This window comes from Trifolium pratense, linkage group LG5 (genome assembly GCF_020283565.1).
Source record: "Trifolium pratense cultivar HEN17-A07 linkage group LG5, ARS_RC_1.1, whole genome shotgun sequence".
Lineage (NCBI taxonomy): Eukaryota > Viridiplantae > Streptophyta > Magnoliopsida > Fabales > Fabaceae > Trifolium > Trifolium pratense.
The window spans coordinates 40,221,727-40,274,045 of NC_060063.1; the positions used below are offsets into that span (position 1 = coordinate 40,221,727).

General features: G+C 34.6%; 2 long non-coding RNA genes and 2 pseudogenes across 3 annotated transcripts; 3 read left to right on the plus strand and 1 right to left on the minus strand.

Moving 5' to 3' along the window:
- The first annotated feature begins 3,984 nt into the window (after positions 1 to 3,984).
- On the plus strand, positions 3,985 to 30,207 carry LOC123886653 (annotated as a pseudogene).
- A 265-nt stretch (positions 30,208 to 30,472) lies between these two features.
- Positions 30,473 to 33,646, plus strand: LOC123887199. Of its 2 annotated transcripts, XR_006801403.1 has the most exons (8): positions 30,473 to 30,802; positions 30,880 to 30,942; positions 31,300 to 31,398; positions 31,979 to 32,048; positions 32,421 to 32,463; positions 32,802 to 32,896; positions 32,982 to 33,031; positions 33,422 to 33,646. It is a non-coding gene; the product is annotated as an uncharacterized LOC123887199 (long non-coding RNA). The 2 variants fall into 2 exon arrangements; XR_006801404.1 differs by lacking the exon at positions 32,421 to 32,463.
- Positions 33,647 to 34,081: 435 nt separating this feature from the next.
- LOC123886655 lies at positions 34,082 to 35,257 on the minus strand (annotated as a pseudogene).
- An 8,203-nt stretch (positions 35,258 to 43,460) lies between these two features.
- On the plus strand, positions 43,461 to 44,307 carry LOC123885662. Its single transcript, XR_006801215.1, has 3 exons — positions 43,461 to 43,526; positions 43,604 to 43,893; positions 43,996 to 44,307. It is a non-coding gene; the product is annotated as an uncharacterized LOC123885662 (long non-coding RNA).
- The last annotated feature ends 8,012 nt before the right edge of the window (positions 44,308 to 52,319 follow it).

Here is a 52,319-nt window from a genome sequence, read left to right on the forward strand (position 1 = left end):
TAAAGTTTCATTTACACTTATGTCATAAAACACACATCATTTCCTTAACATTGCAATTTAATGCCAAAGCATCACATTACTCACTTTAAACTGCAACTTATTGCATACACGTTTATCAATCATATAACGATTAACAATAAGCATTAACAACATCAACATGTATCAACAAACATGTAAGGATACCCTTAAACCATGTTACAAGTGCCTAATTACACTTACAAACATCAACAAAATTTGCTGTCACAGAGGCCTTCGCTGAGCGAAGGCTCAGCGAGACATGGCGAACCTCATCAGGAAGTCACCTGCTCATGGCGAGCATTGGCGAGCTTCAGCGAACTCCTGGTCGCTTAGCGAACTATACCAGAAAAATATCTGTTCTTGAGTTTCAGTAAGGCGGTTTAACATTGAACCAACTCAAAAATTCATTCAAACATGTTATAAATTCTTATAAACAGCAATTCCAAGCATATATGATATCAAGGAACATTAATCATCCCTTCCAAACATCCAAATACCTCAAACAATCAAAATCATGCCAATTTCTTGGGTTTTAAGCAACTTTAACAAAACATGCAAATCATTGATCAAACATCTACATATACCCACTTTCAACTCCCCAAAGTTGTTTACCTCATCTACCATGAGTTCACTACACATGTTAGGATCAAAGAATCCATTTTCCATTAAGAAAATCACCCACAAAACCCGCAAGAAAATAGAGTGGAAAGAGTTTGGGAATGGAGGAATCGACATCCTCCCCTCTTTCGAATCACTCACGAATATGTAATCTAACTCTCGTACCTTAGTTCGACGATTCCTCGAGCTTGCTCTACTCTTCTCTCCCACGAGCTCCTCCTCTTGCTCTTTCCCTAGCACTTCTCTTGCTCTTTCTCAAGAATTGTAACTTATGAGACTATTCATGGTTTGACTTGGCTACTTATAGAGCTCCCATTGTTCTCATGGATCCAAGCCCACTTGGCTTAGGCCCAATGCCTATCCCACGCCCAAAGGCCCAAACAACATAACTTCTCGCTCATTAACTTACGTTCTCGCTAAATGATTATTCGCCGCTTAATAATTTAATTATAAATCACGCCCTCGCGTAATAAAATAATTAAATAACGAATACTAAATTTTGGGTCGTTACATCTTGCATTTGTGAGGGGCAAAATTTGAGTTTTTGAAAGGCCTGAGAGCAACGAAGACCTAAAGAGCAAAATTCTAGGAAATTATCTTTTCTACCCCAATAATTGTCCATCTACCCCAACATTAATGTTGAATGGACGAATTTGTCCTCATATATAAACTAAAACGCTGAAGAAAAAAATTTGGTTACCGAAACACTTTGAAAAAAAGTGTTCTGGTATGTAAATTTTTTTTTGTTACCGGAACACTTCAGGTATATGAAATTTTTCTAAAATTTATTTTGATTACCGGAACACTTTGGAAAAAGTGTTCAAGTATATAAAAATTTTCTAAATTTTTTTTTTGTTACCCGAACAGTTTGGAAAAATGTGTGCAGGTATGTAAAAATTTTTTAATTTTTTTTGTTACCTGAACACCTTGAAAAAAGTCAGCAGGTATGTAAAATTTGGGTTTGTTTTGCTACAATAGTATTATTTGTAAGTTTAAGAGTGCAACCTAAGAGGGGGGGTGAATTTGGTTTTATATCTATTTGGATATTTTTAGAGATGTTATGGTAATTTTATTTTTCTTGAAGGTTTGTGATGAATATATGAATGAAGTGCAGGGAAAGAGAAAATGGACACAGGAGATTTATAGTGGTTCCCCTAATGGTACGTCCACTCCTTTCACACCCCGTGAAGAATTTCACTATGATCTTTATAAAGTGAAACAAGAGAACAATCCTCTCTTTTCACTCTCTTGCTTCCAACAATCCTGGACAGCAAGGTGATTCCCTACAAAGTGAAACAAGAGAACAATCCTCTCTTTTTCACTCTCTTGCTTCCAACAATCCTGGACAGCAAGGTGATTCCCTTATAATCTCTTCAAAGTGAAACAAGAGAACAATCCTCTCTTTTTCACTCTCTTGCTTCCAACAATCCTGGACAGCAAGGTGTTCACACTAATCTGAATTTTATACAAGAGTTTGAGTACAAGAGAATTTTGATACAACAAAATTCCAATAATTTGTTTTCACTTAATATAACAATTCATAATGATAAACTCTAAGTGTTCAGGAAACTTTTATTTGATATGAAATTATGCAGGAAAGTTTCAAAGAGTTTTGTGAAAGTTTGTACAGAGAATTGTTATGAAAAAGTTAATGAAAGTGATCCATTGTTTTTGAGAAAATTCTGATGTATATTTATATAGAAAATGATACCTCTTTGAAAATAAAATTGCAATGATTTGGAAGAGGTATAATAATGAAAAGGTGTGTTCACGTATCAGAATTTTCAAATGGATGCAGAGGTAAATCGATTTTCATTACCAGGTAAATCGATTTCCCTTTCCTTTTTAACGTTAAAAAAATTCTCAATTTACACTAGGTAAACCGATTTCCCTGGGAGGGTAAATCGATTTCCCTCTTTGAAAAACAGCATTTCAGAAACGACAGAGTGTAGGTAAATCGATTTCCCTGTTTAGGTAAATCGATTTACCTGCTTAAAAAACTTGAAAAATTCTAAGTTAAAAAACATTTTTGGATAGGAATCATGCAACATTATTATAGTAACTTTAGAAATGTTTAGATGAAAGTTTGTGAGCACCTAAAGCTTATAACAATGAATTGCATATTGTACCTAAGATTATTCCCCATAACTTGATCAACATCTTCATGTGATAAATTGAATTTCTTCAACCTTGAGCACTTGAACATAATCAATCTTTATCTTCTTTTCACATATTTGTCTTCATCAAAATAACTTTAATCTAGAAGCTTGTCTTCGCATTCTTTCAATTCAAAAAGCTCAAACAATATAATTATTAAGCATTAATATAAAGAAAAAAAAAAAAAGGAGTGGTATGACACATTGAAGACCGGATTACCTCTGTAGCTTTCTTCATCAAAGGTTGCAAACTGTCCTGTACTAGGTGGTGTTCCAGAAAGGTTGTTGTATGACACATTGAAGATTGATAAAGAGTTCAACCGGGTTAATTCATAAGGTATATCTTACCACTCAAGTTATTGTATGATAAGTCAAGGCTCTCTATTTGGGTAAGATTTGATAAAGTATTTGGAATATGACCCGACAAGTAATTATGTGATAGATTCAATGCTCTGATTTGTTTTTGGTCTCCAATTTGAAAAGGGATGGTATCTGTTAGATTATTGCATGATAAATCTAATCCATTCATGTTCTCTAGAACTTTACCTTTGTAATAGTAATCCATGTGTTTTGTTTTGAACTCCGCTTCCAAGTGTAGCAGTAGGTTGTCATGCAATAGATCAGGAACAAAAGACTTCATACTTTTTAAATGTCTGCAAACTTTTTTTAAAGTGTTCAGATAATAAAATAAATTAGAAAAATTTTATATACTTGCACACTTTTTTTCAAAGTGTTCGGGTAACAAAAAAACCGGAGGTGCAGTGGTTTGGTCTGACTTCAGAACCGGAAAAAACAGGTGAACCGACGGTTTTGAAAACCGGCGGTTTGACTGCTTCTCTTTCTTTTGTTTTCCTTTTTTCATCGGCGCTGAAACATCGTTTTTTGATTTTTTTTTTAATAAAAATTTAAATATAGCAGAATCAGAATGAAAAAACGAAATTAGAAATATGAACGAGAAAGAGAAAAAAGAGACTGAGATTCAGTGAGGAAGATAACCGAATAGTGAATAGAACAAATTTTCCTGCAATAGCCTGTGGTAACAAGAAGGGCAATTGCAAGGATTTGGATCAAGTGAGTTCACCAAAATCATGCAGTCATATGAGCCTTTCTAGATATCCAATGGACTATATTCCGCCACGTCATCCAATTTTTTATAAAGGCAAATTGCTTTATTTCCCTTGACTGCACTGCAATGCTTTTGGCGGCAAATTACTTGGAGATTAGGTGTCTATTCTTCTCCATTGGTAAAGCTAAACCTCAACCCATCTTCTCCATTGATGAAGCCTTTCAAAATCAACTCAAAACAAAGTAAGTTTCTTACATAAACTGGTCTTTTTTTTGTTGCAATTTTACATATTAGTGTTTATATTTGGCATATATTTGCTTCATATTCCTTTTCATTTAGTTCTAAAATGTGAATCCCCTGTTTATGTTTATCTCTTTTATGAGAACATTTAGTTCTAAAATTTTGCTTTATATTCCTCTATATGTAGTTCTAATTTTAATTGTTGATAAAAGACCCAATTTCTTTGATATATCTTGGTTCTGTATAATTTTATTTTAACAGGTTAAGTCAAACAATGACAATAGTTACAACACCTAGTGTTGGTATGAAATTTGATAGTGTAAATGAAGCATGGGAATTTTGGGTTGCGTATGAGAAAGAAAAAGGCTTTGGAGTTAGAAAACAATACACCAACAAAAGGAAGGATGGCTATATTAGATCGTTCTGATTCGTTTGTTGTAAAGAGGGTCATCGAACAAAGAATCCGACATCGCTCTTGGTGAAGAATCCTAAAGCTGAGACAAGAACCGACTGCCCGGCGAGAATTGCACTTAGTAGAAAGGATGAAAAGTTTGTAATCCACGAGTTCGTAGAAGCTCATAACCACCTTTTGCAGCTTCCAGAAACAACACACATGTTAGCCTCACATCGTAAAATATCCGAAGTTCAAGCATATGAGATTGAAATGGCGGAAGACTCTAGGTTGATGCAAAAGGCCTCATTTCAGCTCATGAGTGCACATGTTGGAGGTAGAGATAATCTTGGATATACTCGGCTGGATGCGAAGAACTATCTAAAAGAAAGAAGAAAGTGTAGGATGTTATTTGGAGAAGTTGGTAGTTGATGATAAATTTCGCAAGTGCACGAAAATCACGTAGTAATAAAAATATCGATCCACAGGGATTGTGTGATCAAACTAGTCGAACGGTGTTCATAGACATTATACAAAAAATACATGAATTGGGGGTATGTTAAGTAATGAATTGCTAGAAAATGTGCTTTGATATATTGGAAAAACGAGGTAGAATCGTCGGAATCGCCTAGTCTATAGCTAACCGCATGCAACCTACAATGTCATAAGATCTACTCAAGTGTTCACAACTAGATCGACAAATTAGTGAATCGCAATCTCTTGTCAAAATCCACTCTATTCGTTGTCGATACTCCCCCGATCTCTCGGGCGGAAGCTACCTACAACGAATGATATTAACGCGCGTCAATCGTTCGCTACACTCTATGCCTCAATCTCTCGACCGGAGACACTCGAGTGCTCAATACAATTCAGTTCAGACATTAAATCAATACTCTCGCACGTGACTTAACTCAAAATCATTATAACACTAATGAAGGATTATAAAGCATTAGAAACAGACTTGAATTGAATGAACACTATAAAGAGAGTATGATCTTACACAATTGCAGGTTACATTCAGCTGCACTACATCCTAAACTATCCTAGATTCTACCTCCGAGGGAGTTTAGCTCCTCATCGTTCTTCGTACGCTTCCTCGCTTCATCGCCACGGCTTGTGAATCCATGATCTGATGCGCTTGGAGCTCTCCGCTGGAGTGTTGAATCACGATCTTCAAGTTCCAAAATCGGAATGTAGTGAAAAGATGCAGAATTTTCCAACCCCAAAACAGAATTATGCAGAAAATATATATACAGAAGGCAACCACGCCGCGCGCCAGATCTACCACGCCGCGCGTGGTTGCAGTTCCATCAACTACGCCGCGCGTGATAACAGAATCACGCGGCGCGTGAGCAAGTCAGAGAGCATTCTTCATCTTCAGCAAGGCTTCACGCCGCGCGTGGTCCAAAGCTACGCCGCGCGTGGCAAGTCAGAGAGCAATCCAGTTCCTGAACAAAGGTTCACGCCGCGCGTGGTCAGGTATCACGCCGCGCGTGATCAGAGTGAAAATCTTGGCTCCCTGTGAGCTCCATCACGCGGCGCGTGATGGGCTACGCCCCCAGCGTAGTGAAAATCATTCATTTCCTGCAGTTTTTCCTGTTTTCTTGCAAAACAAGTAATCAAGCAAATGGTTAGATTTCTCTTATATTTATTGCTAAAAACCTACTAAAATGTATCTAATGTTGCTAAAATAGGCATGGATTAGAGAGTGTGACTGATGATAAATTTCGCAAGTGCACGAAAATCACGTAGTAATAAAAATATCGATCCACAGGGATTGTGTGATCAAACTAGTCGAACGGTGTTCATAGACATTATACAGAAAATACACATAAATTGGGGGTATGTTGAGTAATGAATTGCTAGAAAATGTGCTTTGATATAGTGGAAAAAGCGAGGTAGAATCATCGGGATCATCTAGTCTATAGCTAACCGCATGCAACCTACAATGTCATAAGATCTACTCAAGTGTTCACAACTAGATCGACAAATTAGTGAATCGCAATCTCTTGTCAAAATCCACTCTATTCGTTGTCGATACTCCCCCGATCTCTCGGGCGGAAGCTACCTACAACGAATGATATTAACGCGCGTCAATCGTTCGCTACACTCTATGCCTCAATCTCTCGACCGGAGACACTCGAGTGCTCAATACAATTCAGTTCAGACATTAAATCAATACTCTCGCACGTGACTTAACTCAAAATCATTACAACACTAATGAAGGATTGTAAAGCATTAGAAACAGACTTGAATTGAATGAACACTATAAAGAGAGTATGATCTTACACAATTGCAGGTTACATTCAATGAACTACATCCTAAACTACCTAGATTCTACCTCCGAAGGAGTTTAGCTCCTCATCGTTCTTCGTACGCTTCCTCGCTTCATCGCCACGGCTCGTGAATCCATGATCTGATGCGCTTGGAGCTCTCCACTGGAGTGTTGAATCACGATCTTCAGTTCCAAGACCAGAATGTAGTGAAAAGTTGCAGAATTTTCCAACCCGAAAACAGAATTATGCAGAAAATATATATACAGAAGGCAACCACGCCGCGCGCCAGATCTACCACGCCGCGCGTGGTTGCAACTCCATCACTATGCCGCGCGTGATAACAGAATCACGCGGCGCGTGATCAAATCAGAGAGCATTCTTCATCTTCAGCAAGGCTTCACGCCGCGCGTGGTCCAAAGCTACGCCGCGCGTGGGCAAGTCAGAGAGCAACCCAGTTCCTGAACAAAGCTTCACGCCGCGCGTGGTCAGGTATCACGCCGCGCGTGATCAGAGTGGAAATCTTGGCTCCCTGTGAGCTCCATCACGCGGCGCGTGATAGGCTACGCCCCCAGCGTAGTGAAAATCCTTCATTTCCTGCAGTTTTTCCTGTTTTCTTGCAAAATAAGTAATCAAGCTAATGGTTAGATTTCTCTCATATTTATTGCTAAAAACCTACTAAAATGTATCTAATGTTGCTAAAATAGGCATGGAATAGAGAGTGTGACGATTTGTCATCACAACCCCAAACTTGAACCTTTCCTTGTCCTCAAGGAAACAACTTTCACCTCAAGCTTTTGTGTCAAGACCTTGGCATTTTCCTTAAATTCACTCGAATCATACATACGTGAGACTCACCTGATGATCAATGATCCACCTGCAAACAATGCTCAATTGCACAACCGTTCCCGCAAGACATTTTCAAGTAGTTCACACTTTTCGACCAAAGCTCTATGATTTCATCACACTACTCACATGCACTCTTCAGTGTTTGGTAATTCACTCAAATCAACACATCAATGCAAGTCAACAATAATTTTGCAAGTAATCTAAGAATTCATTCGGTTCACTTTGTGCACACACATTAGAGGACTTTTAGGGTTATAACGTGGCTTGGCTAGGGTGGATGGTGACATTTTTGGATAAGTAGTAGAAAAACTTGGAGTTAGATCCCCCTAAGGTCAAAAATATTTCATAAACCAAACCCCCTTTTCCTTTGAACTATAGTGGACTAGAGAACTTTTTCAATCATCAAACAAAGATTTGCAATTCTTTTGAATTCAAGGCTATCACATCTCTTTTTTTTTCTTTTGTACTTCTTTTCTATTTTCCTTTCACATTCATTCATCTTTTGTTTTCTTCTTTGCCTTGCAAATATTGAAAATTTTTTCCAATTTTTCAAATCAAAACTTTTTGTAAGTTCTCTAGTACCCTCACCCCAAACTTTATTTGTTGCTAATTCCAAAGAGCAACCCCAAACTTAGTGGTGAGCAATGCGCATCAACCACTAATTAGGTGCCTAACCTCCAAGAAAGTCATTCCTTTTTTTTCTTTCATCAAAAATTTCTTAAGGTTTTGCAAAAATAACATATTCTTTTCCAGCTCAAATTGGTTAAGCAAAGGATAATTATATGTAAGGGTGGATAGAAAGGCTCAAAGGTACCAAGAAACATGCCTCGTGTGTGCTACAAAAGTACCAATCAAATACAAAGACGACAAGCAAAATCGAGAGACAATACATGAGTGGATATCACACATAGAAGGAAAAGGAGTGTTTGGCTCAATACCTCTCGGTTGGGTCGAATCAAAGAACCGGTCAAAAAGTGTGCGTTCCCTTCCTTTGCCTCTTGATCACATGAGTGCAACAAGCTATTGCACTGCAAGTTTCACAAATCACACACGGAGAAAATCAAGCAATTGATACTCAAGTAACTAGAAGGAACATGCCAACGTATTGAAACAAACTCTAAAAGTAAAAACCATTCCACAATCAAACAAGACAAAGTTCAAATTCAAAGTTTAAAATAGTACAATCCAGCCAAATCCAAGCAACATCAAATTATTATTACAAAAAGTAGCATAAGAGTGAAAGGGAAGAAAGGACCGTAAACTCATGGGTTGCCTCCCATGAAGCGCTTCTTTCTCGTCATTAGCTTGACGCTTCATCCTCACAAGTTAGGGAGGATACTTCAACTTTGATTCAACCCGGCTCCTCTTGTTCTCTTCATTCAAAGGAGCAATATTAATATCAATAGGTAATGATTTCACACTTCCCGAATCACTCTTGAGATCTTCCCCTTTGGTCTTCAAATTGGTTCTTTCCTTCTTACTAGACCGTGATGGAGATTTCTTAGAACCTTTCTTCACCGAAGCTTTCAATGTTGAAGTGGAAGACTTTTGAGGATTGACAACCGGATCGGGCTCTTCTTCTTTGGCCATCTTGTGCAAGCAATAGATAGGGACCACACCATCCAAGACCCATCCTAGGTCGTCATTCACTTTCTCCGCTTCTTTTAACAAGTCATTCTCTTCTAGTGGAGTGAGCAAATCACTTATGATCACGGGTTTCCTAGCGTCGCCACCCAAAAACACATACTTCCATTTAGGAGGAAGTTCTTTTAATTCCGGTGGCTTTTTTATCGCCCTTGGCTCTTTCTCCTCTTCTAGGGGGTTATCCAAGTTTTGAAGAAAAATTTCAATCTCATGATCCCACTCTTCTTCTTTATCATCTTTTACCACTTCCTCTAGTACTTCTACTTTGAAACATTCGGATACCCCTCCACAAACTTCAAGGTCTTGGTTCTTGACCCTCTTCATCCTAGGATAAGGCATTCTAGCATATGGTGAAGGAACTTGAAACTTGGGGTCCTTCACAAGAGGTTTCTTGCCTTTCTTGGCACTAGACTCATTCTCCACTCTCTTTCCAACTTCACCCTCATAAGCTTTTTCTTCCTTATTTTTTTCTTCTTTCTTATTTTCTTTTCTATCTTCAACTACATCCTCCCTCATCTTTTCAACTACACCATTTCTACTCTCATCCTTCTTAGGATTCTCCACTACTTCCGGTGATGAAACTTCTATACTCCTCAAATTAATGGAATTACAACTTTCATTATGAGAATCCGTGGTGTTTCCACAAAAACCACTTTGAGTTTGTAGAGAAGAGACTTGCCTTGCTAATTGACCCATTTGGTTTTCGAGATTTTTGATGGAGGCTTCATGACGTTTGCTTGACACTTCTTGGTTTGCCTTCATCACCTCAAAATTTCCTTGAGTCATCTTCATGGCTAAGATAAGAGTATCTTCAAAAGATTCAAGGTGATCTTCAAAATGTTGATCTTGAGGAAATGCTTGATTCAGATTAGCTCCATAAGAACAATTCATGTGATTCTTCACTCCAAGATTGAAGGTGTTGAAATGAGGATTATTTTGAGAGGTTGCTTGCACCATACATTGAGCTTCTAGTTGTTTGGTAATGATTTGTAGAAAGACATTATTGAACTTGCAACTAGTTAAGAGTGCCTCTTGATTGTATGATTCAAACATATCTTCCTTCCTCCTTACGATTTGCTCGTGCTGCTGTCTCAATTTCAGAATCGAAATCCAGCTTAATTGGACCTGTTCTCCGCATGCACAATGAAACACACAAGTAGAACGCTCCGGTAGAAAAATTATAAAACAGAAAAATAAGGAAAACACAGAAAAATATGAACACTATCGCCTTGTCGAATCAATCACAATCCCCGGCAACGGCGCCAAAAACTTGATGATAAATTTCGCAAGTGCACGAAAATCACGTAGTAATAAAAATATCGATCCACAGGGATTGTGTGATCAAACTAGTCGAACGGTGTTCATAGACATTATACAGAAAATACACAAAAATTGGGGGTATGTTGAGTAATGAATTGCTAGAAAATGTGCTTTGATATAGTGGAAAAAGCGAGGTAGAATCATCGGGATCATCTAGTCTATAGCTAACCGCATGCAACCTACAATGTCATAAGATCTACTCAAGTGTTCACAACTAGATCGACAAATTAGTGAATCGCAATCTCTTGTCAAAATCCACTCTATTCGTTGTCGATACTCCCCCGATCTCTCGGGCGGAAGCTACCTACAACGAATGATATTAACGCGCGTCAATCGTTCGCTACACTCTATGCCTCAATCTCTCGACCGGAGACACTCGAGTGCTCAATACAATTCAGTTCAGACATTAAATCAATACTCTCGCACGTGACTTAACTCAAAATCATTACAACACTAATGAAGGATTGTAAAGCATTAGAAACAGACTTGAATTGAATGAACACTATAAAGAGAGTATGATCTTACACAATTGCAGGTTACATTCAATGAACTACATCCTAAACTACCTAGATTCTACCTCCGAAGGAGTTTAGCTCCTCATCGTTCTTCGTACGCTTCCTCGCTTCATCGCCACGGCTCGTGAATCCATGATCTGATGCGCTTGGAGCTCTCCACTGGAGTGTTGAATCACGATCTTCAGTTCCAAGACCAGAATGTAGTGAAAAGTTGCAGAATTTTCCAACCCGAAAACAGAATTATGCAGAAAATATATATACAGAAGGCAACCACGCCGCGCGCCAGATCTACCACGCCGCGCGTGGTTGCAACTCCATCACTATGCCGCGCGTGATAACAGAATCACGCGGCGCGTGATCAAATCAGAGAGCATTCTTCATCTTCAGCAAGGCTTCACGCCGCGCGTGGTCCAAAGCTACGCCGCGCGTGGGCAAGTCAGAGAGCAACCCAGTTCCTGAACAAAGCTTCACGCCGCGCGTGGTCAGGTATCACGCCGCGCGTGATCAGAGTGGAAATCTTGGCTCCCTGTGAGCTCCATCACGCGGCGCGTGATGGGCTACGCCCCCAGCGTAGTGAAAATCATTCATTTCCTGCAGTTTTTCCTGTTTTCTTGCAAAACAAGTAATCAAGCAAATGGTTAGATTTCTCTTATATTTATTGCTAAAAACCTACTAAAATGTATCTAATGTTGCTAAAATAGGCATGGATTAGAGAGTGTGACGATTTGTCATCACAACCCCAAACTTAAACCTTTCCTTGTCCTCAAGGAAACAACTTTTACCTCCAGCTTTTGTGTCAAGACCTTGGCATTTTCCTTAAATTCACTCGAATCATACATACGTGAGACTCACCTGATGATCAATGATCCACCTGCAAACAACGCTCAATTGCACAACCGTTCCCGCAAGGCATTTTCAAGTAGTTCACACTTTTCGACCAAAGCTCTATGATTTCATCACACTACTCACATGCACTCTTCAGTTTTTGGTAATTCCCTCAAATCAACACATCAATGCAAGTCAACAATAATTTTGCAAGTAATCTAAGAATTCATTCGGTTCACTTTGTGCACACACATTAGAGGACTTTTAGGGTTATAACGTGGCTTGGCTAGGGTGGATGGTGACATTTTTGGATAAGTAGTAGAAAAACTTGGAGTTAGATCCCCCTAAGGTCAAAAATGTTTCATAAACCAAACCCCCTTTTTCCTTTGAACTATAGTGGACTAGAGAACTTTTTTAATCATCAAACAAAGTTTTGCAAATCTTTTGAATTCAAGGCTATCACATCTTTTTTTTTGTACCTCTTTTCTATTTTCCTTTCACATTCATTCATCTTCTTTTTTTTCATTTTCTTGCCTTGCAATTGTTGAAAATTTTTTCTCAATTTTTCAAATCAAAACCTTCATAAGTTCTCTAGTACCCTCACCCCAAACTTTATTTGTTGCTAATTCCAAAGAGCAACCCCAAACTTAGTAGTGAGCAATGCGCATCAACCACTAATTAGGTGCCTAACCTCCAAGAAAGTCATTCCTTTTTTTCATCAAAATTTTCTTAAGGTTTAGCAAAAATAACATTTTCTTTTTCAGCTCAAATTGGTTAAGCAAAGGATAATTATATGTAAGGGTGGATAGAAAGGCTCAAAGGTACCAAGAAACATGCCTCGTGTGTGCTACAAAAGTACCAATCAAATACAAAGACGACAAGCAAAATCGAGAGACAATACAAGAGTGGATATCACACATAGAATAAAAATGAGTGTCTGGCTCAATACCTCTCGGTTGGGTCGAATCAAAGAACCGGTCAAAAAGTGTGCGTTCCCTTCCTTTGCCTCTTGATCGCATGAGTGCAACAAGCTATTGCACTGCAAGTTTCACATATCACACACGGAGAAAATCAAGTAATTGATACTCAAGTAACTAGAAAGAACATGCCAAGATATTGAAACAAATTCTAGAAGTAAAAACCATTCCACAATTAAACAAGAGAAGATTCAAATTTAGAGTACACAATTAAAATATCCAGCTAATATCCAAGCAACATCAGAATATTATTACAAACCAAGCAAATAAAAGACAATGAAGGAAAGATAGAGATAGAGTAGTAGAGCAGTAGCAGCAGCAGCAGCAGCAGAACAGCATCACCAACAACATCAAACTGCGTCATCCGGCTGGCCGGTGAAGTAGTTTGTGAACGGGCTATTCAAGTTCAAATTCAGCCCATCCACATCCAGCATTTCCCTCTCCATAGCAGCAGCCTCATCCTGCTCAACCCGGCGTCGCCTCTCGATCTCGGCCAACTCAGCAGCTCTCAAACCAGAATTGTAAGCTTGTCTGGCCTGAAAAGATGTCAGTTCCCTTGCCTGATGCGCCTCCCAATCAGTATCAACGGGATACAAAGTCCCAAAAGTAGGAGGAGGGAAGGTAGACCGGTAAGTCATCGCCTCGGTGTACATGGAAGAGGCGGTATCAAAGTAGAGATTCGGCAGCCCCGAATATTGAGAAATTTCCATTTGATGCAACATCGATGCAAGCTGATTTATATCATGAGAGTAAGGAGGAGGAGCATGAGCTGGTATATCGTGATATTCATTTGCCGGATCCCCTTGTTGATCCGGATGATTACCTTCTTCAAAACGATTAATCTCTTCCTCCTCCCTCAAAGCTTCCTCTCTCGCAGCATTCTGTTGAGGCAAAATCCATTTTAGTATTTTAATGACAACAAACCTTATGGAATAAATGTTAAGTTTTATGAATGGTGATCTACTGATGTTTGCACTTGAGTTTTTGTTGAAAGATAGATATTATCAAGTGGACGAGCTAGAGGCTACTCACGTCAACAAGTGCATTTATATACTCAAACAATGAAAGAATTGGAGTATCATCAGATAATTACAACAGTAGTATCACAAGCTTCAAGAAGATTTTTAAAGACTATTGTTTTGAATCATAAAAAGATTCATCGAAGGATCAAGCAAGAAAGTGAGTTTCATGGATAATTGTCTTCCTCAAGGATCACAACAAGTATTGAATAATCAAGGAAGAATTTGAGGATCATAGTTGAAGAATCAGGATGGAAAAACCTGCATCACAAGCTACTCAAGAATATATTGATTTTATGTGACAAGGGTTACAATGAGTTTTTGAGTTATATGCTTTGAGGATTTACTACTACAATTAATATTAATGGGAATGATGCATTCATTGAGGATCTTCATAACCTACTCAAAGTATCATTTTACCAAAGCTTCTCAAGATGACAACATTTGAGAATGATGGTCATGAGTTTTTCAAAGGAGCTTATGCACAAGGAATAAATGTTTTAATCATTCTCAATGATGAGTACTCTCATGCCTCCACTAAAGAATCTTAAAGATCATCAATGAGCAAGCAACCATGTGTGCAAAACATCAAAGAGGAATTGTGGGAAGTTTTGCAGCAGCAAGATTTCAAGTTAATTGATCAAGATCACGTGTCTCACTCCTTGAAGAAAATCTTGAATGCTGGTTCAAGAATGCTCTGAGAACATTCTACAGTTTATGCTTCATTCTCTCCAAGAACGAGCTTCATAGCAAAAGTACTTATTTCTTTAAGTCAACTCTGTTCAAGACAAAGAAACACTTTTATCTTGGTTTTAACTCACAAGATCACAACAGTTTATGATCAATTAAGGCAAGGAATATTTGGGAGAAAAGTGACTTTCCCCTTTGGCCATAGTTAAGGATCAAGCATGTGCAACATGATAAATTCTCAAGACAACATCTCATCAGGTGTATCAAGAGTGTTTAGACAATGTTTACATAGACCAATGAGAATGGGACAACACATCTTCAACTATTAGTTGTCATGTACTTTCAAAAGGATATTATATGAACATTCTCCCATGTGTTTTATTTTGTTCAAGATGAAAGTACTTGGAAAGGACATCATGAACAGTTCCAAAGAAGGACAATACAGCTGCTTCCTCTACATATTACAGCTGGTTTCTGTCATGCATCAAATCTGCTTCAAAAGAACAAAGTCATATATTACCCAGTCTGGAGAACATTCTGAGAACGATGTTGAGAATGACTGTCCTTTACATTTGAAGATGCAAACTCATCTACAGCTGGCCAAAACGTGTTTAAATGATTTATAACGGCTATACTTGGTGGAAAAGCAATGGACAACTATCTACAACTCACTGCAAGCTGTCATTACTGGCTCTTTTATTTGAAAAGTTGAAGAACTGCCTGGAGAACATTCTGAGAAAGAACAGACAACACTTATCTCTTCAACAAATCATCATGAGCTGTCTTATTTGAATAAACTAGCCGTTAGAGACTTCCTTTGGGACCAAGGAACTGAAGACACAACCTCAACTATAAATAGAAGACATTGGTGCCTTTGAAGAGCAAGAGTTGAAGCTACAAATCATCAATCACTTGTTTTTGTCTACAAGTCATAAAACTCTTCTTTTATCACTCACACTCAAGATCTACATTCTCATCATACTTCTGAGTTTAGAGTGTTTTTATTTGCTTCTCAAACTAACCTTTGAGTTTCTAAAAGCAAATAACTCAAGAGACCATTTTTCAACATAACCCATTTTTAAGTGGTTACATCTTTGTCTCTTTATTTAAATCTCTCTCACTCCAAACATTGTAATCTCAATACTAGGATCAGTATATCATTTGAGTGAACTGAGAGTTTTTTCCATTGTAACAAGCTTCTCAATTGTTTGAGTTTTTGTAAAAGCTTGAAGATCCAAACCATCATCATTTGTAAAAGATTGGCTCAAGTCAATACGTAACTATTGATTGAGTGACACCTTATAAAGTCTGGAGGACTTAGGTAGATCAAGCGAGTGAAGCTTGGAAGATTATGATCTTGGACTAGATCAAGGAAGAAGTGTAATTTGAGATCGGTAGTATCTCATAGTGGATAATCTCACAGGAGCGTGAGGACTGGAGTAGCCCATACTATTAGGGGGTGAACCAGGATAATTGTTTGTGTGTTGTTTCTCTTCCTTATTCTCTTTTATTTACTGTAAACACACATCACACAAAGCACTTCATTATATTTAATTTGAATTCTCACGCAGTAGAGAACGTTCTCGGAACAATCTATTTTATAGTAAAGAACGTTCTCAGACCAAGCTGTTCTATAATTCACTAACATTTATCCAAGTATACACTTGAGATCAATTTTGTAGAATGCAGGATTAATTTTTAAAAAGGGTCACAATTCAAACCCCCCCTTTCTTGTGACTATTTCTTCCACTTCAATTGGCATCAGAGCTCTGCCTCTAAGGTTTGAGCACTTAACAGTGTAAGAGGAAAAGATTCAGGAAGGAAGTGATGACGAAACCTGCAAATCAAAGTTCGAGCCATAAATGCAAAAAGAAGGGACATTCCAAAACTAAATGTCCTAAGAACAAGAAAGTGCAAAGAAAGCTTGCTTCAAAGATGAAATCTACGATGGCAACTAAAGATGACTTTGATGGCTCAAAAATAGAAGAAAAAGGCAACTCATGTTCAATGGTAGATAAAGAGGTAACAACTTTTGAATTTTGTCCTGCATGTAAAGTAATGGAAGTTGGATTTGATAATCTTCTAAAAAGCTCAAACATTATATCTCAAAAGTATACAATTATGGAAAATCGACTATTTGAGATTGAGAAAGAAAATGAGAAATTGCAAATCTTAAATGATAAATATTTTAAAATGATTCAAGAATTGCAATACTCTCATTTGGAAATGTTTGAACAAACAAAGATTCTCAACGAGGAAGAAATCAATAATCATCTTCCAGAATGCTCTATGAATCATGAAGAGAATGATGTTTTGAAAGGAAATGTTTTAGAATTGAAAAACGACATTACAAGTTCTGCAAAATCTAGAGAAACTTTTCAAAACATAAAGGAATCACAAATAGTAATTTTTGAAAAAACTTATTTAGGTTGTGGAAATTTTCAAAAACAAAAGTCTTATGAGAATTTTTTTGTTCCTCATAAAGATAAAAAATTACAGAGATACAAATGCTCATATTGTTACAAATATGGACATATTGAATCCTTTTGTTTTAAGAAAAAATTCAAAAGAAAAGAACATTCTCATCAGAAACAAGAACATTCTCAGAAGGTTCTCAAAATGCATTCTTATTCCAAAACTTCCTATAAGAGATCAACTTATCATCATAAGAAGAAATCTTATAAGAGGAATGACACTAACCTTCAAGGACCCAGATCACTATGGGTACCAAAATCATTACTAACTTGTGTTGCAGGAACATCTTTAAGCAGTCAAGAAAAAGCCTTAAGACTTGGAAAATTGATACTCAAGGAATATGACTTGAGAAAGACAATATTTCCTCATATTTAAAAAAGGATGAATGTGATCTGCAACCTTTGGAATCATTGACAAAAATCAAACCAAAGGTATTTGTATCATTACTAAAATGATTTTGCATAAATTAAGGATGATTGATATGTTAAAGGTGTAACACATAACTTCTCTAATTTGGTAACATTGGAACTGAAGTTATTTCATACTCATCCTCATGATCATGATTTTTCATTTAAAATCTTTATGTTAATACATAGATGAATTTTAGACCATATCATATTTTAAATGTTTTTGGCATAAAAGAGTTTTATCAAATATGACAACTATTGCAAATTTATCCAAATTTGATCTGATAAGATATTTTTCAAAATTGGTTGTGAAAATGATATAATTTGTAAACTTATATTTATTGTATCAAGAAGTTGTCTTCTTTTTCAAAAATACAATTTCAACGAAAAAACTCTTGAACCACTTCATATTGGTTTATTTGTTCTTGTCAAAACTACAAGTCTTATGACTTCTTTATTCTTAATGATTTATTCAATGATCCACTTGGACATTATTTTTAAGAGCATAAGAGTGGTGCCTTTTAACCCTTTTTAAGTTCTTTGAAAAAGGGTTCATTTGTTAGAAGCTCAAAAATCATTTTCTATAAGTAGTGATCATGTGGAGATTATGAAAAACTTTCTTTCACAACTTTCTTTAAAGAAAATGGTATTTCAGTTGATTTTTCTTGATTTAGAATTTCAACAAAAATAGAGCTGTTTTAATGGCTAAAATATTTTTAAACGTTGAAAAATACTCTTGAAAGAAACCATAGATATTACATGTTATGTTTTTGAATCATGTTTGTATCTTGAGTAAAACTTCATGCCATTTTGAAAGTATAAAAATTCAATCATATCATGATTTTATATTTTTGATGTTATTACTATTTTTGGCATAGTAAAGAAAACAATTTTTGGGATACTCTCTTTATGCATTTTACTTTTAATGAGTTTGATATGAAGAGAAGATATAATAGTGGTGTTGATGTTAATGAACAACAACGACAAGAAATCATGGATCAATAGATTGAAATTATTCGAACATCATCTTTACAAATACATCCAAAGAGTTGGGAGTTGACTTTCCATCATCCTCAAGATGGAACCTTTAAAAGCTCCATTGATATAACAATAACATTCTCCATTGGAATGAACAATGGTATTGGTACACCGTTTTGAAATTGCGAAGAAATAATTTAGTCATAGAAATGTTCAATTTGCAATTGGTGTTAAGATGAATGAATCTCCTTCATCAACTCTCGAGAAGGAATTCAAGTTGTTTCACAACATATGTCAACATTGTGTATTTCCTAGAAAAGGAAGCAAAGAAAAGGTTTTGGAGAATGACATGTTTGTCATGTATCACCTTACTAAGTGATTGAAGCTGAATCTCTCACACATCATCTTGCAACATACGATCAATGCAGCAGAGTCTGTAACAAGGAAAGTTACTCTCCCTTATGGGATGATCTTCACCAAGATTATTCATATCTACAAGATTGACTTCAAGAAGAAGAAAACAGTCAACTTTTGCACTACCTTTGGCTTCAAATGTTCATCAAATGAAAAAGGAGTTTGTTAATCTTGAGGACTCTACTACTGAGGTTGGGAACAAAAAAGGAGATAGGAATTTGGAAAAGAAAATAACTTGGACGAGTTACTTAAATTCTCCGTTTCATCCAGCAGATCAATCTAAGAATGTTCTCCCTGCAAAGGCAACAAGTGCCAAAGGCAAATAAGTTCTACTCGAAGATAACCATTCCCAGTCCTACTTTTGTTATCTCGACACCTCATTGAATTTTAGTTCAAGCAATGACATTGGTCTTGGATTAACCTCTTCTCAAACTGCTGCAAAGATATTTGAAGGTTTTACTTTCACAACCAAACCGGTTAATCAATCACTCTTTTCACCATTGATGAATTCTACCCAAGGATCTCTAGAATCTTTTTTCAGTTCTGAATTCTCAAGTAATTTGTTAAAATCACCATTGATGGAATGACAACTAAATTTTCTTTTGAAGAAAATGAAAGATGAATAAGCATGTGGATCTCATTCTTGAAGGATCATAAAGTTCTAAGAACGATCTCAAGGAAAATCAAATGATGATGAAATCCAAATGTTTCTGATTACAATATTGAGTTATGAGTAATTTGTTCTACACATGAGTTCCTCTTCATCCCTATTACCTAAAGTTACTCTACCAGGATGATTTTTCCTTAGAGAAAATCTAAGAGGGTGAATTTACTCAACATTGGAGAATGCATCAAAGGATAAATCTTTTCTCCTCCATCATCAATCAAGTGTCCTCTATTTATAATGATGAACATATGGTGGAATTATGAAACAATTCAAGATGCTCTCATCATTAAAATCTCATGAGAAGGAAGTCATTAAAAGAGGTACACAAAATTTTAAATTTAATCACATTTGCATTATAATAAGTTTGAATATCTTTATGAAATGTTATTATGTGATTGATTGAATGATCTTGAAATCAAGAATACTTTCTGAAATGCAAGTATATGAATTTAAAGCTTAACTTGTACATCATTTTTTTTTTTGAATTGTATATGTTTATGCTTTCAAATAGCTTTAAAGCAATAAGGTTTGCAATCCTTGTTCCTATACTTTTCATGATTTTGGTTCACACATTGCAAAATAATCTCTTTCATATTATCATGTTAAGTGTGAAGTGAATGAACTTCATTTTTGTGCAATATCATCTTTTTACACCCTTGTAAGCATTTCTTTTTCAAATATGCTACTCATATTGCTTTTAAAATTTTGTTAAGGGTTGTTTAATTTGATCAAGTCATATTTTCTCTATTTTCACAATGATCGAGTTTTAATTTAACATGCCAAAAATCGATTGAATTAACATTTGTCTTAATTCAATTTTTTATGGTCTTGTGGCATATGTTTTAAAAAGTATATTGATTATAGTGTTAATCAATTTTTTATGTGCAAGCTATGTTACGTGCTTAATGAAAAATTATCCTTGATGATCAATGAATAACTTTTGGAGTTAGTCTCTTAATTATTCTTCATGATAGACCAAAACATTTAAAACAAAAATGACAAAAACTCATGATTTTGATAATCAATTATATGTCATATTTTGGTCTTCCATAAGCTTGACTTATAGCACTTTTTTTATGAAAAACATTTTTTCTATAAGTCTTTTATATGTGCACTTTTCTCAATATAAAACTTTGGATGAATCCAATTTTGTTGCACATCTTGATTAGCCTATAGTTTGCTTAATTGATGATTAAGTAGAACTTTTTGAACATGGCTTCTCAAAAAAAAAATTGAGATTTTGTTATGACTTATGTAAAAGATCCTCCTTCAAATGTTTTAAATTAACATCCATTTTTTGTTGGATTTATTATTTGACGGATTTTAACAAGAGAACATATGATTGGTCTTCATGAGAATAATTTGTGTGTCCACTCTCCATAAAATTAGAATTTGGTCTAAGAATAATAGTTCTTGCACATTGTATTCTTGAACTCATATTTGACTTTTTATTAACATAAAAGTGTTGTTTCTACACTTGCGTGTTATGTTGTCAAAATAGAATTGTGATCAAAATTTTTTTTTACAATGAAGTATTCTTTGAATATTTTGCTTTGAAACATAATCATCTTCTTTATGAGAATATTCAAAAAAGAGAGAATTTGTTTTTGACAAGATGTCAATTAACTCTGATTTCGCAGCTTCCTCATATGCGCAATTTTCTCTCTAGTTTTAAAAATCATTGGAAGATTTTCAAAAGATATTTTAGTCTTGTCTATCATTTCCTTATTTTAAGAATGATCATGTTTTAAAAGAATGTCCATCTCATAAGACTTAGGGGGAGTTCTCTAAATTTGAGAATGTTTGACTTGCATTGTCATTGAGGTCAAAATCACATTTTCTAAAAATTGAGTGTTTAGCATCAATTTTTAAAATCAAATGATTACAAATGTTTTAGTGTGATTTAATCATTATTCATGTTATGATTGCTATATTGAATGGAATGATTATTGATCGTCATACATGATTTGTGCTTTAATGTTTGATATATGAATGAACTTCTTAATTGCATGATTTGTATATGCAATACATTTCTTCTCTTGATTCCTATCATTGCACTTCATATTTCATATTTTTCCCAATACTTTTTGATAGATGACAAAAGGGGGAGAGATATATATGATGGGAGAGAATTGTTAGATGGAACTAATTAATGAAGAATGTTATGAATTAACCTCTTGCATGTATTTAGGGGGAGTTTAATTAGAATGACATAAATTAAACTCTTGCATGTGTTTAGGGGGAGCTTAATTGTATATCTATGAACATTCTTGCATTTATTATTATTTCCATCCATAAAACATAAAATTTATTCAAAAGGTTTGTCATCATCAAAAAGGGGGAGATTGTTGAGGCAAAATCCATTTTAGTATTTTAATGACAACAAACCTTATGGAATAAATGTTAAGTTTTATGAATGGTGATCTACTGATGTTTGCACTTGAGTTTTTGTTGAAAGATAGATATTATCAAGTGGACGAGCTAGAGGCTACTCACGTCAACAAGTGCATTTATATACTCAAACAATGAAAGAATTGGAGTATCATCAGATAATTACAACAGTAGTATCACAAGCTTCAAGAAGATTTTTAAAGACTATTGTTTTGAATCATAAAAAGATTCATCGAAGGATCAAGCAAGAAAGTGAGTTTCATGGATAATTGTCTTCCTCAAGGATCACAACAAGTATTGAATAATCAAGGAAGAATTTGAGGATCATAGTTGAAGAATCAGGATGGAAAAACCTGCATCACAAGCTACTCAAGAATATATTGATTTTATGTGACAAGGGTTACAATGAGTTTTTGAGTTATATGCTTTGAGGATTTACTACTACAATTAATATTAATGGGAATGATGCATTCATTGAGGATCTTCATAACCTACTCAAAGTATCATTTTACCAAAGCTTCTCAAGATGACAACATTTGAGAATGATGGTCATGAGTTTTTCAAAGGAGCTTATGCACAAGGAATAAATGTTTTAATCATTCTCAATGATGAGTACTCTCATGCCTCCACTAAAGAATCTTAAAGATCATCAATGAGCAAGCAACCATGTGTGCAAAACATCAAAGAGGAATTGTGGGAAGTTTTGCAGCAGCAAGATTTCAAGTTAATTGATCAAGATCACGTGTCTCACTCCTTGAAGAAAATCTTGAATGCTGGTTCAAGAATGCTCTGAGAACATTCTACAGTTTATGCTTCATTCTCTCCAAGAACGAGCTTCATAGCAAAAGTACTTATTTCTTTAAGTCAACTCTGTTCAAGACAAAGAAACACTTTTATCTTGGTTTTAACTCACAAGATCACAACAGTTTATGATCAATTAAGGCAAGGAATATTTGGGAGAAAAGTGACTTTCCCCTTTGGCCATAGTTAAGGATCAAGCATGTGCAACATGATAAATTCTCAAGACAACATCTCATCAGGTGTATCAAGAGTGTTTAGACAATGTTTACATAGACCAATGAGAATGGGACAACACATCTTCAACTATTAGTTGTCATGTACTTTCAAAAGGATATTATATGAACATTCTCCCATGTGTTTTATTTTGTTCAAGATGAAAGTACTTGGAAAGGACATCATGAACAGTTCCAAAGAAGGACAATACAGCTGCTTCCTCTACATATTACAGCTGGTTTCTGTCATGCATCAAATCTGCTTCAAAAGAACAAAGTCATATATTACCCAGTCTGGAGAACATTCTGAGAACGATGTTGAGAATGACTGTCCTTTACATTTGAAGATGCAAACTCATCTACAGCTGGCCAAAACGTGTTTAAATGATTTATAACGGCTATACTTGGTGGAAAAGCAATGGACAACTATCTACAACTCACTGCAAGCTGTCATTACTGGCTCTTTTATTTGAAAAGTTGAAGAACTGCCTGGAGAACATTCTGAGAAAGAACAGACAACACTTATCTCTTCAACAAATCATCATGAGCTGTCTTATTTGAATAAACTAGCCGTTAGAGACTTCCTTTGGGACCAAGGAACTGAAGACACAACCTCAACTATAAATAGAAGACATTGGTGCCTTTGAAGAGCAAGAGTTGAAGCTACAAATCATCAATCACTTGTTTTTGTCTACAAGTCATAAAACTCTTCTTTTATCACTCACACTCAAGATCTACATTCTCATCATACTTCTGAGTTTAGAGTGTTTTTATTTGCTTCTCAAACTAACCTTTGAGTTTCTAAAAGCAAATAACTCAAGAGACCATTTTTCAACATAACCCATTTTTAAGTGGTTACATCTTTGTCTCTTTATTTAAATCTCTCTCACTCCAAACATTGTAATCTCAATACTAGGATCAGTATATCATTTGAGTGAACTGAGAGTTTTTTCCATTGTAACAAGCTTCTCAATTGTTTGAGTTTTTGTAAAAGCTTGAAGATCCAAACCATCATCATTTGTAAAAGATTGGCTCAAGTCAATACGTAACTATTGATTGAGTGACACCTTATAAAGTCTGGAGGACTTAGGTAGATCAAGCGAGTGAAGCTTGGAAGATTATGATCTTGGACTAGATCAAGGAAGAAGTGTAATTTGAGATCGGTAGTATCTCATAGTGGATAATCTCACAGGAGCGTGAGGACTGGAGTAGCCCATACTATTAGGGGGTGAACCAGGATAATTGTTTGTGTGTTGTTTCTCTTCCTTATTCTCTTTTATTTACTGTAAACACACATCACACAAAGCACTTCATTATATTTAATTTGAATTCTCACGCAGTAGAGAACGTTCTCGGAACAATCTATTTTATAGTAAAGAACGTTCTCAGACCAAGCTGTTCTATAATTCACTAACATTTATCCAAGTATACACTTGAGATCAATTTTGTAGAATGCAGGATTAATTTTTAAAAAGGGTCACAATTCAAACCCCCTCTTTCTTGTGACTATTTCTTCCACTTCACATTCCCCTCACCTCGGGGCACAATAGGTCCTCTCTCAAACTTTTTGATGAAGTATGATAAAGACAGAGGTCGGACGGGATGAAGATCACCTTCTTGCACATTCATGGGAACATTATTCGCCCTACACAAAGCAGCGATGAGATTACAATGTCCCAAAGTAAAGGTCGGATTCGGATGATTGGCTATCTCATGAAGATCTTTTTGTAACCAATACCCAAGATTAATAAACTTCCCTTCCACCAACAATCGGACCGCGTGCGCATTATCCAGCTGAATTTCTGAATTGTTGCCAACAACCCTCACATTTTTCAACCAAAATTCACCCCAAGCTCGGTGAACCGGATTAAAACTTGTTAAGCTCAACCTTCTAGGAAGAGAAGCTGCAGAGTGGGCTAGCCACATTGCCCCCGGACGACACACAATGTTCTTTAGTTCTTCCCTGACTTCAATACCACTCTTGTCGATCCTCTCTCTATCACGCAAAAGTTCACACACTCCTCCAGCAGCACAACCAAGCAGATTGTTTATAGTTTCAAAAGAATAACACACTTTAACACCCCTAACCACAGAAACATACTCCGGAAACATTGGTTGATCCGGTAAATAGGCATTTGCAAAGAACTCCCTAGCCCACATCTGATTTCCAGGATTCACTTCATCTTTAATCATCAATTTATTAAATTTCTCCCATCCCCTAGACTTTATCTCATTTCCTAACTCAGCTACACCCTTCAACAAATCCTCACCAAAACCCTTCTCTTGATTAATAGTAAAGGTTCGAATTTGTGAGTACCTTTTCTCATGCACTTCACTGATGAAGTGGGGATGAACCTGTTGCCGAGTGACATTGCTCCGGCGAGGAGGAGATGCTTGAGCAGACCGAGAAGATTGGCCCTTGCTTGCACTCATCTTCGTTCTTGGTTTCTTCGGAGGCTCTTGTGATGGATTAGTATCACTCTTCTTCTTTCCCTTTCCAGTTAGCCGAGTCAACATCTTGATATTGTAAAGATTGAAATGGGTTAATTTGGGAGAATGGTGAAATGAGATGAAATGAGGGATTTGGAGTGGGTTTAGGAGTGGGTGGTTTGGGTATAATGTGAATGTGAAGGAAATGGATGATTGGAGGTGATTAGAAGTGAAATTGGAGAAGTTTGGAGAGTGAAAATGGGTTGTCAATGGAGTTTTCCGTGTGGGAGACCGTGTGAATTGATGATGGGACGGATGGAGTGGTTGAGAAGATGAAGAAATTCAAATTTGACACGCTTTCCTGTGTAACCACGCCGCGCGTGGCCCTTCTACGCCGCGCGTAGTAGCAATTGTAACGGTCAAGAACTTCTTTCAAACAGGCCACGCCGCGCGTCCGAACCATCACGCGGCGCGTAACCACTTAGTCAGAGACTCCATAATTTTTCAGTTGTCACGCAGCGCGTGATATACCCCTACGCCGCGCGTGATAGCTTCTGAAAACTCCTTCCTCTGTGATGACAGACCACGCCGCGCGTGATTGTACTGCGCCCCCGGCGTAGTAGAACTCTGTTTTGCCCTGTTCTGCTTTCGTCCTTGCTTCTGCTGCACACCTACCTACATACTTCAAAAGAAAACACACTAAAACATTAAAAACCGTTGGGTTGCCTCCCAACCAGCGCTTGTTTAACGTCCCGATGCTTGACGTTCCATGCCCCTAAGGGTCACGGAGAAGAAGCGCCACCATGTGGCAAGTAGTGTGCATTCCAAGGTAACTTAAGAGCATGTTTAACAATATGATCATAAACCTGGATTTTAAAACATTGTGGGTCTCCATCACCACACTCCATCTTGTCAAAGACGTTGAATGTGACCTGCTGATCATCGGTCCTTAGCATGAGTTCGCCCATCTCTACATCGATTAGGGCACGGCTAGTTGCTAAAAAGGGTCTACCAAGTAGCAAAGGTTCCCACTCCCTAGTTTCTTCTATGTCTAAGACCACAAAATCTGCGGGAAACACAAACCCAGCAACCTTGACCAACACATCATGGAGAATACCTTCCGGATGCACAACCGATCGATCCGCCAAAGAGAGACTCATCTTTGTCGGCTTTGCTACAGCTCCCGGTATCTTCTTCATCATTGATAACGGCATTAGATTAATGCTAGCACCCAAATCGCACAAAGCTTTTTCAATGGTGAGCGTTCCAATAGAACAAGGGATTGTAAAGCTCCCCGGATCTTTCTTTTTCTGAGGTAGCTTCCGTTGAATTAGGGCGCTGCATTCCTCCGTCATACTTACCATTTCATCATCTAATGGTTTTCTTTTCTTCGTGAGCAGCTCCTTTAAAAACTTTGCATAACTTGGCATTTGCTCCAAAGCCTCAACTAAAGGTATAGCCATCTCAAGCTTGTTCAACACCTTCATGAACTTCTTGAACTCCTTCTCCCGCTCAAGATTCTTAACTTTCTTTCTCCTAGGAAAAGGCATCCTAGCATATGGTGATTCATCAACTCCTTTACCTTTCTCAACCTTCTTACTCTCTTTTTCTTTTATCTCCCTCTGTTTTTCAACTACTTCTATTTCATCCTCACTAATCTCAACTTCTTTAGGCATATTTTCCTTTTCTACCTCTCCCTCATATCTCTCATTTTCAACTACAACTTCTTGCTTATTTTCAACTTCTCCCTCAATGACCTTCTTTTTCAAGGGTTTCTCCACAACTGGCCTTTCCGGTATCTCTCTACTCCTCAAAGTGATTCCATTGCAAGTTTCATTTTTCGGATTATCATGAGTGTTTCCACCGAAACCTCCTTGGTTTTGCAACATCGAAAACTGTCTTGACAGCTGACCCATTTGCACCTCAAGATTCTTTATAGAAGCTTCATGATTCTTGTTAGAGGTTGCTTGACTCGATTTCATCGCTTCAAAGTTGCTTTGGGTCATGAGCATGAACTGATTTAGAGTCTCTTCCATCCTTGATGGAGGCCTTTGCTGCTGTTGCTGTGCACCTTGACTTTGCATACCATTCCCCCATCCGGAACCGTTGTTATTATTGTTGTACGGCTTCCGAAAATTGGCCAAGTAGCGAGCCTCCTCTGAACCCTCCGGGAAGCATCCGCCATTAGGGTGGTCCTGCAAACAAAAATCACAGCGCACATTGTCAATTTTACCTATTGGAGAAGATTGAACTTGTGGATTGGATAGCAACTTCATCATTGCTTCCATTTGGCTAGTCATGAGCTTTTGCTGCGCCAATAGTGCTGTTTGGGTATCCAATTCCAACACTCCGCCTTTCTTTTTGGCTCCCCTATCATTAGTGGCTCTATACTCGTTTTGAGCCATGCTTTCAACCAATTCTCTTGCTTCAGTTTCGTCACGGTTCTTCAACGAACCACCGGCTGATGCGTCAAGTATCATTCGCGTTTGAGCCCTCAAACCTTGGGTAAACATTTGCATCTGATTGTGGCCATCGAAACCGTGATTCGGACATCTTTTAAGACAAACTTTGAACCTCTCCCAAGCATCATACAACGTCTCACCATCCGCTTGTTCGAAGTTGCTAATTTCAGCCCTTCTTTCTAGGAACTTATGAATAGGGAAGTAACGATCTAAGAACTTCCGCTCCAGCTGTCTCCAAGTCTCAATTGTTCCGGCTGGTATCGTGTCTAACCAATCTTTAGCACGGCCGGTGAGAGAATGCTTGAATAACCTCAGTCTTTTGTCCGATTCGCTCACCCCCGGCGGATCGGTATAGTCGCATGCTTCATAGAAGTGAGACAAGTGTAAGTTCGGGCATTGAGCTTCCGAACCGGAATAAGGATTCTCTTTTAAGGCGGAAAGGACCGTGTTCTTGATGTCGAATGAGACAGGATTCGCCGGCTGAAAGCCTTGATTTGCCAACGCGTCATTGTCTCTCCTCCCATAATCACCAAGGGTACGCCTTGGCGGTTGAGGAACCGGTGGAACCTGTTCTTCCTCCATTGCTGCTGCAGTCCTTCCTTGACAGTCCGGTGTATCTCTTAGCAAAGCTGTTCCCCTTGAAGCTTGAGCTTCCCTGGTTGCCTTTCGAATTGCGCGAGCTGTCTTTTCAATCTCCGGATCAAATTGCAGCTCTTGAGGACCTGTTCTCCGCATGCACAATGAAACACACAAGTAGAACGCTCCGGGAGAAAAATATAAACCAGAAAATAACCAAACAAACACAGAAAATATGAACACTATTGCCTAATTGAGTCAATCACAATCCCCGGCAACGGCGCCAAAAACTTGATGATAAATTTCGCAAGTGCACGAAAATCACGTAGTAATAAAAATATCGATCCACAGGGATTGTGTGATCAAACTAGTCGAACGGTGTTCATAGACATTATACAAAAAATACATGAATTGGGGGTATGTTAAGTAATGAATTGCTAGAAAATGTGCTTTGATATATTGGAAAAACGAGGTAGAATCGTCGGAATCGCCTAGTCTATAGCTAACCGCATGCAACCTACAATGTCATAAGATCTACTCAAGTGTTCACAACTAGATCGACAAATTAGTGAATCGCAATCTCTTGTTAAAATCCACTCTATTCGTTGTCGATACTCCCCCGATCTCTCGGGCGGAAGCTACCTACAACGAATGATATTAACGCGCGTCAATCGTTCGCTACACTCTATGCCTCAATCTCTCGACCGGAGACACTCGAGTGCTCAATACAATTCAGTTCAGACATTAAATCAATACTCTCGCACGTGACTTAACTCAAAATCATTATAACACTAATGAAGGATTATAAAGCATTAGAAACAGACTTGAATTGAATGAACACTATAAAGAGAGTATGATCTTACACAATTGCAGGTTACATTCAGCTGCACTACATCCTAAACTATCCTAGATTCTACCTCCGAGGGAGTTTAGCTCCTCATCGTTCTTCGTACGCTTCCTCGCTTCATCGCCACGGCTTGTGAATCCATGATCTGATGCGCTTGGAGCTCTCCGCTGGAGTGTTGAATCACGATCTTCAAGTTCCAAAATCGGAATGTAGTGAAAAGATGCAGAATTTTCCAACCCCAAAACAGAATTATGCAGAAAATATATATACAGAAGGCAACCACGCCGCGCGCCAGATCTACCACGCCGCGCGTGGTTGCAGTTCCATCAACTACGCCGCGCGTGATAACAGAATCACGCGGCGCGTGAGCAAGTCAGAGAGCATTCTTCATCTTCAGCAAGGCTTCACGCCGCGCGTGGTCCAAAGCTACGCCGCGCGTGGCAAGTCAGAGAGCAATCCAGTTCCTGAACAAAGGTTCACGCCGCGCGTGGTCAGGTATCACGCCGCGCGTGATCAGAGTGAAAATCTTGGCTCCCTGTGAGCTCCATCACGCGGCGCGTGATGGGCTACGCCCCCAGCGTAGTGAAAATCATTCATTTCCTGCAGTTTTTCCTGTTTTCTTGCAAAACAAGTAATCAAGCAAATGGTTAGATTTCTCTTATATTTATTGCTAAAAACCTACTAAAATGTATCTAATGTTGCTAAAATAGGCATGGATTAGAGAGTGTGACGATTTGTCATCAGTAGTCTCATGGAATATTTTCAAAAACAACATTTGGAAAATCCATCATTTTACCATGCATATCAAATGGATTGTGAAGAACAAATTACAAATGTCTTTTGGACAGATGCAAGAATGATTTTGGACTATGGATATTTTGGCACTAGTAGAAAAATGACATATTACATAAACATTTTACATCTGAGGAACATATGTCAGATGTGAAAAGCTATATGGAGTAGTCTTTTCATCTGATTTCAATACCCACAGAAGTGAAAAATATATAGACAAGACTTTTTACATCTGGTGTCAATGTACCAGAAACATAAGTGAACGCGGTGGCAATCCTGTAATTATGGCGAAAATTATCTAAAATATATATATATCTGGCCATATTTACCCACAGAAGTAAAAAGTCAGGTTGAATAAAAAAAAAAAAAATTGTTGGAACCAATAAGTGAATTTAGATTTAGACTAAACAAAAACGCAATCTGATACAAAAAAATAAAACAAATCAACGCAATCTCTCTCTCGATGAACAACCTTCAGCCATGAACAAACCCTCGCAGTCGTCCACCACCACCATCGATTGAACCCTCAGCAACCTCAAAACAACTCACCACCACCGCCTTATCACTCGCAGTCGTCCTCTGTCTCTCTCACTCGTCAAATCGAAGCTTCTCACTTGAACCCTAACTCCAAATCGAAGCCTCTCTCCGCTCTCACGAATTGAAACAAATTGAAACGAATCGAAGCCTTTGCTCTCACGAATCGAAGCTTGTCTTTCTCTTTCACTATTGTCAAACCTTCATCGATTCAGGTACTCTTCTTTCTTTTTTATTCCTTTTTAAATATTTTCCTTTTCTGTATATTCATCAATTTCTTTTTCTGTACTAGTATACACGAATTGAAGCTCTCTCTCGTCACGAATCGAAGCTCTCCGACTGAAAACGCAAACAGGTACTGATTCTATTTCTCAATTTTTATTCTTAAAATTATGTTCTTAGTTTGGAACTCTGTCAGATCTGTTTATGTTTTCTTAGTTTTATTTCATTTAAAGTTTCAAGTGATTTTTTGTCTGGTATAGTGGAAATTATGAAGGTAAATTATATGATAGTGATTTTTTTCATAATTATATGATTTTTTTGTCTAGTATTGAAGTTATATAATTATTTTTGGTTTGAGTTTATTTTATCTTTTATGATAGAAATAGCTTATATGATGAGTGCTTTATGAAGCTGTTTATATCCAAATAAATAATGTCTTAATCATGTGGGTATATGCATATCTGTTGATGTGATTTATTTTTGAAACTAGGAGTGGAGCCAAGGTTCCTGAAGTTAATTGGTGTAAGTGTGGAGAAAGTGTTGCTATGGAAGTATCGATGGGAAGTACAAATGGATTCTTAACTAAAAGGTTGAGATATTATTATGGTTTATCTCCATATCGCAATAACCCTTGTAAACCAACTGCACTTTCCGGTTTATCTCCATATTTGTCTTGTCAGTTTTGTATTATGTTCTTGACAGTTCCTTTGTTTGTTGTCTCATTGTTTCAAACTATAATAAATTAAAGGATGTCATGAACTAGTAGAAAGACATTAAGGATTTCCTAGCTTGAAGTTACATTAATTTTCCTTTTCCTTTGTGCTCTCGTTGTCATGAACTAGTACAAAGACATCAAGTGTGTCGTTAGGGATTGCACCTTTTTAATTTTTGTCTCACACTTGAGATTGATAAATTAATATTATGATAGGAGTTTATTGCAAATTGAGTGTTGGATACACTTGTGTATGTGTTGTGTTTAATACTTTTTATGCAAAAAATTGTGATGATAGACTAAATTGGAAACATAATATTCTTTTTTTTTCTCCATAGATCGGAAGAACGAGCTAGCAGTTTAGTCTTTGTATTTGATGTGGTTAATACCTTTTCAGTTTCTCCAAATTAAAGACTTTTATAACTAATACAATACCATTTTTTTTTTCCATATATAGATTTGAAGATGGAGCTGAGAAGTTTCTTGTTGAAGCAACCAATCACCCAACTGGCCTAGAGACTGATGAGGTTAGTTTTCATTGCAACATGTATAACTATTTCTCATTGTGATTAGTAAGTGAATATTAGTCAATTCATAAGACAGTCGCGGTCACACTGTCAATGTTGTTGCGCGATGTTGCTGCGGAGACTGCAAAATTTGTATATTTTGTGGTCTGCAAAGTAATAAGAGAGTGATGACTATCTATTTTCTGAAAACTGGTATATAGGTTTTGTGATTTGTGTTAAGAAATTTGTATATATTGGTTGGATTTAATTTGTATAGAGGGGAAAAAGAAAATAAATTAAAACAGAAGCACGACTTAGCTTTTTCAGTTCTTTTTGGTGGACATTCTAAATGCTTACTTGAAGCACGACTTTTCTATGTTTAATACATTTCAGGTGAAAATGGGAATTTTGATGGGTACTGCTAACTTTACAATAGGTACTGCTAACTTTATTTTATGTATTTCTTGGTGTATCTGATCTACCTCTCGAGTCTTCAGTCTTCAACCAATGACGATGAATTCAGTATCACAGGACTCAGATAAATACACAAATGCTTAGAGAAATTTATAATGTTTCAAGATTTCATCCTTACACAATATACATCCACTCTTGTTCTTTTTGTGTCTCTTAGAATATAATGTTACATAGATATTGTTGTGATAGTTAGACTCTTGCTTCTTTTCGTAGGTTATCTTATCAATAATCTGAATTTCATTTTTTGTTTAGAGATTTGGGATCTACAAGAAGACGTTTTATGTGTGTTGTATGTTACAGGTGAGAACCATTATAAGGAATAGCATTAAGGAGACATTGGATCAATATGATATCTTGATTTCCCCTGCAGCTTCCTTCAGTTGCTTATAAAATTTGTAAGCATCTGCATATCTTTCCTTTTGCATTATTGCATGTTACTACCTGTAGTAGTAATTGTTTCATTGTCTTTGACATTTGCAGGTGAAAAGAAAAATGATCCTTTGGCTATGTATGCTGGCGACATCATGACTGTGAGTATTTTTCTATGTAATGAATTTGTATTTTTCTATGAGACTCATAGTTTAGTGCATTTAGCTAAGTAGTTAATGACAGTTGTATACTTTAGTATAGTGAATGAATGATGATAGGAAGACATTTGTATACTTAGTAGTGAATGAATGATGATATATAGGTTGCTGTGCATTTCTATTTTGGTTGCTGGTCATTGTTGTGCTTGTTTTTTTGCTGCTGTGCTTGTTTTTTTCCTGCTGTGCATTTCTATTTGGGCACCTTTTTTGGCTCCAGCAGCTGGTGTATTTTTGTGCTATGCTGGTTCACTAAATGGTTATGCTGATTCATTTACCATACATTAATTAACATATTGTAGTTTACATATGAATTAAGTTATTTACATATTGTAGGTGTTCAATGATCCCACGGCATTAACAGAGGATGAGCTGTATGATTTGCGAGACCGCTGGGCAACTTGTTTTCTTGAACTATATAATCCCGAGGTAGATTATGATGATGCCGACGAGAAAGATTAGGAGCTAGTTAGGTTTGTGTGAAGTTACAATTGACTAGTTATGATGATGTTTTAATTTGTACTTTGGATGGATTAGTATTAATTATTATGATGTTTTGTATTTTGGATTACAATGTGGTTGTACTTTAATGATATTATTACTATATATATATATATATATATGTTGAATTTGGCTATGGATGTTGAATTTTAGTATTATGTTCTTGATGCAAGTTATGTTATATTGTTGGCATTGTGGGTTAGATTTTTTTAATAAAAAAAAAATATTTAAAATATATAAAAAAAAACGCAGGTTTTTAACAAAAAAAAAAGTTAAGATTTCACATCTGGTGGACTTGGTCAGATGTAAAAAGTCCAATTTAATTTTAAAAAAATAATATTTGATTTTCGCCTTGGTCAGAGGTAAAAAGTGTTTTTTTACATCTGACTACGCCAGATGTAAAACGTGTATACTTACTAAGTCTCGTGCGCCTACATCTGAAATTGTTCAGATGTAAAAAGTGGTTTTCGCCAGATGTAAAAAAGCTTTTTTCTACTAGTGTGGTGATGTGGTTTCTTTGGATATAACATATTGTACCAATGGTGCTAATAGACCATTGGCATTATTTTCGGGACAATATGTTGTATCCAAAGAAACCACATCACCAAAATATCCATAGTCCAAAATCATTCTTGCATCTGTCCAAAAGACATTTGTAAGTTGTTCTTCACAATCCATTTGATATGCATGGTAAAATGATGGATTTTCCAAATGTTATTTTTGAAAATATTCCATGAGACTACCAACTTCTCCAAATAACATCCTACACTTTCTTCTTTCTTTTAGATAGTTCTTCGCATATTGCCAAGTATATCCAAGATTATCTCTACCTCCAACATGTGCACTCATGAGCTGAAATGAGGCCTTTTGCATCAACCCAGAGTCTTCCGCCATTTCAGTCTCATATGCTTGAACTTCGGATATTTTACGATGTGAGGCTAACATGTGTGTTGTTTCTGGAAGCTGCAAAAGGTGGTTATGAGCTTCTACGAACTCGTGGATTACAAACTTTTCATCCTTTCTACTAAGTGCAATTCTCGTCGGGCAGTCGGTTCTTGTCTCAGCTTTAGGATTCTTCACCAAGAGCGATGTCGGATTCTTTGTTCGATGACCCTCTTTACAACAAACGAATCGGAACGATCTAATATAGCCATCCTTCCTTTTGTTGGTGTATTATTTTCTAACTCCAAAGCCTTTTTCTTTCCCATACGCAGCCCAAAATTCCCATGCTTCATTTACACTATCAAATTTCATACCAACACTAGGTGTTGTAACTATTGTCATTGTTTGACTTAACCTGTTAAAATAAAATTATACAGAACCAAGATATATCAAAGAAATTGGGTCTTTTATCATCAATAAAAATTAGAACTACATATAGAGGAATATAAAGCAAAATTTTAGAACTAAATGTTCTCATAAAAGAGATAAACATAAACAGGGGATTCACATTTAGAACTAAATGAAAAGGAATATGAAGCAAATATATGCCAAATATAAACACTAATATGTAAAATTGCAACAAAAAAAAGATCAGTTTATGTAAGAAACTTACTTTGTTTTGAGTTGATTTTGAAAGGCTTCATCAATGGAGAAGATTGGTTGAGGTTTACCTTTACCAATGGAGAAGAATAAACACCTAATCTCCAAGTAATTTGCCGCCAAAAGCATTGCAGTGCAGTCAAGGGAAATAAAGCAATTTGCCTTTATAAAAAATTGGAAGACGTGGCGGAATATAGTCCATTGGATATCTAGAAAGGCTTAGATCATATTTGACTGCAGTGACTGTATGATTTTGGTGAATTCACTTGATCCAAATCCATAAATAAAAAATGGAATTGAGAGTAAACCATGAGACTTGATATCACTATTCTTTAGTGCACATTGGTCTAGGAAATTGGAGTAAAGTCTTAGTCTAGAGTAGACACTCAAAAACTACTAGATAATAATACTTTAATGTCTTGAGTACTATTTGTGAGTTTCAAGAAAAAATATGGGACAATTGTATGAACCTTGAAGAGACCAAGACAACTTTTCAGAATAATAACAAATAGGCTTAGATGCAGTTTTGCCCCTCCTGTTTTGCTTAACTCGGAATTTTATCCCCCTATTTTAAAATGCGGATTTTTACCCCCCCCCCCCCCCCTATTTTAATTTTTGTTGGATTTTGCCCCCCTTATCATATTAACTTATGTGGCAGCGCTTATGTGTAATATTGTTTTCCACATCATTAATATTTATCAATATACTAGTATCTCCACTCGTGCGATGCACGAGCTAATTATGCATAATTATTGTATATTTATTACAAATATATAGAAAAACATTATATAGAAATTATAAATTTATGAATTTAAAAATAGCAATTTCATTTCAAAATAGTCTAGTTATGTTTTTATGTGGCTTTAAGATGCAATTATGCATAGATATTGTGTTTTTATGTGACATCAAAATAGTCCAGTTATATATAAAATAGGGTAAATAGTATTATACCCCCCTGCAAAATAGGCGAGTTTTGCGTTACCCCCCTGCAAAATATTTTTTTGAGATTACCCCCCTGCAATGTCAAGATTTTTTGCGTTACCCCCCTGGCTCAACAAGTGGGCATATGACATGGAAGAATCTTGACGTGGCATGACACATGGAAATTAATTTATTTTTTATTTATTTTTAATTGCCAACTCATTAATTAATGTGGGTTTTTAATTAAAAAAATGAAAAAAAAACTTAAAAGTTGTTATATTTTTATGAACTTACTTAAAAGAAAGTTTTTTTTTTTTACTAAAAGTTGTTATTATATATATATATATATAAAAATTCTTATATATATATATATATATAATAACTAATAATAGAGTAACCAAAAAAAAATGAAGATGAAAAAAAAACTAATAATAATAATAGTAACCAAAAAACTAATAATAATAATAATAATAATAATAATAATAATAATAACTAATAATAATAGAGTAACCAAAAAAAAAAGTTTCTTTAATTAAAAAAATTTCTTTTAAAAAAAAAGTTTCTTTAAAAAAAAGTTTTTTTTTAAAAAAAAAAGTTTCTTTAAAAAAAAAAAGATTTCTTTAAAAAAAAGTTTCTTTAAAAAAAAAAGTTTTTTTCATTTTTTTTAATTAAAAAATAAATTAATTTCCACGTGTCATGCCACGTCAAGATTCGTCCATGTCATATGCCCACTTGTTGAGCCAGGGGGGTAACGCAAGAAATCTTGACATTGCAGGGGGGTAATCTCAAAAAAATATTTTGCAGGGGGGTAACGCAAAACTCGCCTATTTTGCAGGGGGGTATGACACTATTTACCCTATAAAATAAATAAAGTATTACTCTCTTTGTTTCTTTTTAATTGTCGTTTTTATCATTGTGCATTATTTATATGATTTATTTTGACCATATGTTTTTAATAACATATAAAATCAAATTTTAGCAAATAAGATATTATTCAATTTGTCTCGATGAATATTTTTAAAATATAATTTTTTCATAATTTTTTATAATAAATAATTAAAATATTAGTGATCAAAATTATGTATTATAACATATTTGCGGTGGTCAAGGTTAGTACCATGATAACTTGATAAGCCATTATACTTAAAGTTAAAATTAACATATTTTATAGCACTTTAATTTTTTTGAAAAATGCATAAAAGATGCATAGTATATTTGTTCTGATATCATGTCAAATTTGCACTTGTTAAAAAGTTTAAAATCGTAATTTTCTATTTGAAGTTGTGTATTTTATGTTAAATGTATAAGTTTTTAATAAATTTTTTTTTCAAAAAAAAAAAAGACTACTTTAGTTTCTTTAACATGTGCAATATTAAACATGTTAGTAGGGGTGCTCGCGGTTCAGTTTGGATCGGTTTTGAGGCAAAAACCCACCTGATCCAAAAAAAATTAATTACGGTTTGGTTCGGTTTCGGATGATAAATAAAAAAAAACCTGATCTGATCCAATTTTATATGCGGTTTAATTTGGATCGATTTTTGGATATCCAAAATATAAATTGTAAATTTATTTTAATAAATATTATAAAAAAACACTAAAAATTAATAGTTTGCCTTTTTTGACAAAATAAACATTAAGTTCGATCTAAAATATAACATCTAATATATTAAAAATTAATATTTTGGAATGCCAATTATCAATAATATTTGAAACATATCATAAAGTAAAAAATAGACTAACAAATAGTATTAACAAAATTTAAAATGAAGAAAAAATATGTTAATGTAATATATATTCATACTAATAAAGAGATAAATAAGTATTAAAATATATGTATGTGGTTTGGTTCGGTTTGGATCGATTTTGAAAAATCAATTCGAAATCTGATCCGATCCAGCGATTTTCACAAAAGGACATCCAAACACATCCAAAAATATTCGATTTTTTGCGATTTACAGTTTTTAGTTGGATTGATTTGGATTTACATGTTAGAGAAACCCTTAAATGTATTCTTTTTATGAAAATTTAGTTGCTTAAAATGATTTTGCTTAAAAAAGTTAGTTTGTACGAAACTCTTACCAAGGAAAACAATTAAACTTTTTTTTGCATATTGCGAATACACATCTGATATGGATCAAATATCATCTCTATTCACGAAAAACTAGAACATAATTCTCATTGTAAAAAAAAAGTAAAACTAACAACCAATTTTTAATCAACTCAATTTTTAATCAATTGGTCCATCATCAAGGCAATTCTTAATCAACCCAGTCTCACGAAATTTAATTGATATTTATGTATATACAAATAAAATTGAAATATAATAATGAAATTAAAATACTTGATGCAAAATCAAACATGAAGGCTTTATCATCAGGTTTATTCTGTTGGGTTTTACTTTATATTTTGAAAAGGGTCCAATATGTTGGATATTTGCAACCAAATAAATAGGTTTGTATTTGCACAATGAACAATATAATCAGTTAATCACCACTCATCCTTTTTCTCATTGGTCATCTAAAATGGTGGATATGGTAAAGGTGTAAAGCTTCAGAGAAAAAACATAAAACAGAGCATAAAAAAGATGGTCTAAGCCATAACAACAATGGCAGAATTTGAAAAACAAAATATTAACAGAATGGATACATCATACATACATATAGTAACATTAGGAAAATATGGCACATTTACAAAATATTAGGGAGAAGAAATATTTGGACGCAAATATTAAAAGTCATGACTCTAATGAAGATAAATGCTTGGCTTATTTCACGTTTACAACATCTTCCACATATACTCATTCAAGATTTGAGAGTTGTGATAATTGGTGATAACTGAATGTACCTTTATTTTTATTATACAGTAGTTGAATGCACTTGAAATGTTGAAATTAAAGGACTTTGGAAATACTATATGCAATAGGTGAAAATATGATACAGTAAATAAATAAAAATAGAGTGAAAAAAATGAAAGGGTGCATTAATTGTAAATATTGCAGTAAAAGCTAGTTGGTTGCCATTTTAAAAAAGGCAAAATTACACTACAGGTCCTTTATCTTATTTTTTTGTAACACTTTGGTCCTTTATCTTTTTTTTGTAACACTTTGGTCCTTTATCTTTTTTTTGTAACACTGTAGTCCTTTATTTTTTTTATTTGTAACACTTTAGTCCCTTTTTTTGTAACAGTTTGGTCCTTTATCTTTTTTTATTTGTAACACTTTGGTCCTTTATTTTTTATAAATAAATAAGATAAGGACCAAAGTGTTACAAAAAAAAAATAAAGGATCAAATTGTTACACAAAAAAGATAAATGACCAAATTGTTACAAAAAAATAAGATAAAGGACCTGTAGTGTAATTTTGCCTAAAAAAAAAACAATGTTAACATGAGCACCAAATGTATATGTTAAGAAGATAAATGTGGTAAACATTAAATGTTAAGTTTGTGAATTCAACTCTTTAAACATTAAATATTTTGTATCATTAAATGCTATATTTCTACTTTTAGGTAGCTTAACATGTGCCCTTGGTGCACATGTTAACATGACCCTAAAAAAAAGCGGTGCAATATTCTAAAGAGGAAAGTGAAGGGGTATGTAGAAGTAAGTAGAATGAATGAAGTTGACATACGAAATTACAATCGTGTCCTTTGTTTTGGCGGACAAATATGATTAGCAGTGTATTTTGTTTTAATAAATAAAGGATATACACATATTGTTGCTTATAAGAAAAAAAAATAAACATATTCTTTTGCAATTTTTTTACAGTGCATTCTTTTAAGCCTACAAATTAGAATGAAAATCACAAATCCTAAACGTAGAAAACCCTAAACGCAAAAAACGCAAACGTAGAAAAGGCAACAACTGTTCATCTTCTCATCTCTGCAACCGCTTTCCTTCTCTTCTCACCTTCTCAAACACAACACCTTCTCACTGTGCCGTCCTCACCATTCGCCGATTCTCCTCACATCTTCGGTGAAAATACAAGACGAAAATGGAGAATAACAAAACCCTCATTCAAGGTTCAAGTTCAATGACGAATGTTAGGTATTTTTTTCTCTCCAATTTGTGGGTTTACTTTTGATTTTGAAAGTTGTTTTTTACAGAGTTCTGAATATTTAAAGGAAAAGTGGTCCTTGTTTCAGCGAATATAAAAAGGAAAAGTGGTCCTTGTTTCAGCGAAAACAAATACAGTACCCTACACCTCATGTGTATGAATCTGGTCTTTGATTTTTTAATATTTTTTTGATAAACTGAAGCTGGTCTTTGATGATAAAAGGAAAACAAATACTTTGCCTCGCCGCCATAGCTTGAGAAGCTATTATGTTATTATTATTTTTTATTTTATTATTACTTTTCTAGTTATTTTACTTTGCTCTCTGCCTATTGTTTTGTTATGCTATTGTTAACTTTGTTCCCTGCCTATGTGTGTGAGTGGTTGAGTTTTTAGGGGGATTTGGTTGTTGTCTTGTGTACTTATCCCTATATTTGGTTGTTGAATGCTTGTGAATGTAGGCAGAATGATGATGAGTTGGAGAATGAAGATAGTTATTATATTGCAAGTGACGAGGAAGACGACGACGATGATGATGGTTACACTGATGATAGTGAACAGGATGAATGTGTGGATTTGAGTGTTGTTTTTCCACCTGAAACATTTTGCTTGATTGATACTAATGTAGGTGCTATGACAACAAATACTCCCACAACTGCAGCTGATTTTCGATATGAATTTCATGAAGATTCTGATGTTTTACATACTCCACCAGAGAGTGAAGATGAAGAGTGTAACACCCAAACCCATTAATGCCTTTATTATGGCTTAAAAATTTCTTTTCTCAAAAACGAAGCAGCGGATAAAATAAAGTTCTAGACTTAAATCAATTGATTGATAAATTGTTGGTTCGAGATATTACACTCCTCTTTACGAAAATAATAATAAGTTAATTAATTAGTAAAACTCGCTTTATACAAAACAAATCTTCTTTATAAAGATACATTTTCCAAAGTAAATACAAATAGTCATGAAGACTCTATATACTAATACAACTCTTTCCCGTGTCACAATCAGAGCGGAGCTTCACTGACGACTCGACATCGATAACCACAAAACATGTGAATCTGGACCCCCAACGGTCCAGCACATAACACATAAAAGAGAGTTAAACAACATACTCAAAATATACAAGTGTAAGTAAACTATACTTAAACACTTCATCAACATTCATGCATATTCATATATCATGCATATACTTCATTTATCACATCTAATTAGGAGTTACAACCTAATTGTACTCACACTTCATTTATAAGCATACATCATTAGTCTCATTTAATTATAAGCTACGAAGGGTTATAACCAAATATCAATCATAATTCACAATATATTGAAGCCAATTACATTTAAAATCATCGGACAATCAACACATACAACAAGTCTAACACACATAGACCATTATCACAAATTCCAAACATATGTGTCACATATCAAATATCAAATAATGTACACATATCTTAATGCAATCTAATGCCACGATCTTCATGCTATGTCCCCTAGACATATCTAATGCATGTGGTACCATCTTCTTTATTAGAGTATCTCACCTCTAATATCCTTCTTTATCGGATAAATATAATCCGATATCCTTCATTATTGGAATATCCAATATCACATATATTCATGAATGCATGTATGTATTTCATGAATTCACTCACAATCAATAGTATTAAGCTCTTCATTTACAATGTGGAACACTATCCAACATTTCTTCTTTATTAAGATAACACTATACCTTAATATACGTCTTTATCGAATAACATAATTCGATATACTTCTTTATTAGAATAACATGATTCTAATATTCTTCTTTATTAAGTTAATTAACACCTTAATATACTTCTTTTGACATTTAAACAAACATCATCAACACAATTTAAAATAATCATATTCCAAAACAAGATACACACACATAATCCAATTGCATACATCATCATAAAAGCATAAGATTAAGTCATATTCCCAACACATATTCATGACCATCGCAATCATATCTATTCTCTAAGATTACTCAATTAATCTCATACAATATGTTCATTATCCATATTATAAGCATATATGTCTATTACAACAATTAACATACATAATATAACATGTTAGAACCCTCAAAGTCATTCAAATTTCAAAACAGCAAAGTGTTGTGTTGTCACGGTAGCTTAGCGAGCCGTAACGAGCCGTAGCGAACCTGTTCGCTGAACGAAGGCCTGGCGAGCCGTAGCAAACCAAACCAGTGGGACACTGGCTCCTGGCGAGCCATAGCGAACGGTTCCTGTCATGAATGCTCAAAACTCACGATTTTCACTCCAAATCACCCAAAAATCCCATTTTTCATGTTATAAACCCCAAATGAGTTTGTATTCAAGTGTAACAAACATATCTAAACACAAAAGGACGGTTCATTTCACCGATCTACCATTTTTACTACGAAAAAGTAAAGATTTATCACTTTTACTCAAAACACTCAAGAACACAATGTTCTTGAGTTTAATCCTCTATAAATCCCGTTTTTATCCATTAGATTCGTTCATACATCATGATAAGAGCATGTTAAACATGTTATGAACCTTAGAATCGATTTCCATTAAGAAAATCCATTCACAACTAAAACGAAAATGGGGTGGAAGAAGTTCAAGTGAGGAGAAATCGACATTCTCCCCTTCCTCGTATCACTCACGAATATGAAATCTACTCTCTTACCTTAATCCGACGAAAGCTCAACGATTGCTCCTCGAATCTCTCCTCCAAGCTCTTGCCCTAGCTCCTTGTTCTCCCTTCTCTCTTCACTCTCACAAGAACATCAAAAATGAACTCTTTCTCTCTCTAAGGGCTTCATATAGCGCCCCCCACCTTAAGTCCAAGGCCCATTGGGCCTCAAGCCCAATTGCTCGGCTCAACTCGCGTTAACTCTCACTAACTCGCGCGTTAACTAAATCTCTCGATAAATAACTTAAAGTTACTATCTTACTTAAAAGCCACGTCACCAAATAAATAAACACTTACATAGTGAATAATAAATTTGGGTCGTTACAAAGAGCTTGGCACAACTATCCAACTTTTAAGATGAGTGATGGGAGTATTGGAGTTCAGTTTCATAAAGGTTTGACATTCAACAATAAACAACAAGCAAAGGAGACAATTAAAGAGCATGCAATGGAGACTATGAAAAACTTATACATCAAGAAAAATGAAAAAGAATTCTTGGTTGTAAAACTTAGCTGATAGATGGCAACCAACTTGGCATCATGATGATGATTTTGCCATATTTAGAGTGACAAATGGAACTGAAACATATATTGTGAATTTAATCCAAAAGACATGCACCTGTAGGAAATGGGATTTAACGGGTATCTTGTGTTACCATGCTATTGCGTGCATATGGCACAACAAAAAAGAACCTGAAGATTTTGTTTCCTCGTATTATAGGTACTAATTTAGTTTGAATTCATATCATTAATGTTTTCCTTTTTTTAGTCTTATTGATGTGCACATTTTTTTTCCAGGAAGAGTACTTTCATGGCTACTTATTCTCACATCATTTTGCCAACAAATGGTCCCCAACTATGGCGTATATCAAAAACAGCGGCAATTAATCCACCTGTTGTGAGAAGAGCTATCGGCCGCCCAAAAAAATAGAAACAAGGCTAATGATGAGAAAAAAAATCCACCCCATGTATTGCCCAGTGATCTAAAAACAAAGACATGTAAAAAATGTCAAGTGATGGGTCATAACAAGAAGACGTGTGGAGGAAAGCGTGCTGCTGATAGATTGATTCCAAAAGGCGGAAATAAGGTGCTACTGGAAACTTTTTTTTTGTCTTATATTTCTATTTTTATCATGTAACTCTATTTTTTTTACTTAATATTTGTTACTGAAAATCTGTTTTGATGGAAGCAAAAGAAGGCAAACAAGTCTGGTACACAAGGAACAAATTGTGCTGGTGGGTCTGGAGCTGGTGGGTCTAGTGCTGGTGGTTTTGGTGTACAAGGAAGTGATGGGGCTGCAACTATGTTAACTCAAGGATCACAACCTCCTCCAACCCAAGATTCTCAAGCATAATATGTTTATTAATTATGCTTGTTTTTTGATAACGCAATTAGACATATTATTGAAATATTCAGTTGTTATGCTTGTTTTGTGACTCAAATGTTGGATGTATTATTGCATCAACACTCTATCATTGTGGCTCTTTTTGCCATGTTTTTTGAGATGTAAATGTTAATGGTTATCCAAGATTTTACTGGTTTTTCTGGTTCAATTAGACTATTTTTTTTATTATTTTTACTGTATTTTACTATATTTTTTGTGATTTTTACTATTTTTTACTTATTATTGGAGATTTACTGTATTTTTCTTTTTTTTTTTGTTTATGCTATTTAAAGTTATTTTATTTATTTTTACTTTTTTCCATATTCATTTTGATATTTTTTTGTCATTTTTAGAATTTTTTTAGTAATTGTTTCATTCAAAAGAAATAATAAGATAATGTTTAATAATTAATAATTAATGACGCGGAAAACAATATTACACATAAGCGCTGCCACATAAGCTAATATGATAAGGGGGGCGGGGGGGGGCAAAATCCAACAAAAATTAAAACAAGGGGGGTAAAAGTCCGCATTTTTAAATAGGGGGATAAAATTCCGAGTTAAGCAAAACAGGGGGGAAAACTGCATTTAAACCTAACAAATAAATATAAATAATAATAATATTATATAAATACATGTGGTTGATATTTTTAGTTTCTTAATATGTCATGATATTTTTAATACCTATACAGTTTTTTATAGACATCGGTTCATTCCACCGGTTTAATTCAGTTTAATCAGATTTATCATGCGGTTCGATCAGTGACTCTGTGGTTCGACCAATTACGGTTCGGTTTTTAAAACACTGCTCAAAAGGAAAGGTGAAAAAGAACACGTGTTTTGCTGAAAAGATGAAATTGACCCCATGTAATGTTATATCTATTATTTAATATATTAAAATTGATTACCACTAAAGTTACTAATTTATTCTTATTACTTTTAATCACGTTGCAAGTTTTATATACTTCATTGTAATTTCACTAACATAAAAAAATATTGAAAGATAATATGCTTAAATATATGAACAAAAACAAATTATAGATAAGAACAAAAACATAAAATTCTATACATAAAAATAGGAAGAAAAAAAATAAAAAAATTATAGAAAGTTTAGTCAATAAAAAAGTTATAGAAAGAATATAGAAAAATAAGAAGAAACCGCATAAAAATAGAAATATAGAAATAAAAAAACAATACTCAATAAAATAAAATAAAAAAACATAAACAATATTTTTTCATAAAAAAAAAGAAGAAACATAAACAATATATTTACTACAAAGTTTACTAAATTAACCTAAATATTCATAATAAAATTTCTAGTTTTTTATTAAAAATATACACGGGACCATTATTTATCACTTAAACATAAAAATTTAATAAATAAATCTACAAGAAATAATTGATACAATAATTCCTAAGTCAAAAATAAAAAATTAACACAATAATTCTACTTATATTTTAACAATATCATATAACAAATTTTTAAATATTTAATTTTAAATAAATTTTCTATATCAATATACTGACAAACTAAAATATATAAAAAAAAAAAAGTCAATAGAGGTCTTTAAACTAGTTAATTAATGTTGTGAACATAAATCCTGTAACATTGCTGCTATAAAAAAATCCTGTGACATGCATTGCGTCATTTTTTTTTAACACATTGCGTTAATTCTTTTACACATAAAAAATGCTTCATACTCTACTTGTTTTCTTGACGAAAATTCATTGGTCTCACTTTTTTTTTTTTACGTTAAAAAAAACTCTTTTAATTAAAGTTGAAAAATTGCAATTTTATTTAATCGAAATTTATAATTAATTATTTAAAATTATCAATAATTAATTAATTCAAGTTGTAAATGATTTAGACTCCTTATGTAGACAGTCAAATGTTTGATATTTGACTCCAATTTATGAAAAAAATTTAGTTAAAAAGAGAAAACCCACTTTACGTAACCTCATAGATTCTCTAATAGGAATTAATCACTGTTAAATAATGTTAAAAACTTCGTACTGAAATCATGGTAACAAAAAAAAAATGTTCATTAATAAAAATTTAAATTAAATAAAATCAAAGAAGATTAATGTCAAGGTTATTTTTATCATTGTATAAATACATCTTTTACTTTTTATCTTTCTTTCCTTTCACTTTCTCTTATACCAAACAACTAAAAAATCATTTCATTTTCCATTCACTTTGTCTTCTCTTACTTTCTTTCCTTTCAATTTCTTTCCTCTCACTTTCTTTTGTGATCCAAACACACCATTAAGCTTCCCAAAAAATCAATTTTTAAAGCTCATTAGAACCCGAAATACTAAACTAGTATACTATTAAGGAAAATGTTAAACGGGGCACTAGTTAATAGACATTAATTTTATCTTTTATATCTAGTTTTAATATGTTTAACAAGTGCTCCGAAACATTATTTAGCATGATATCCATTATTAATTAGTACATAAGATAGGTTTAAAATTTCAAATTTGCACGTAGTTCAACTACCCTCATGCAAAGAAGTTGTGATAGTTGCAGTACTTAAAAAGAACCAGACAAGAGTACTCCTGTGAGAAAATTTTGCATTCAATATTACATCAATATTGCTTGATCTTGATCTTAAAAGTAGCATTCTTGTAGCTAATGAAGCTCTTAATTTGTGCCACTTCTATATCATGTATTGTTGTTAAAAAGTTAAGCTAGATCGTGTATATATTTAGAATTTTTAAAAGCCGGATATATGCAAAATGAATTTTTTTAAGCTATTTGGATTTTGAAATAGTTTATGTTAAAACTCTTAAAATTAAAGAAATGTGTCTGAATTTTAAAATTAAAATAGTAAATTTGTCAAAAATAAATAAATTTATTTGGCAAATAATTGTATCTTTTATTCGCAGTTGCGAAGATTAATCTCTCCAAATAATCGAAATTCATTTTGCCGTAAAATTAATCGAAATTCAATTAAAGAGTTAATTTTATCTAATAAATATTTGTTTATATGCACCGACTATGAATTAAACTCCAATGCACGGTTTTGATGATTGAAGATTGAAACGTGTGTCCAACTTTGATTTTGTCGCGGTTTCCTAGAAGCTAAACATTGGATAGGGGTTTAGTGAATTCACAAATATACTGGTTACAGTCGGTCACATCTAAATCGTCCGTTCAAGATCGGATGGTTCATATTAGGGGTGTTCGCGGTGCGGTTTGGTTCAGTTTTGAGTATAAAAGTCATCCTAACCGCGAGATAAAAATGCATGTGGTTCGGTTTGGTTCGGTTGGTTTTTAAAAATTCATCCAAACCAAACAAATGCGGTTATGGTTGATTCGGTTTGTGCGGTTTATCACGATATACAAAATATGACAATATTTTTAACTTGTTACAAAATAAACATTAGAAATTTTAATTTATTTTATTGTTTACATGATACAATATGCATATCCAGAAATTGCATATACATAATAATTTATTTTTAATATTTTGATCGCGTGAAATGATATGTTTTGACAGCCCATTGTTTTATGGACTCAATTTGGGTTAATTGCTAATAATTGATATAGCTAAGTTAAGTATTGCGGTTTGGTTTGGTTCAGTTTTCTAAAATGAAAACCGCAAACCAAACCAAACCACTGTAACACCCAACCCCTTAACGCGTATTTATTAAATATAAATAAATAAAACACTTAAGAAAATCTAGGCGTCACATCTTAATAATACAAACCACGGCATAATTAATATCATGCTAGCACAGCGGAATTAAAAGCGAATAATTAACATAGTGCATATCATACAATAGTCATAATTGTTCACACAATATCCCTAGGCTCTAGGCCATATCAACAAAGGATATTATGTTTACAACCCAAAAGATAGGATTAGCAAAGTTAAATATGCCATCACGGGCTTAATACAATTCAAACGAATAACCCGACCCGGTGCTTATCAAAAAAAAAAAAAAAAAAAAAAAAAAAAAAAAAAAATAACCCGACCCGGTAAAACCTAATCAGAGCAATTCTATACAACCCATCAAAAAGATATATAACATATATCTAAGGAGTAGTCTACGCTAACTCCTCACCAAAAAGCGCACTACCACGAGCACGAGCAAACCCTCTAACTCTGATCGGGATCCTCAACCTGAGAATCTGAACCCCCAACGGTCCAGCACATAACACAAAGCATGAGAGTTAGATCACATAATCAAAATACAAGTGCAAGTAAATTGATACTTAAACACTTCTTCAATAACATAAGCATGCCTCACAAATATACATATACATATACATATATTCACATCTACAATCCAATTAGCCGTTCTCAAAAACACATAATCGAATACCAACTATCAAGTATCAATTATCAAATATCACAATTAGCCAAACATGTGTCACATATCATTTATCATAAAATGCACACATAGCCTAATGCGACTCTAATGCTTGACCTTCATGAATGTCACCCTAGACATTTCTAATGCATGTGGTACCATCTTCTTTATTAGAGTATCTCACCTCTAATATCCTTCTTTATCGGATAAATATAATCCGATATACTTCTTTATTGGAATATCCAATATCCTATTTAATTCATGAATGCATGTATATGTTTCTCATGAATTCACTCACAATTATATAGCATAAAGCTCTTCCTTTACTATGTGGAACACTATCCAACATACTTCATCATTAAGATTTAACAAAACCTTAATATTCTTCATTTATACTTCATACACGTTTAACAATCATTTAACGATTAGCAATAAGCATTATAAGCATCAACATGCATCAACAATCATGTAAGGATACCCTTAAACCATGTTACAAGTGTCTAATTACACTTACAAACATTAACAAAAAGTTGCAGGTCCAGTACTGTTCGCTAAGCGAAAGGGTAGCGAGCCTCAGCGAACGTTACCAGAGGAAGGCTAACTCATAGCGAGCTCCAGCGAACTATTCGCTGAGCGAAGGCTTAGCGAGCCTACGCGAACCTCACCAGAGGATCACCTGCTCATGGCGAGCTGCAGCGAGCTGTGGCGAGCTGTTCGCCACACGTTCGCTGAGCGAAGGCCTAGCGAGTGCCTCCTGTCAGGACAGTTCAAAACTTGCGTTTTTCTACACCAAATCACCCAAAAATCTCATTTTTCATGTTATAAATTCCAAAAGAGTTTGTATTCACACATAACAACCATAGATAAACACAAAAGGACAGTCCATTTCTCAGATCTACCTCAGAAACATCGAAAAAGTAAAGATTGACACTTTTTCATCAAAACTCTCAAGAACACAAAGTTCTTGAGTTTAATCTATTAGAAAACTCGTTTTTAACCATTATTTTCGTTCATTAATCATGTTAAAAGTATGTTAAACATATCAAGAACCTTAGAAACGATTTTCATCAAGAAAATCCATTCCAAGCTAAAACGAAAATGGGGTGGATGAAGTTCGGGTGAGGAGAAATCGACATTCTCCCCTTCCTCGGGTCACCCACGATTAAGGAATCTACTCTCATACCTGGATTCGAAGAAAACTCGATGAATGATCTTGAATCTCTCCCTTTTCTTCTTGCCCTAGCTTCCAAACTCTCCAACTCTCAAGAACACAAGAACTATGAGAAATGAAATGTTTCTCCCTTTCCTCATGGCCATATGGGCGCCCCCTCACACACAAGGACCATTGGGCCTCAAGCCCAATTGGCTTGGCCCAATTGCACGATAACTCTCACTATTCGCTTAATAACTAAAGTACTCGATAAATAACTCTAGTTATTAACTTAATTAAAATTTTATGTTAATAAAATATTTTAACACATAAAAATTAATAATTTGAAAATTTGGGTCGTTACAACCACCGTGCGGTTTGAAAGAAAAATGATCCGTGCGGTTAAAACTAAATGCAGTTTCAGTTTGGATTGTTTCGGTTTGCAGTTTTACTTTTGGATTAGTTCGGATACGATCACCCCTAGTTCATATTTTAAAATCATATTTTATAATTAAAATCTGACCTTAAAATCCGAGCCATCTGATCAGACAGTCCAAATCTACTGACTGCATGCAGTTGCATGTAGTCAACTTCACATAATCCAAATCCATGAACATTGGAGTTGTGTTGATGTGAAAAGCTACAATGATTTTAGACTAAACCCACGTCTAGTTGATGCAAAACAAACCATATGCACTAATGAGGAATCCAAGTACTTAACTTATGAGAATGAATTCTCTCAATTACTTGAGGGAAATAGTTGAATCTTAGCCATTGATTTTGAGAAGTGAAAAAAGAAAAAGAGGAAAAATGTGAATTAAAAGGTAGAGATTGAAAAAATTGAGGAAAACATTCTCTTCATTTATGTCACATTTTAGTTTTTTTTTTGTTACATTAGAGAAAGAAAAAAAAAAGAAGAAGACAACAATGTCACATTTTAGTTGTTACTGCATATATTTTTTGTTCTAATAATAACTAACAATAAATTATCGTTATTGTAAAAAAAACAAAAATTGTCGTTTCGGGTCAAAATTTCAACATTCAGGATTCATTCAAAAATTCAAGAAGACAACGACAAAGCAAACGAAATAACGTAACATCATCAAATTTGACAAGGACATTATCAAATTAATAATACAATATACAAGTGGTCCAATTTAAATCATATACCGTATTAAATTCCTATATGTTCTTTTAGAAAGTAATTTTGGAAAGACATTAATTTTCCTATAGCAGTCCATTTAGCCGTCTTCGATCAGATCGCTAATCAACTATTGAAATCAAAGAAGAGTCAAGTTAACCACTGTTAAACATAAAAGCAAAACTAAAGTAAATTTAATTTTTCTAAACAACTTCTAAATTCTAATCTCTAGATTGCACGAAATGTTTAAACAACAACTAATATTAAATGAAGTCCATCTAACACACTACTATATTTTATTTCCTAAAAAAGGCTATCGCTTTTAATATTCAAATTGAAAAGAAAATCAAACCTATATCTTAGATATCTATACCCTTGACCATAAATTAATTAAATCTCAATTAATCAACCAAGACAAATACTCAATTAAAGTGCATTTTTATTCATCCTCATGACAATAACACAATTAGTAGGAATATTGCATGTAATATATAAAGATTAGAGTTTGTTTTGATACATTCACTTATTCATCTTAAAAAAGTGAAATTCACTGAATCATTTGACAAATAAAATACTATGTATTTTTACTCAATGGATCATCTCACTAAATTTAGGTCCTTAAACATATTATGAAACTAATTTTCACTTGAATATTTACTGTTAGAAACGACAAAACGAGTTTGGCCATCCCAATGACGAATCCAAAAATTTTGATCGGTGGAAGCAAACTCATATACAAAAAAAAATATTTATATTACAAATTTATCAACACATAATTAGTGACAAAATACTTACATAATTATCACTAAGCAAAAAATCAAAGACTACAAAAACCATATTATTTCATACATAAAATGAAAATATTGTTTCTATGAGCTTAATTTAGTTGATAGTGACATCACATTTTATATGTAGGGATCATAGTTCGAACTCCGAATACTCTACTTAAAATTCAAGCAATATTTAGATTACCTGACAAACCAAATTGAAGACACCGAAACAAATATAAATTATATTTTTCCTTGTGTTTTCATATTTTGAAATTGTTATTGATAATTGTTTTAAAAAGAATGGCATATAATTATTTTTCGGCTAAATTACACTTTTGCCCCCTAACTTTCACAAACTTGTTATTTTGACCTCTTACCTTTTAAAATGGCACTTTTGGCCCTCAATCTTTCACAAACTCGCGATTTTGGCCCCTATCATAGTTGATGCACATGTGGCAACTGACTCACATGCCACATCATCATATGTGGCAAGCCATGTTGACATTGCATGTAAGTCATTGTCCATGTGGCAAGACATGCTGACGTGACATGTGAGTCACTTGCCATATATGTGTTGACTTGATCAAAATCAATGAAAAATTATGATCATGCAATGAGAGTGCTTTTGTAGCCGAGATATGGGGGGTTGTTGAAGGTTTGAGGTATGCTTGGCATATGGGTTTTAGAGCGTTGGAGTTGAACATTGATTCGATGGTTGTTGTTATTAAAGCCAACATAACTTCTTGTTT